The sequence below is a fragment of the Eurypyga helias genome, unplaced genomic scaffold (assembly GCF_000690775.1).
Source record: "Eurypyga helias isolate BGI_N326 unplaced genomic scaffold, ASM69077v1 scaffold5621, whole genome shotgun sequence".
Taxonomy (NCBI): domain Eukaryota; kingdom Metazoa; phylum Chordata; class Aves; order Eurypygiformes; family Eurypygidae; genus Eurypyga; species Eurypyga helias.
In genome coordinates, this window is record NW_010228796.1 from 23,766 (window position 1) to 95,854 (window position 72,089).

The window sequence follows — 72,089 nt, forward strand, 5'->3', positions numbered from 1 at the left end:
TCATGTCACCTAGTTCAAATAGCGTAATTTAGCTAATTAAATCCCTTCCACCTAGGATTAACCACTGCCAGAAACACTCACTCATGCACCTGGGGTCTTGCCAGAGACAGAGAAATCCCAAATACTCACAGCTGAGTTGGTCACCATAGTGAAACCATCTGACAGCAGAATTCAGGGATAAGATATAAGCAATTCTTCCCTCAATAATTTATGACAGTTTTGGGGGTTTTGGCAGGATCGCTCATGGGTAGAGACAAGGTTTGCTCTGCCCGACGCAAGCTCTTTTATCTAACCGTGCCTTGGTTTCCTGTCCTGCCTTCTGGCACTATTGCATATTTCCATTGCAGCTCTCTAGGGCGTGAACCGGTTTTTATACATGTTTCAAGAAAGCTTTCCTCCGGGAATCCTGGATCATGGTTGGGCCCTTTTGGTGTGCTGTGTCTCACTAACCATATATAAAATCCGAACCAAAACTTGTGAGGCATCACGTGTGGCACTGCAGCAGAATGGGGACTAAGAAAGACCTCCATAAATTACCATTAATTGTTTACCCAAATTAATAATAATACAGTTGAGCCAATTAAAAATGTAGGATACGAGATTACTTTGAACGGATATAAGCCTCAAAGGACTATACATCAATTAAAGTGCTGCAGAAGGCTTTTCAGTGGATGCCCTGCAGGTATGTGTTATATCTGAGTGAATGAATGTCATGTTGCGTTTGTGAAAATCATTTCATTATCAAAGCCATGATTTACACAATGGGTAACATACGCTGGCGTGTACAAGCCAACCACTGATCTTACTAACACTTACATTGGCTGCAGGTTTTACGTTGGAAATTTTTAACTTTTGACACTGCCATCATGAGCAGTAGCTACACTTTAATACTGTTTTCTGCAGTTTTGCTATCACAGAGGGATTATTTAGGGAAGATATTAGGAAAAGCAATTGAGCCATCAGTGCTGATGCTCTGCGTGAGACAGTAGCTTTTTATGATATACCAATTTGTATCTGACCTTTGTTGAGTGAATGAACGTATTTTGGAGGTTGTTTCTGTGTCTCTGCATAGCTGTATAAAATAGAGGGGAGGAAGGTCTGGCTGGAGCAGGTGAGGAAGGCTCGTGTTCAGGGGGGAACTGACTGTGAGGAGGGACGCTGCTTTAACCACTGCTTGGTGGTAGTGGGGTTGTGTTGTGCACGTGGACTTGGAGCCCGGGAGAATTTCTGGTTGTTTTTCTTCACATTCAGAGTGAATTGTTTCTTGAAAAAACAGAGCATCTGGTTGGTAATATTTGTGATGCACACTGTGCTAAAGATCTTAAAAAGAAACTATCCCCAGACTCTTGATGTGATGAATATTGTTATTTGTGGCACTTGGCATATGGTGGCTGTACTGGCAAATAATTTAGCGTTAAACAAGCTTTCATTTGGCCCACCCGCCTTGTGGGCTGTTGTAAATTAAATATATGTTTAAAGATTGTGTTTGTGTTTAAGTTATAGACTTAACCAGCAATAATTCATTATATATAGTGCAATGTGCATTCCTCAAATGTTCGGTGCATTGAGCTGATTTTAATTTGTGATCATTAAATGTAAACAAGGTGTGTACCTACTGCAATCAGCCTAAGGAGTCAATATTTAAAGCCGTTACCAAAATGGTGATATCTGAGATTGTAGTCTGTTAGTACAAGAGGAATCTCTGTGTTGTGGTCTGTAATGACCTGTGTAGGGGGGAGGCGGTGGGTAACACAGAGCCATTTAATATCACGTACAAAGAGATAATGACATACAGTTGGTGGAAACTGAGAAGGGAACAATTAAAAAATAGGAAAAAGAAAAAAGACCATTTTCATGGGAAGAAGGAATGAAAATGTGCTCATTATTTTTAACACTGTAGGTTGGAATGGGTGACTGAAGAAGGTGATGCAGCAGGTTGGCGTGGCAGAAGAGCAGGGGTGGGCTGAGGGCTGTAGGGCTAGAAGCAGCCCAAGTGGGGCTGAGCTTTGGGGTGCAAACTTAGGTGCAGTTTGCACAGACTCAGGGAAATACTTCTCAGGTTATGGCAGAGAAATTCCTGGGGTGAGGAGCAGCGGAGGCCGTCCCTGCAGAGCCAGGAGCATGACCATGCCATGTTTTGTCTCCATCAGCCTTTGCTGGAGCCGGGAGGTGTGGAGAGGGCAGATCTAGAGTCTGGAAGCGATGGGAAGAGCTGTGCCTGTGACAACAGGAAAGGCAGACTGGGACCAGCCCTCCATGGGGGCAACTGGAGCTTGGCAGAGATGGGAGGTCTTGGCCAAGTTGGAGCTGGGAGCAGGCTGGAGCTCAGCAGGCACGAGGCAGAGGGGCTAGAAAGTACTTTGTGCTGAATAATCCCTCTCTGAGACCGTACAGCTCACCTAAAGCAAACATGTCAAAGGTGCTCATGAGCATTTCTGAAGCAGATTTAATGGGGAAAGGTGTTACAGAAAAATCCAGGGAGAAATGAATCATTTCTGCCTTCAGAGCTACATTTGAATAGTTGAAAATAAGGTTGAGGATGTAAGATAAGAAAAACAAAATATTGAATAGCTGCTTTCCAAATAAGCCCTGTCTATTCTGCGCAAAAATAGCGTAGGCTGACGGAATGGAGAAGAGCGAGGTGCGACCCAAGTGATGCAGGCTGTCTCCGCTCCCCTTTCCTGCATTTGCTTCCCTTTGCAACCTGAACGTTCTTCTAATGCCAGGGCGTTTTATGTGACATAAGACTTATAAGCCTGAATGATAAAGAACAGCGTCTATAAATCATGTTTCTCTGCAGATTTGAAAGTTTCAAGACGCTAATGTCGGTTGGTACACAAAGTATGACTGGCCACATTTGATTTTGCCAGCATATCTTGCTTTTCAATATGCCTTTTAATGTGATAGTCTGGATGATTTGTTTTTCCTGTTACTTTCAAGGATGCAGCATTTATCATTCTTGTATTACTGAAATTTAAGTTTCTCGCAGCAGTAGCTGCAAATCTCAGCTTCAAAGTATTTTTTGTGTAATTAAATTTCAGTTTTATATGGGGATTTTATCTGTGAACCTCTGGAGGTTTTTAATGAGAAATCCACAGACACGACATGCTTGTGGGTATTTTTGTGGCCCCTATTACTGTGGCTGCTGAGAAATCTCTTCAAATGTGTTATTCCCAGGGAAGTCTTTCCCATGGGGGAAAGCGAGGCAGAGCAGGGGTCACTGTCTTTCTGGGCGAGGACTTTAGTCTGCTTCTCCTGTGTCACCACCGCTCATCCCCGTCTCTGGAGCGCTCTGGGGAGGTTTCCGCTCCACTGAAGAAGTCGCCATGGCACCCACGTGAAGCCCATGCTTACCCTTTCCCTCTGGTTCCTTCCAAACCTTCTGTTGACGGTCCTGCGATTCCCCATGGAAACTAAACCCAGGGAAATGCCGAGCTACGCAGTCTTTGAGCTGCTGATTCCAAATTTTGTTAAGAAGGCCCGGCTGCCTGCCAGGCCTGGCGCAGGGGAGCCGGTGAATTACCCAGCCCTCTCTCTGCGGTTGTTAAAAGGCTTTTAACTGCGGGGGATTCGGCTTGGAAAGCTTTAACCAGCATAAAACTTGCCCACAACAATAGATGTGCTGATAGCATGAACCAGGGGATTTTATTTAGGTACTGTGCTCTGCTCTCTGGTTTCCCTTCACCCTCCTCTCCAGAAGGAAATATTTAATTCCCTGTTTCTTTGCAAATTGCTGCTGTCCCTTTGCACATTTCTGACTTTCTCCTAAGCTTGAGTTAGGTTGTTTTGAAGACGGGAAGGACACAGACGAGGGTGCTGATGCAGAATTTTTTATCAACTAATGTATTTTTAAAATACAAGATGTTATCTGGGTAAATGTTGCTATGGAGCAACCTTGCTGTAACCTTGCACAGACCCCCCAGCCGTATTTGCACCGTGCTGACAGCTCCAGAGCTGTGTATCACTGCAGCAGGCATTAAACTGGTCCAAAACCTCACCCTCCCAGGCAGGACCGGCAGCACTGATGTCGGGATGAGGAGAAATGCATCCTCAGGATGCACGTTCGGCTGAACCCCGCGGTAGCTGGAGTCTTTATGTCCGTAATCCTGCTTCGCAGCCCAGGAGCGCATGGGATAAATATCTGGGTATGCCCTGTAGCCCCTCCCTTTTTATGGTGTTGGTTTTTCCCTGCTTATGTGACTATAACATACAAATGATACATGTTCTGGACCGCAGGCCTGGGACCCAGCAAGCTGTTTGTAAGGAAAATCACCAAAAGCCTTGGGGAGGGACTGAGTTCTGACTTTAATGAGACAAAACCCAAATGGGCAATGGCTGGAGTGGAAGTTGAGGGAGGGGGATGATATAGCTCGAGTTCTGGCTTGGGACAGCGTGAGCATGGTAAAGCAGAGTCCTTGCATTTATTAGGTATCCTGTGCGTAGTTCAGAAAAGATGCAAAATGCATATAATCACCATGGCTAAGTTTGCAGTCATACATAGAAGGAGCAATGAAAGCTCCATTGAAGATATTACTGATGCTTATTTACAGCTCGAAAGGTGTGCTGTCGCTGGTTTGGTTGGTTGTGAACGCAGTAAATGTGGGAGTATGAAAGAAATAAATACACCTGATTTTAAATGCTTGAGGTTTTTTTGCAACCCTTAGTGTGAGGTTTAGAAACATTGTGGGGCTTTTACCCAGGCTCCTTGTTTCTTGGTTCATGCATTTTTCAGTGTATTGCATTCATTGCATAATGCTGGCCAAGAACTCGGAGTAAAATGCAGGGAGAGTGGGAGATTGGAGCAGTTCAGAGCAGCCGTTTTTGATGTCTCAGTGGTTTTAAACTAGATGTGAATGCTTCTTGAACCCCAAATACCCTCTGGCCTGACTTGTCTCTATTTTCCAAGTAATTTACATACACATTACAGTGGTTCCCACAGGTCATGCTGGACTGAATGGTCTGACAGTATTTCCATGATAAACCCTAGGGGTTTATAGAGCAGCCATAAAAATTCACTCCAGGGAGAAACTTGGCATGCCATGTCCTCCACCAGAAGCTATCTTTTTCTGCCTTAAATCAGGTATAAATCAGTTCAGCTGCTGTAACTTACAGAAGTTTCAAAGAAATGTTTAGTGGTTTCATATGGTTTTTTGGTCCTCTGAAACTCTGAAATACCGTATTTTAAATAAAGATGGTGTCTGTTCTTAAAAGTGTCATTGCTTCGAAAGAACCTGCTCATGCCAGAGAGTTCTCCATTTCAAAGCTAAGGAATTTCTGAAGGACTGGGAGCAACTTTTAAACTCCTAGAAATGCTGAAAGAGACAACTGTTGCTTTTGCGGCAGTGAAACAACTAATTATTTCTTTCCATTCCAATAGGATAGAGAGTGCAACACACAGAGAGCAGCTGTAATGCCTCACATCTGTCCCAAAAAACCCATAATATTCTTTTTTTCTGTGGGTTCAGTGAGAGATTTTAATACTGCTCTCACAGAGTTATTCAGAGAGTGCATACTGTAGTATAGTATGGTTTTCTAAAAAAGAGACAAATCTTTTGAGTCGTGTTTGACTGGCATAACTACGAGATGTAATTAGGAGAGCCTATTAGACCCTTAGCAATTTTACTTTTCAGATTAATAAATTGACTGGGAAAACGCATGGCTGTTACAATTTAGGCAGGACACTGTTGACACAACATGGGAATATTTTATCAAAAATTAATCATATCAACATTGCTCTCAATCTGTGGGAAATAGGAATTTAAAATAAAAACAAATGCATTTATGTAAACTATTCTCTAAAATAGACTACTTATGCCTATTTAACATAATGAATCCATCACTTATCACCCTCAGGAGATTAGATAATGAAGCACTGAACAACTTATATTTATTCATGTACTTTCAAGAATGAATGAATTATCCCTTTCTACACAAACTAAATGCTCTCCCTCTGATCAGTAACAGGAGGGCAGAGATGGGATTTTATGATGGAAAGTGTGTTGCTTGTTTTTTTTTAAAAAAAAAAGAAAATAAATTGATCTTTAAAATACAGCACATAAAGAAGCTGTGTTTGGTTAAAAGTCAATATAAACTAGTTTTAGCAAATTTATTAGTTATAGGAATGTGCTTGATACAAATTCATATGGGAACGCCTGGCTCCTTTTTTCGAACATGTATGGGTTTTTTGAAGGGAGTTGTTTATAATCTAGACAAAAATCTAAGCAGCTGTTTGAACAGCATTTGCCTCTCCAGATGTAGACGTTTCCCATGCAGGTGGCTCTGCTGGAGTTACTCACCTGAAGTTTCCCTGTGGTCAGTGGGAGAAATTGGCCTTCCTTGGGAGTAAATCACCCCATCCCGCCACATCGCCGAGCCAGGCGTGGTGACCCAGGACCCCGCGTAGGGATTGAGAACAGCTCAGGGGTGGTACCAGCCTCCAGAACTCTGAGGTTCGGGAGATCTGAATCTATCCTTGCAGAGCGGGGCAAGAAACCTCACTTTTGAATCCAGCTGTGAGAAACATTGCTCATCCTGCCCTGGGAGCATTTTTTCACCCTTCCAGAGAGAGGATTCAGGAGCAAGGGCAGCTTGGTCTCCATGTGAAGTCCTAATCCCTCTTAGAAGCTGGACCAGGCTGACATGAGTTTATTCCTTTTCTTCTTTCAAGTTAAGCTTTGTTTGATTCTGTATATTCTCATTATCTAAATAACCAACTACTCTGAGCAACCTAATCTGGTGAAAGACATCCCTGCCCATAGAAGGGGGTTGGACTAGATGATCTTTGAAGGTCCCTTCCAACCCAAACCTGACATGATACATCAATGATGGTGTATTTTGGACACACAAAATGTCTCAGTTGCTGGAGAAAAGCGAAAGGTAATATTTAATTGTACTAATAGCTGTTTTCCTCTTACATTCAATCTCAAAGTCATGGTCACACAGCCTGTTGTTGTCAGGGATGAGAGACAGGGTCTTGTCCTGTATCACCGTGCCAGAGCTGACTGTCGCGGGTGATTTGCACACATTTATTCTGAAACCTACGACAAGACAGGTTTTGGCTTTCTGTACAAGGTTGGGACCTACCTCAGGGAGTCATAGCCTGTGGCCTTCAAGAGTAATGACAGGAAAGGGCTTGAGATACTAAATTCTTTCATTCTACTAGAAATATGATTATTCCTTTTTATGACTTAGAAAACAGCATTACTAATTTAGTAGAGAATTTACCATAAAATACTTACTGAAGTAGCACACCCAAGGTCCTGAGGATTTATAAATTACATTCAGAACTTAAATTATTGCAGTTACTAAATGAAGCTGAGATGTGAACATTCCTACTTAGCTTTAGAAATCATTTTATTATTCACATTAATTAAACTTGCAAGCCTTAGAGGAACGATGCATTGTGGTACCTCTTTTTGAGGGAAACCCAAGATGTCCCACAGAGGCCAGCTGGGCAGGGGAAGGGGGTGTCACACCAAAGGTGGCCAGAGGCAGAACCGCTTCTTGATGGTGATTTTCACAGGTTATAGAGCCAGAAGCCTCGTCCCAAACACTTGCTCTGAACTGATGCAGGAGCTGTAGGAATTCCCTAGGTTAATTAATTGGGAACAACTTCAATCATGTCCATTAACACCTCTCATGTTGTTAATTAATAACATAAACATTTTAGTAACGTGTCTGGCTTTCCTGTAATTCTAAATTGGTGTTTAGAAAATGGAGTTTTGTTTGGGGGCTGGGTGATGGATAATCCTTTCACCGAACTCTGGACAGGTGAGAAGGCAGCAGATACTTCTAGGTAAGACTGGCTTGCTGAACCATAATAACCAGCAAAATGTGGTAGCGTGGCAACATTTCTTCTGGAGATAGGCCTAAAATCAGCCAGTGTGACAGGTCTGCAAAGGCATGCAAACCCAGGGTGATTTGTGTACTAATTTTTTGATTAATGAATCTATTTGCTCTACAGAGTAGGGTAGGAACTGAATCACAGGGTATTTTGCAAATACCCTAATGCTAACACAAGTAATTTATAAGCATATTATACAGTGCTTTACAGATTCTGACCCACTGTGAACTGCTCGTTATTTCTTTTAATCTCTCTCTGCAGTGACTAATTAGATGACCACATCTCTTCCCAGGGTCTCCCAAACAGTATCACCAGAGTCACTCTTTGGCTGCCCAAATCTCATGTTCAATTGTGTGGTTATAAATACATCTCACAGGGAAGATGGTCATTTAAAATCCATTAGCTGCCGCCGGCTCAGATTTAAGAGGGTCTTAAATTGCTCTCCCTTTCTATGCAAAGCCAAAAACATCTCATCCAAATTAGGGGGAAAAAGAATAATTATAAAAGGTGGGGTTTTTTTCCCTCAATCTATAAATTGTTTTCCTTTTTTTATATTGTTTTCCTTTTTTTGATTCAGCTAGCTGCTCACCTGAGAACGTATTCAAACAGCGAGGACTCTATTTATCTATTGAAACAAACGTTGAAGTGACCATTGACCTTCGTGCTGCAATATTGGGCCACAAGGCAATAAACAGATTTTACTAATGCAATGCAGTGCATAAACAAACCTGCCGGAGTTGGGGAATTGGGTGGAGGCTAAAGTTTGCATCCCATTAAATCGAGCCTGACTTGAACTGGAGAAATGTGACGGGTTTCGGGCTGTGTTACCCATGCTTCAGTTCACACACAAAAGCGCTTTTTGCGCTTTTTGGTTAATTTGGCGGGCAGGAATCTGTGCCGAAGACTTCTGTTGAAAGTCATCGTCCCATTGCTTCAAGCAAGGCTACGTTTTGGTTCGCTGTCTCCTCACTGAGAGCAACTTATGGGATTAAGAAAGTATTGCCTTGTCCCCTAAGCAGAGTCTAAGCCATAAAGGGGGTTGCTCCAATTCTGTTTCAGCAAGGCAAGCTATCCGGGAACAAGGGTAACAATGATTAAAGGTGGCAACAATGTACTACGAAGTATATTTTCTTTAGATTTAAGGGAAAGGATCTAATTAATGATATTAAGCTCTTTTTAAAGTGTGAAATCTGTTGCTGTACGAAGTGTAGCATGAGCAGAGGCAGGCAGGCACCCGACATTTACTATGTAAATTATCTCCACGCGGCACTAAATCAATGAGTTTTTCTCCATAGATGCTCATTCCAGGTTGCTCCCTATAATGACCTCAATTATACATGTCTTCATTGTGAAATTATGATTGCCTTTGGCGGGCTGCAAGTGACAGCAGAGAAAAAGATTTGCACGATAAAACAGCACAACAAGTAATACCTGCTGGCATTAGTATGCGTAGCTTGCAAAGGTGCAGTGCAGCGCCGGCTCGACACCTTAAGAAGGAAAATTGGAGGAGAGGAGGGGCTGAGGAAAATGTTCGACAATATCTTGACATTTTTAACAAGAAAAGGAATTAGTAAGACTTTGCATTCTCAAATGTGTCGCTGTGGGACCTGGTATTGCAAGAAATTTAACATCAGAACATCAGACTGGCTACACCTGGGTCACCAAAGGTCCACAGAGCTTCACAGCCTCTCGGACTGCATATAAGAGCGGATGGAAAAGGTGTGAGGGGCAGGACAGAGCAGTCCTTCCCCTCCATAACCGCGAGGCATCGCTCACCCTCCTGAATGGGGGAGAAAGGTGTGAAGATGGCTCTGACCTAATTCCTGGAGCGGCACAGTTTTCAGAATCTGAGCTGCTGTCATCACCAAAGAGGGTTTGCAGAGTCCTGGCCACTGTTTTACTGACCTTGATTCTGTATTTGGTGCAAAACCTGATGAAAGGTGTTCTCCTTTCAGGAGAAAGTTATACTCCAGGATATCTGATACGCAGGCACCGTTACCACCTTCTTAAACGTGGTTATTACGAAGGCTTCACCCCTGTCTTGAACTATTAAAAGTTGAATCAAAAATTATAGCATCCCATTCTCTGATGATAACATCTCTCTCTGATGGCAGGATCCCTTTTTTTTATTTCCAGCAAAACTGAGGAGTTGCTTAACTAAAATCCCAGAGAAGAGTACCAGGTTTGACATGATGTGATAAATATGATCAGCTGGGACTGATACCGGTTGAATCTATTGAATGTAGAAAGCTGATTTGCATGCATCATCCTGCAGAATTTCCAAATGAACGTAAAATTGCTTGATTTTAGGTTCAAATTCCGTTCCAGCCTGTGTTCTTCAAGTAAGCGCACTTTGAATATTGCCCATTTGTTCCGTTTTATACACATAGTAAAAACCCTTTTATCTCCTATAGATTTTTAAAAATAAACTACATGGTGTTCAATACTTAATCTAAAGGTTCTACACAAAATCTTTATGGTGACTTGGATAATTTGTACCCATAACCCAACTAGCACCAAGTGTGTCTGAGCTCTGTAACTTAAGTACAAGATTCTGAGGGTTTTTAAAGATTTTTAAAGAACCTAGCCCTCACATCCTCTTAGGGAATATCTGTTTCCTCCCCAGCACAGCCAGTGATGTAAGTAAATCTTTTCTACTGATAACAAGAAAGCAATGACTGAAGCCACACAAAATAATCCCGTATTAGCAGAAAGGCTTTTAGATGTTAATGAGATGTCCTCAAACATACTGTAAAGAATGTGCCCTCAAATGTACTCCGTAGAAATACTCAGAAAAGGAGTGTGTTTGTGTTGTTAAAGTGCTCTGTGCTAATTACATGTCTTAACGTAAAAAGTCATCTCTTGGCCTGCTATGGCTCATCCGAGAACAGCAGCAATGGAAGGTATCTTCTTAATTAAAAGTTAATGTATTTTTCATTAGTTGCTTCTAAAATGTAAAACCAAAGGCTCTTGCACTGTCATTTGGAAGATGGGCAGGGAGCCTTACATTCTGCTGCAACAAAACACTCCAGAACTGTTGCTGAAGAGGGACCTGATGGGAGCCCAGCATGAGCCAGGGAACTCAAGGCAGTGTGAGAAACAGCAGAGAGATTAAGGAAAACAGCAGTAAGATGAACAAAAAACAATTCTCTCATAAATGAATGACCCTCTCTTTAATTTCTCTTCAAGAAAAATGTCCTCATTAGCCCTACTCCGTGCTACAAATTATTGTAATTATCAGTTCTTTATCCTGTCAAGTGTGCTCCAAATACTTTATTCATAAAAAGAAGTTCTCTTTTATGCAGAAAGTAAGTACATTATTAGCCCCCATGTGCTGCTCACGTGTTGGAGGTACCCGTGTACCCGCTCCCATGGGTCCATGGTCCTGCATGGCCGTGTCTCTGGCCACTCCAGCGGGTACGGAGGGCGGTGTGATTTAATGAGATCTATTCCTGGCTTTGCTGCAAACCTGCTCAGTGACCTGAGGTGGGTGATGTTCTCCTTCCTAATCCTCCTCCATTTGGATTTTGGGGTTTCAGGTGTAGAAACTCCTTATGGTCTGACTGTGTCAGGCCCTCTTCTCACTTAATGCCTGTGGGAGCCACCACAACCTGAACGATAGCAGGAAGTTAGTCAAGCATTCCTATTTTTGATCAACCACATATCAAAAGTATAGCTACCGCTTCTTTTCAACAGCTCGTGCTCTTTCTAAAATTGCACAAGGAATTTCAAGCAGGGGGACAGCTAACTGCTGGCAGACGTGGCATGCAACGCTGTATTGATCTCTGCAGCCTCAGATCTACAGGGGTGAATACAGCTGGTGGCACGTCCAGTTAACTTCTTGCTTAGGTGGAAGAAGCAGGAAGAGAAAGGATGCAGAGCTGTTGGGGGCTGTTGCACAAGCAGGTTTTGCACTAAGTGTTCACAATCAGTTGCTGGACCAATGCGCTGAAGTGAGTCAGTTCTTCCAGGCTGCCCAAGGCTACTGGTACAGACCGACTGTTCAAGAGGTGTCAAAGTTCTCCATTAGAAGATATGAAGAGATGGACAAAAATGCTTGCAAAAGCAGATGCTGATTTTTAAAATTTTTATTCCATGCCTTTCCATAGCATAAGCCCCATAAAAGAGTGCAAGGTTTTCCCACCAAAGCTGTTAACTTTGAAAGCAAAATCACATCTTAAGCTGTGTACTGATACGATAAAAATGAGTGTTTGGATTCACCGAAAGTCAGCAGTTCTTTAGAGGGCTGGAAGAAAGGGCACAAGGCATTGGGATCTTACCGACGCGGGTACACTCCAAGTGATACGCGGATCCTGTGTGGGTCGTAATGGCAGGGATGGGAAGTGAGAATCAGGATGAAGAATAATTTTGCCTGTTGATGGGGGGAGTAACCTGACCTCCTGTGTCATTTTGTAGTGTCAGCACCACTTCTAGTGCAAGGTGTCCCTGCCCATGGCAGGCGGTTTGGAACTAGATGATCTTTAAGGTCCCTTCCAACCCAAACCGTTCTGTGATTCTATGATTCTATGAAGTGGATTTTCCCAAAGCACATGGCCTTGGGTGAGGCAGCATCAGTCTCTGATCTCCGTTTTATCGCAGTTAATGCCAGTGGCTGTGAGGAAGAGGGGCCTTGGAGCCAGGCAAGGGTGATTTGTTCCCCTGTCCAAGTTTCTGAGCTGGCTGAAGCAATGGAACACCAGAACTGTGAACATTCCCTGTTCTTCTCAATGGGCCATTACTGAGAGAGACTGCTTTTCAGCACTGATATGCAGTATAGTTTCAAGGCTTTCTTATTGCAGAGTGTGTGAATGAGAGTAAGCAAAAAACATCATGTGAATGATAAAACTGAATGTAGGAGCTTTAACAGCGTGGGCTGATTGCCCTGTTGCCAGCTCACTGCTGCTGAAATGCTTAATAATGGCAATCTGCACCCACAGTAATTCTGGTGTTAAAGGTCTTGTCTATCTGTGTGGCCACACGTGGCAAAATCCTCAGACGCATCTGGTGAGCGCTGGCCAGAAGGAAACGAGGAGACGTTGGTGTGCTTTCAGGGAGATGTTGGTGTGGTTTTCAGTACGGCTTGCTGCCTCAGGTGTTTCTTTTATGTCGTACACATGTCAAAATAACTGAATTTTTTAATTTAAATAAAACACGAAAGAGCTTCTCACCCCTTGGATATAAGAACATCTGTATCTCAGGCAGCAGATGCAGCTGCATTTGGTAAAGGTGAGAAGCATTTTTCATGCTTGGTGACTTCCCAATATTTGGACAATTTAAGACCGGGTTTATTTCTGTGTCAGTGACAACTTTCTTACCTTAATTCTGCATTTCCAAGGCAAGAACCTGAATTGTTCTTGTGCCTTTTCAAAGGACCTTGGCAGGAGATTGGGTTTTTTTCCAAGGAAAGAACCTGACTCATTCTTGTGCCTTTTCAGAGGACCTTGGCAGGAGTCCTCTAGAGAAACAAACCCAGATGGTCCTGAGCAGGATAAGCGTTGTTTGTCCTCCTGTTGCTGACTGCTTTGTACACCTCACACTCTCACAGCCAGACTTGTCACAGGACCCATCTTAGTGCCCTAATGCCACAACTGTGGCTAAATGCCTCAGGAAAATAATGTAGGATTTTGGCAGATTCAATTGCAATGTCTCTTACATGACTTTATTGTTTGGGGTGGGGGGGGGTTTACAACATAGATGTCCATCTCCTTGCCAAAATCCTTCAAAGTTATTCTTGGAATGGGGAAGAAGGAAAGCAGAGGAGGGAGGAGGGGAACAGCTTCCCTTGGTGGTATTTGACATTATTCCTGTTTGCTTGCCCCTTGCAGAGGTGGTTCGGCTGAGCCTGCCAGAGGACCAGAAGATCAGCGTTACCACCATCACAGTTGGCCTGAGCACCGTCCTGACGTGCAGCATCCGCGGGGCGCTGCGACCCCCCATCATCTGGAAGCGCAACGGCGTCATCCTCAACTTCCTCGACTTGGAGGATATCAATGTAAGTCCTGACTTACTCTCGTCATTTTCTTTTTAGGGCACTGAATATGACTTCATTTAACAGATAATAGTCTTAAGGCAACAAGTTTTATCTCATTATTACTATGGAAAACTGGAAGCTGGTGTGATATTTTGGGTTTATATGAATATGTAACAGGAATAAAAGCAAACCAACATATATGCAGCTGAAAGCAGGGGTACTTGGAGTATGTCATTATGAAATTAAGACTCAGTGCTGTAATAACGCAGCACTTACATAGCACTGGTACTTCATCCCTTGTTGTTCATTCAGTGTGGTGCAAGCTGTTGTCCACGGGGAGCAGCCCTGGAAACCCAGGGCTGTAGCAGCTCTACAGACCATTAACTCCTCAGGGATCTCATTCCCAGTGTAAAGAAACAGGTTCTTTGAGAGCATGAAACAATTCATTTATGGTTGGCAATGAAACCTCTCCTCTATCTAAATCAAATAATACGTTTTTATCTCCATTCTTTCTGTTTCACTTGCCTTTCAGCCAATTCCTGTCTCTCATTTCTCAGCTACTGTTTCTGATGAGCAGTTTAAAATATGGAATTATTCAGCAGGGTGTGGCAGTACCCTTGCAGGAAAGAAGATGAATCTCTTAATTCGCAATGCTGGTCTGATGTGTGAGTCATAGTTTGTAGTAAGACAATACCTGAATAATGGTATAAACTTACTCATTTATTTAATAACATTTAATTAGAGAGAGGGTGGAAAGTAGTGTACAAAAAATATGGTCTGGATTTCATTTCTCTTTGCATTCAAGTACACAGTAAATCAGGTGTTATTTTAATTACACTACAGCGAGATTTGATTTATATTTTTGTTCAGCCCATGTTAATTTGATAACCACTCAGCTCAGACTTGTTACAGTCAATACTTCAGCTCCCTAAGTAGTTGTGTATCCAGGATTGCTGAAATGTGAAAAATCTTTTTTTTTACTCTTCTGCATTAATACATGAAAATTAGAACATACGAGACAGAAATATGCACTGGAACTTGGTACATTATTTGTTGACTCTACCTCAATCGCAAAATTGCGTTCACTGTGTATGGGTGATTACTGTGTGCACAAACCCACTAACTATGATCATGTAAACACTCTTGTCTTTTCTTCAGAGCAAGTATTACCCATTTAAAATGCATTTCTTGTCACTATTTGGAGCATGACATTGAAATGCAACACGAAACCAGCAAACATCCCACTGCAGGATTGGCATAGGAACTGTAGTGAGGACGCGCAGCATTGCTCAGCCAGCCCAAAGCCCGTGTACCTGACCAGATTTCTTATAGACAACTGTCAGCACAAGGGTTAGAATAATGACCCTGGGGTCACTGACACTAAAAATACATGGAAACCTGCCAAGCTGTGATGCGCAAAGTTCTCTATGGTAGTCAGAGGGTGGCTCAGTGAGCCGTGCAGGCAGTAGACCTGGCAGCTCACTGCCTGTACTGCCTTGTACAAACAGTCTTCCAAACAGATCCATTCCTTGGCACAGATTAAGCTTTGTAAATCATAGAATGGTTTGGGTTGGAAGGGACCTTAAAGATCATCTAGTTCGAACCCCCTGCCATGGGCAGGGACACCTTCCATTAGACCAGGTTGCTCCAAGCCTGTCCCTCCCTGCCCTTGCAAAAAGTCTCCCCCAGCTTTCTTGTAGCCCCCCCAGGCACTGGAAGGGGCTCTGAGGTCTCCCTGAATCTTGCTCTTCTACAGGCTGAACCCCCCCAACTCCCCCAGCCTGTCCCCATGGCAGAGGGGCTCCAGCCCTCGGAGCATCTCCGTGGCCTCTTCTGGACTCGCTCCAACCAGTCGATATAAAGATTACACACGCTGCCACATGCCTAGTTTAATCTGTAGTGAGCAAATTCTACAGCTTTGTGTGAAAGAGCCTTTTCTTTTGGCAGTTACATTCACCAGATAGATCTGAGGCTGTTTTTAGGGTCAGTTTTGTTGGGCTCAGGATTGAGCTGGGATGAGAAATGAGGTTCAGCTGTTCTGAAATCCTAGCTCCACACACGCTGGAGGCTCAAGATCAGTCTCTGATTTTTTTTGCCAAAAATAATAAAAATTCTAGATATTTGCCTTACCCTTATGGAATTGTGATTATGATCACTTTAATCTTAAGCGATTAGAAGTTCATGTGTGACCTGGACACAGAATGGTAGTCCAGGAATTGGAGTATGTGGCTCTGAGCCTTCATTTGCAACGCCTACTGTTTTGAATAGAATTTTGCGGAGTACATTTTCAGGCTGAAATGCCAGTTCCTCCCTAATTTAGTGCTGGCCCAATTGTATTTCTGGCTTATGAGTAATTCCCTTTCTCGTTGGTTATTAAAGAGTTATGTCCTTGCACATAAACCAACTGGCTCCTGACTGATTCCAACACACACACACACAGACAGTACTGTGCAATACAGCAGGAAAAAGAACATCACTTTTTGATCTGTTTGAACTAGTTTGTCACTGAGAAACTATATCAGGAGCACTCTGAGTTTCTTACAAGGAGGAAAAACGAGATTTATACCTCAGTTTTAACGTTTCATGTGCCAGCTTCTGACCTCTATCTCCTTGTCATATAACACCTGCTGCTAGTGCACAGCACCTTGGGTTTTAACTAATAAACACCTCCACACCCTTTTCATCTTTAATTAAGCTGTAAAGTTTTCTGTGTTCTCTAGATATCATTGCCATCTATATTCTGGTCTTGAGGTGACATAATTTGGGGATTACCATCTTTTATTTTCCCTCTTCTGCTATGGGCCATCTGGAGGGCTCTCGAGCTCAGATGTGTCCACTCTCTACTGAGGATGGGAACCTGCATGCCTGAAGCATTTCTTCATAGCAGGGATGAGGGGATGGTCCTTCAGCTGGTAAATCCAGTCTTTTTATTTAGGTTAATCACAAACGTAAAAAGTCCTGTATTCATGGAACACAAGCAACGTTTATCTGCAGCCTCGACGCACACGTTTGGGGTTGGTACTTGGGCACAGCAATACGCGCTTTGAGGTTTGCAGTGTGAAAATACGTGGAGCCATGCCCGCTCGATGGCACGGGTCAGGGTGGTGACAGCAGACAGTGCAAAGATTCAGCCTCGTGTGGGTACAGAAACTCACATTAAACAATAATCTATTTAAAGGCATTGACAGCAGGAAAGTAAAGGCAGTGTGCTTCTTAATATACTTGAAGTCAGTTAATTAAATTACTTCAGTTTTCTTTTAGTACGCCTCAAGCAGAAACTTGATTGCATTTCTGCTTTTCACAATAAGGTTAGCAATTTGGCTAATTGGAAGTGCAACAGGAGATTAATTGTACCTTTTTAACTTCAAGAAAATCATCCCTGCTCCTGGCACAGTGGTAATCACATAAAAACCTACAGGATGTTCACACACTTGGAAAAATCCTTGTATTATATTTCAATTAAACTCTTTCTCTTCTAAATGCTAATTCAAGAAATCAGATGAAAGTAGAAGCCCAGCTCTGGAAAAAAATAACCCTTCCAACAAGGTGTGAGAGCAGCACAGGAGAGGCACTGCTGAGAACTCCTTCATGGCTTTATCCCCTCCAGATCCATGACAAATGTGATGTGAGATGGTTGAGTGTGTTCCAGATGAATGCTAGAAGTGACAAAGATGGTCAACAAAAACCTAGATAATCCTAAATTTATGCAGAACTGAAAGGTTGAAGATTACTATAAAGCCTGGTTGCTTAAGTGCATTGCTTTAATCATTTTTATGTGATATCTTGATTGGCAACAAAATATTAATAATTTTTCATTGCTCTCTTAATCAGAAGCTTTCATGAGCAACATATTAATAATTTGTCTTGTCCTGTCTGTGAAGAACTCTGTTAATGAGTTGTCACATAGCTATTGCAAAAGAGCCATCTTAATGATACATGTAATTAAATAATGTTTCTTGCAAACATTTAGGATTGCTTTTAGCATAAAAGTATTATTTATCCATAAATTACCCATCCATATTATTTAACCATTAGAAATCTCTTTGCAGCACTGCTTTTAAAAAGTCACATCAACTTTTCTCATGCAGAAAATCACTGTAATGTAGCTAAAACTGGTAAGATTGTGATCGCTATATATTGATTTCTGACTACAAATAGTGAAGTGGTTAAAATGTGTCATCTTTCAAAATAACAAACTTTTGTCTCCTAGACAAGCAGTATGTTTTCCCAAATATGTGATCATAGAAAGCATTCCTCAGTTTGAAAATACAATAAACTCCTCATGGAGTCAAATGTATTTATATGGTATTTATAGGGTATTGTTCCACGTGGTTTGACATTATCTCTAGGGAAATATACAGGCATTTATAACCAAAATTTATAAACAAAGCTTTATTCTCCGGAAGCAGGGTGAAAGCATACGCAAACAACAGAGAATATTGCCCTAAGAAAACAAATGTTACAGAATACAGGTAGATAAGAATTTCGTGGATTACCAAGTGTAATGTGGGTAGCTATAACACAAATTCCTGCGTATCATTCATTATTCATTTCGGATTAATCCGTACGCTTTAGCTCAAATCTGCATTAGGTCATTAGTTCAAAAATACACTTTTCATTACAGATCACCTGAAGTAGAGGTTCCTTCATTTCTGCTGGTGCAGAAGGGGATTAAAGACAGAGGAGTGAGAGTGCTTTGCAGCTCCTTTATGACTTGTCTTCCTTCTTGGATGAAAAATCAATAATTGCCCTTAAAAAGCATGCTCACATGAGAGAACAAAATGCAGCATGTCATTTGTTTACTGTTGTCACTCATGTGTATCAATCAGCTCATCCTGCACAGAGTACATGGAAGAATGTCCGGTAGGAATTTCACGTGCCAGATTCTCAGAGGAATCTTGAATGTTCCTGTCCAAAAGAGCCCCTACCCCCTTCATGCATACTCAGTTCTGTATTGCAGTGTCAGGATGTCACAGCAGCTGAAAGGCAGGTGGGTTGAAGCTGTGATGAAGCAAGGCCGGGGTAGGGGGAGCAGCTGCTCATCACAAGGACCAAGTCCCCGGTTTGGGAAGCGGCTGAGCAGCAGCTGATGGGAGCACAGCAGTGTGTCCTGCTAAGGCTTGCCCAGGTCCCATGCCATTGCCTCCTGTCCAGGGAAATAAACTCAGCTGGAGAGACCTCTGCTCTCCCCTCCAGCCATTCTTGCCTTTGTTCTGGCCATGTGAAGAAGTCTGCAGGGGTTCCTGCCATCACCCAGCACCCCAGAGGTACCTGAGGTACCCAAGTCCCTGCTTGGAGGAACAGGAGTGATTCTCTTCTCCAAACAAGTTTTCCTCCTCCCCATACAAATCTGTGTGCCTGTCTCTGCCTGAATCCAAGCCTGCCTCCACCCCTGCCCACCAAACCTCTGCCGGGTCCACGGCACAAAGAGTGCATGGAGATGGAAGAGGTGAATCTGGGGGGCACTGACCACCTAAATCACTGATTGCTCATATTCCACATCTGCCTGTGCGTCCAGGAGGATTCACCTACCTCCATGTGTATCTCATGGCTCTCAAAAGCTCTGTGCCTATCTGCCTTGATAAATCTTTCATGCATGTTCATTTAAAAGTCCATTTTTTCACGTGTAATATTTGAATCCCAAAGCAAATGGTCAACCTTTAAAGTGCAAGCCACTTGGATTAGATTTCTCATTAAAACAGGCTGTATGAAGGCGATATATTCCTGTTGATGTTTTTACCGTAGTTTCACTGTTAAATAATAAAAAGATCAGGTGTGGATAACCCCACTTAATACCCTGCTAATAGAAATCGGGCCGTTAAAATGATGAAGCCCCGTGTCATCCTGGATGCTGCAGTAAGTCAGTGATGGGAGTAAATTACAGGAAGTTGAATGTTTAAGGCCAGGTTTTTCTCCTTCAAATCAAAGTTTAAGAAATCACTCAGTGCTTATACTATCAGTGGTCTTTGCAGGCTCTAAAATAGAGGTTAAGTTGAAAATTAATACTTAGAATATATTTAGAGTGGATATATGTGTATAATTTCTCACTTTGCTATAATGATCACAGAAGTTGTATCCACTTGTGCCTTCGGCGGGATAGCTCATCTTTGGGTCCGTGACCAAAGTTCGTAGGTGATTATTGCAAATGCAGAAATACCTTCATGGGGACAGTAGAGTTGTTCACCCGATCCTGAATACCCAGGGGAGCTCAAGGCTTCACCTTCCTAACCATCCCGGTTTTGTGGAGGAAGACGTTACTCGTAGCAGGCTGGGGTGGTTTTGTTTTGCTTGCAGTTTTGAGAGACGTATGGGGCACGTCCCTTGTGACACTTTGGAGAAAGCTGCGGTGTTAGATGCAGCACTCCTCCAGATGAACTGCCTGCACTCCGTCTGGGGGTTACAGCAGAAAAGCAGAGTTATGAACACAGTGTGAAGCTTCAAAAAAATGAGCAAGAGGAAAGGGTGAGCCCATCCGCAGTGGGTTATTAAGGTAACTAGACTGCCACGCTTAAAAAATGCATTCCAAAAACATTGAGAGGGAGATGAATTAGGAGTCTGAAATCAGTTGTACTCTCCCGTACCTGCTCTGACTGCTGGAACTGGTAATGAATTACAGACCGAAATCCATGAATCCCGGTTATCCACCTCTGTACTGTAGGGAGAAAGATGGAGTTTAGGATTATAATCTCCTCCCAGGATTGGTACTTACCTTGTCAGTCGTGGTCTTTGCATTTTTCTGAAATGTCCAGTAAGTCCAATTAATAGCAACTTTTCACTGAATCCCTGGTATGCTAATTCCTCCTTTCCAACAGCTCCCGCAGGAAGACCTACCATGGATTTTCCTTGTTGCGTTGTCTCTGAGTTTCTCAGGATATAAATGTCATCCACTTCTATCTATATTATAATCACACAACTATCTAAAACCTTGATTTCCATATATTCAAGCCTAAAACTTTTTTGGCTCACCAGCGAAATCTTATGTTGTGCTAAATTCTTTGAGTAGAAAAACAAGAAAAGATAAATTAATACCCCATCAGGCTGTGTTTGCAATAGTTTTCTGGCATTTGCTTAAGGCTGAATTTTTCTCCATGTAAATTACTGAAGTGATAGCATGTGTAAAACCAAGAACAAATAATATTAATGAAGCATAAGTTCTCAGCTTGTCTCTGGAAATGAATTATTAAAAGCACCAAAGAAAGTGATTTAAGAGCCCATGACTAATTTAGTTTTTATTATTTTTATATTAATCACTCATGAATCTATTGTAAAAAAGATCAGAGACATTTGATTAGTGTGGAGAAATCATTTTCAAAGTGATAGCCATTGTTGTAGATTTTGCATAATAATAATCTCATTAAGCGCTTGGGTACATTTTGTTTTAAAAAGCTGTAAACATTATCAGAGAGAGATTTCCAGGACTCTGAGGATCAGACAAGCTTTTTTAATGTGAACTAGTTAATGCATTTTCGTTGCTGTGCTGGTTACTATGAAATCGTGACGGTGTTGCTCTTTGTCTAGTGGAAAACCAGTGACACCAGCTAGTCCCCAGTGCTGTGACTGGTTTTGTCAGTAGGCACTGCAAACGCACAGGGAAGGCTCCCAGCTTCCCCAGGTTTGGCAGAGAGGGATGAAAGGGAAGGGTTTAAAAGTGTAGCAAATTATTATTATTATTTAGGAAGAAATCCCAGCAACCAGTGGGATTCTCCTAGGACAAGAAACCGCTCGGCAAGCTGCGTTCCCTCGGTCATTATTTCAGCCATGGACACTTTTAAGTCAGCATGGAGATGGGGTATCGACTGCCTTTGGGGCTCACCCCCAAAGTGTATTAGGAGTATTCAGTCCCTAACTGGGGTGGTTTGTAACCACTGTGTAGGTTTAACATCGCAGGGGCTGGGCAGTGGCCTCCACCTGGGACGTGTATACCCCATACTGTGTCTTGCGTGGTGCCGTGTGAGAGGTGGGGAGATCGCCTGGGTTTGTGCCACTGGGACTTGTTTTTCTGTTCTTTCTTCCTCTTTATACCTGTAAGGCAAATCTTTTTCCTCAAATAACCGGAAGTTATCCTAAAAAAATAATAAGCCTGAATCTACTCTATGCTAATTCCTCTTCAAACTTCCTGGAAAACAAGCAATCCTCTTTGCCAAAAACTTGAAGGGTTTTAAACCTGTTTCTGTTCTGGAACAACCCCAACACATGTTACAAAGCTTCCTGAGAAATCATCTGAAATGGGCAGAAAAGGCAGGCAGCCAGTACCCTGCGCCCTCAGGTATCACCCTGGCCGCCGGCTCGGCGTTCCCAGGTTAATGTGGCTCCCTTTCCACCGGCTGTGTTCCCGGGCGTCAGAGCAAGAGATTTGTGGTGTTACAATCACATATTGGATTTCACTTGAGACAGAATGTGAACGAGATTTACAAGCAATATGCAATGTTTTACACATTTCTAAGCTCGGTGTCTCTGAGCTGCGGCAGATTGTATGACCAGGGAATGCATTAGAAGGGAGGAATGGGATAAATAAATATGAAAAATCTTCTGTTTGGAGAGACGTATGCCTTGGGTAATCAGTAGTGATGGAAAGGAAATACAATACAAACCATAGTGCATATCCGTTTTCTAGGATCTGCTTTGTTGTTTTTTTCACATTCACTGTGTGCAGTACCAACTTTTTTTTAATAATTGGTATTTTTTAGATTACTGAGCTCTTATCAATTTAAAATTCAGGGTGGTGCATTTTTTTAATCTTGGAAAGTAAAACGTATTCTAAGGTCACAGTCCTTTATTCGAAGGGTAACTGCAAGACGCAGAAGAAGCTGATGAAGGACAGAGATCTTTTTATTCCAAAAAGAGGGAGAAAACGTGAGACAAACTGCTGGAGAAGTCAATTTATCATCTGCCACTAGTCGACCTTATCAATTATGAGAAATTAGAAGCATAGCTTGCTGATTATTTTTTTTCTTTTACTTGAACTTGTAACATTATTTTATAATGAAATTCATAAAAGAGTGATAATGAAAACCCTATCCTTATCTGGCTGCTTTGATGCAAGGCTCATCAGTTGGTGGGGTTAGAATGGTTTCTTCCTCTATTTTCATCACTTCTGTTTCTTCCTTTTCACAAGGAAATTCACTTTCGGTGGTAAATGAGAAAAGGCATGTCTCAGAAGTTCCTTTCTTGCCTTTCTCCTGGTTGCCTACCCTTTTCCATGGGATGATACATAAAAATGTCGTTTCAGTTCACCATTGGGCATTGCTGGGAGTAGTAGCGCTGTCCCAGCTCCCTGGGGACATGCAGCACTCCTGGACAGCCCTGAGATACTTGGCTTTAAAGGTGGGATAGTTTTAGGGAGAGAAGAATTAGGTTACATCATCATTCTAGATGTTTATGGTTCCCTCTGAGTGCTTTCAGGCTCATGGTGACTTGGAAACCTGGGTTTGCAAGCAAAAGCCATCTGAAAAAAGTCAAAGCACATAGAAACATTTCCTCCACCTTTTTCCAGCGTGAATTCTTCCCATCCCCTCTGACCACCCCACCCACTCCCCTGCCAGTTCTTCCCAGCAAGCTTACATGTGCACGCTTGGATAAAGGGATGGAGCACAGAGCAAATGTTTTGTGCTAACCCGTTTTTCAGAACTTTTGTTCAAAGACCCCCTCACTTGCCTGACAGACGTTTCTGAGGGGAAAGAAGTCCCTGTTGACCTGCAGTTCCTTCTCAGCTTGACAAAACTGCATGCATCACTACGGCGTTGTATGCTGTTGAGGACCACTCCCCAGACAACAGCAAGAGTGCTGAGCGCTGGGTCACGGTCAACTTACACCCTGGTTAATACAGTGGCAAGAAATGCAGTGGAGCAGCTCCTAAGAGCTCCCAAAGGCAGTGCAGTGGGCAGGGAGCCCGACACGCAGCCAGGTACCAGGGCTGCCCACTGCCTGCCTGGGACGGCTTCCCACTGCGCTACAGGACTCCTGGCTGAGATGAGTGTAAGATGTAGAGTTAAGGAATCAAAGACTCATCATTTCCTAATGATCTAGGACTTGGGTTTTTACAGCACTTCCAAATATACCTTTATAAAATATACACAGAAAGTGCTGGTGCATAAGAATTCATGCATATATATAAAATGTAACTGTGAAATCCTAATGTACTAATTATATCCACAGGGAAACATAAGGAGAAACTGCAAGCTGCAATAAATAAACACATGGAAAGAGTCATTAATTTGTTAAAGGATTCTGTATTCTTTTTGTAGCAATCAAAGGTTCAGTATTGAACCTAAATTTCACAGTCATTTTTTCCTTCCCACATCTAATACTGGTCATTCTTAATAATCTTGTACTATAATGTGAATTTACTCTCTGTGTGCAAGTTCTAACACAGGGCAGATGATTTCTTTCTACGCCTGACATAAATGATACGGTGTTAACCTAAATCTTCTTTGATAACCTTCTTTAAGTGCTAGAAACCAAAAAATAGTTTTTAAAAGTCATAAACCATGCTTTTACCAATCTAAGCTTCTCTTAACAAGAAAAACGCATTTGGAGAGGAAGAGAATAATACCATAATCTTGCATCAGTTTGTTTTTGCAGGGGTCTTTACTTATATTAATACTTTTGTGTGCATAGGAAAAACAGATCGTCCATAAAAAGACAATTACAGAGCACAAACCAAGCGTTCATGGTATTTTTCTGAGATGTCTTAAAGGAAGCAACATACTTAAAACAGAGAAGATTTTATTGCTCTGTTTTTCCATAACCCCTTATAAATCATTCCATAAAAGTAGCCATCCTGGCTTTATTGATCTAAACTCGATTTGAGTTGCTTTGGGATTAACTTTAAAAACTGTTATTAAGTCCCCTCCACCGCGAGCCTTTTCTCTATCTCATGCAAATATCATTTTAACAGGGTTGATATCCTTTCCATTTGCCGTTGCTCATGCGTCTTTGCTTTCTGGCAGGAAAGATCTAGCTGACCAGAAAACAGGCAAATGCTTGAAATGGGAATTTCAGAGTAGGTAATGTATTGGGTAGCTTAACCAGCTTATCCCATAGTGTAGCTGCCAGATCTGCCTGACACCTAAGGTGGCAGCAATATCCGAGATGCTTTTGATGACAGATAATGTATTTCAGGAACATCTCTGGTTTTACTATCGTTCTGTACCGTTGTTCCTACATCAGGGCGGCTCGTGCCTTAGGGCGGCAGACAGCAGAACCAGGGCTGTCTGTCCTCTCTCAGGTCAAGGTCTGTGCTTTGGGAAGAGTTGTTGTCCTGCCTGTAAGCTCATTCTGTATTTCTGAGCAATCTGCCTTGTAACGCCTAAAAACTAGGCAGGTTCCACATCTTCCCTCCCCCCCTTGGCCAGCGCTGGGTGCCACTGAGAGGAGAGGCATGAAAGCATTTCTGTGGTGCCAGACAGACGTTACTGGAGAAGATTCAAGAGCCAGCGGAGGTGGTGCCAGATCAATCCCATACTGCAAGAGATGGACTGCTTTGTACTTTGCGTTGCGGGTGCCAGCTGGCGTTGCGAGTCTGCATCAGGACCACAGCTTCCTTCAAAAAGTGTTCAAAGTGGCTGGAAAGTAAGCTTCAAACTCAACCAGATGCACCCTGAAGAGGCACGAAATGTGAGATATAAGGACGCCCAAATGGTTTTGGTTTAGCAAGCAGCCCATCTGATGAACAAACAACTCTTGATCATAATTTCTGGGCACCTGGCAGGGGGTTTGGCAGTAACAGCATGGATGGGGATGAGTCCTTGTAGCATGGGACTTTCCGTGAGCTCAGCAGGGAAGGGAGCGGATGGATTCCCTTTCTTTCAGAAAGAAATTGAGACCCAACCAGCACAGCAGCTTGTCATTCCTTCCGTATGCTCTCCACCCTGGTAGGTTTGATCTGGAAGTGGTGCTGGAAGAGCCCAGCTGCGAGTTCTCGCCCCCTCACCGCACTGCCGTGCTGCACTTCCGTTTGCTCCTGGGGACTGTGCTGGGCAAGGGTGGCCCCTGGCTCAGATTTGCGTAGGGGCTGTCCCCGTCCACCCCTTGGCTGCAGGCTGGCCTTCCGCCTACACAACGGAGATTGGAAAAAGCCCTTGGGTTTTCAACACTCACCCTATCGTGCTGTGTTTGTGCCGCCCTGATTCCAAGTTGAGTTTTAGCATACTTTTTCAGTGCAATTCTGCAGAGTTTGGTTCAGCATGCTTTGCGCACAGAGCTAATTAAAGAAAAATTGTTTAAGCTGATGAACTGGTTTTTAGATGTATTGTTCTGGGTTTTCATAGAAGCACAAACGTTCTGGAGCTGCAGTTTGAACATTCATGGGGTAACAAGAGAAGTTGCTCGTATACCCATCAGTCCTGTGGTTCTGTTAACTATAATTTGACATCAGTTCCTAACAAGGCACTTGTACAATATATTCAAGTGCCAAAACCTCTCTACTAACTCATGTTCTCCCCATGTGTAATCAAAAATTGAAGTGATGCAAGAGCGAATCTAAGAAGATGAAGGGGATAAAGAAAGATACTTGTCAAGCGGTTACAGATCAAAACAAGTTTCTTTGAGAATACTTTTTGTCATCGTCTTTGTCTCCTTCCGAGGATATGGCCTGAGATAAGTGACAAACAATTCAGTTCTTCCTCATCAAGTCTCAAGGTTACAGTGCATTCTCTAAGAACGGGCCTCAATAAAGGAAGCCTTCACCCACCCCAAAGTTAGCATTTTATGCATCTGAGGTTAACGGGTAGATATTAAATTCCCCCATAAATTAAACAGCTGGAGATTGCCATCTTTTTTATGTGCGAAGAGCACCTTGTTAGCAACCAGAACAAAAGTTCATGTTCTCACATGAGTTACTTTGCCTTACTCTTAAATTGCCGCTCATTTTCTCCCTGCATGTTGATTTACGAACTTTAAAACTTACTGTTCAAATTTCAAGCTGTGTTCCCCAGCTGCGCTGCTCTTAAAACCACTGAACAGGTAGTCTCCTTTCATGTGGTGTTTAAGATATTTTTACTAAATAATAAGGCACTTTTTTTGTCTTTTGTTACATGCAGGATTTTGGAGAAGACGATTCCCTCTACATCACCAAGGTAACAACTATTCACATGGGCAATTACACCTGTCATGCCTACGGCTATGAAGAGCTGTATCAGACCCACATCCTTCAGGTGAATGGTTAGTAAATGGCATATATGACAATCCATGAAAACGTTCCTGTGAGCAAAGTTACGTGTTAATCTCATTTGCACAGAGACGTCAAAAGCCACGCACTGAATTGTCTTTGTACGAGAGCGATGCAGCTCAGGGCTTGCTCACTCATGTTATCACACAGGCAGTCACAAAGAAAGGTACCAAGGGGGGGACGTGTATAATTACCTGGGCTTCAGCAGGTACCCGAACTGTAAAACAAGCTGCCAATAGCATTGCCATAGAGTTAAGAGCAGGGTTTCAAATCATCTCTTAGACTAATGACTACTTTTGTCAACCAAAGTGTTGCTTCAATAATTGCTTCTTCCAGAAAATCATTTCTGTTGCAGGAAATAGCCCAGGATATTTGAATAAATACAGCACAGTGTTTCCAAAACCAGCTATCAGACTCACAGCGATATATCAGATTATTACCCGGTTGTAGTCAGCTTGGTTCACCGAGGGCTATTTACATTGGCTAGAGATAGGGCCCACTGGGTTGCAAAATGAGGGCAAAGCATTTTACAGGTGAGAGAATCACACGGGCTGCATTCCAGCATTCTCGTTCACCTCCATCCCCTGGACCGCATTTGTGCTTGGTGGAACTTAGCCAGGCATTTGCTATCTTTTTTCTGACCTCCAGCCCAGTGAGTCGGATTTAGTTTAAAATTACATTAGCTTAAACTGGTGTTTCATTGAGGGAGCAGCCCATGGAGTATCCACCTCCCCAGCAGCAAAATCCGTGTCCTATTTTAAACCCATTTACATGTGTTGATATGGCCAGCAGTAGCTCCAGAGCAGGAGACAGGGTAGCCCGTTGCTCATTACGGGTAGATTCTGACATACTCTGCTATGGAAGAGTTTCATTTGACAGGGAGATTCAGTAGCTTTATTACAGGGGATATATTATAAGGAAATTAATACTTAGCTCTTTCTCTAGATTTGTGCGGATCTCTACCAAGGAGAGCTGTCAACTGATAACTACACACAGGTTAATAGAGAGAGGCTGACACGAAAAGAAAGCGTAAGAAGGGATATTTATGCACTTCAAGAATCACCGTGGTGGATGTGGTGTTTAGGTTTGACTACAGCTCAGGTCTTCTGGATGTGTGTAAGTGCTCCCCACCCACAGCGAGTACCTAGAGGAGAGCACAAAGCATCTAGTTGATTTGAATGAAAACTGACTTAATATTTCCACATAATAATTTGTCATCTTTTGAGAGAGTAAACTGTAAAGTCTCAGCAATGTGGATAACTAGATTGTGCATGCTGCAGCTGGGAAAATAGGTTTCCTTCCTCAAAGTGCTATTTGTTTGATGAATGGCAGTTGAAAGAAACGTGAGCTAACAACTTAATCCCGTGTATATTATGTGATATATTATGAAGCCTGAATGGAATTTAGTTGGCAGACAACAATGTAGACTTTATTATCACTGAGAATATAAGGCCCAAAGGCTTTGAAACTAAAACCAGAATGAGAGGAAAGCTAGATGGAGTGTGGGGAGGGGTTGATTTGTTTTGTACTCATGCCTGCCACTTAGATTTAACTTGTTGAAAGATCCCATTTTCTTTTAAATGGAAGTTTCACGCCGCAGCTGCATGTGGTTTTTCTTATTAATACAAGAACAGTTATACAAAAAACCCACCATCCCTGTTGGCTCTTGAATGTTGCTATATAGTCACTAAATACTGAAAAAAAAAAAAAAAAAAATTGCCACGCATTCTGGTGTCATCCTAGGCTTGCTAGAACACACTGCAGGGTCTAGAAATCTGTCTTACAGCATCTGATATTCCCATATGAGCCATTAGGCTTTGCAAAGCTGGGTTTTTGCAGGTTTTGTCGTGAATCTGTCTATCAGATGCTGTACATCTGATATTCCCATATGAGCCATTAGGCTTTGCAAAGCTGGGTTTTTGCAGGTTTTGTCGTGGCTGGCTGGCTGCCCACATCCCTCAATTCTCTCCTTTTCTGCCTGTGTCATGGCTTCCTCCAGCTACTGATGTTGTGGCAACAGCACCGAGGACATGACGACGTTGCTGACCTTCCGCTGCATGGTGAGGTTCCCAGGGCAGAGCCCTGCCCAGGAAATCCTTCTCGGTTTTTTAGAAACTTAAAGGAGCAATCGAGGAATTTCTCTTGACAGGAGTAGAGGGAAGAAACTGAGATGAGCTGAACTGAGTGAAGATGCTGAGAATCTAAGTGTAGTTGATGGGCTCTGTTCAGCACTGGGGATTGTCTCTGCCTGTCTGTATCAAACTAAATACTCCATCTTCAACACGAGAGGGTTTTTGTTGCTTTTCTGCATTAGACTAAAACTGTAAGAGAATGTGACAGAACCAAGTCAACCAAAACCCGTGTGTCCCTCACCTGTCTGCTTCAGGGAGGGACTGATACACTTTTAACATCAAAAAACCAGGGTCGTTATTCTGTGAAAACCATCAGATTTTTCTTTTTCTATTTAACAGAGAAAACTCCAAGTTCCTCTGCTTGGAAAGACTAGAGAAAGAAGAACCAACTGCAAGTGAAAAGGGGTTTATCCCCATCCCTTCCCAAGTTTACTGTGTACAGGCAGGTCTCAACTTCTAGGCTGTGTTTCAGTTAATTCAGTGTTTTTCAAAACTGCACTCCTCTGGTGGCCCCTGATCCTTTTTGTACCACCTGGGTCCTTGCTTACTGTTCCCACTGAGGCCCATCAGTCTATCTTACAAAATATTTTCCTTTTATTGTCTTTTTTTCCTTAAAGGAATCTGGTCCTAGTTATATGTACCCTCTTCACATGCCTTTATCTAAGGTATTCTCTTTATCTTACTTTCTCTTTTGTCTCTTTTTAGAACATAACACTGGCTTATAACAGCTCATTGATTAGATATTATAGGAAATTAGGAAATACAAGCTTAAATAGAAAGCTTAGAGGCCAATCTTGACAAAAATTAAAAGTTACTCTGTAGCTGAATGTGTTACAGACTAATCAACTTTATCAAAAGTATACCCATTTCTATGGGTAAGCCTTGGTTTCATCCCAGTATATTGCCACTGTTGTTCCTTTTCTTGCCCAAGAAAAGGAAATTCACTTCATCGCAGGCAAATCCTGCTGTAAAATGGGCACGTGCTGCCCACGACAGGCAAGCCGTGTCCTTGCTGAGGCTTGCTGTTGTACCTGTGCCACACAGCCCAGCCGTGTCCCTGCCAGCACTGTGCTTGGGCCATTTAACCAGGCTACAGAGCAATGCTAAAACACCACCACACTGCCTGACTCAGCATCAGGCAACGCACAGTCTGGACATGCCTGAAGATCCTCCCCAGAGCAGCCTTTCCAAAGGGGAAAAGGCTCCTTTTGCTCAACTGCTGAATGGCATGAATGTATCAGCTGGTTCAGGATATCACAAATGACATGGGCAGGTCCCGGTACTCATTTTGAGAAGCGGAGATGAGAATCCTGTTCGGCAGAAAATGTGCAGACCACCAGATGAATGCCCCAAGCCGCTGGCTCGCATCTGGGCAAGAAGCCTAAAGCACACACGTGCAACGCAGCCTACGTGCCACATTCGATGTGGTGTGTTTGGGTTGAGCCCCTCAGTCTCAGGATTCACAGCAGTGGTAAACTTTCAGTCAGCGTATTTATACACCTGGCCCTTAATGTCTTTGGAAGAAAAGAACACGCTGAAAGGCAGCACAAATTTGAAGAATGAAAAATTCATCTTGCGTGCTGGTATCTTTAATCAGGAGAAGCCGAGAACAGTAGGAAAATGATGTTCTCTCCTACGTATGGATATTGCTTGGGAAATGTGTACAGCATACACTAGCTGCAAGGAGGAAAAGCAATTTATCACTTTCAAGAGGAAAAAGAGTTGCTGAGGATAAAGAATCTCATAAACTTGTAATCAACTATGAAAATTGATAGTTTGCAAATCAAGAGACTGCTGAGTGTAGGGCATCATTTTCCTTGGTCCTTGCACTCTGGAAAACATCAGCATAAATCAGAATATTGTATTCCTTGAAAACAGTTTTAAAAAGCCATTTGATCCGCAGCCCAATTATAAGGGTCCAATAGGACAAATTTTCCAGGAACAGAGAGATGTTTTACACACGGATATTTTGTTAATGTGGCTTTTCAAGAGAAAACATATAATACTGCCAACTTCTTTCAAACCATAAATGGAAGGATTAAAACATCTCAAGTAAATGATTACTCTATTAATTATTATTAAGCTTTGGCATATATAGGTCCTATAGTAGCAATGTATGTCTTTGGGGTTTGATGCTTCCAGCTGTGCTCATCGTGTGCTTTATCACCTGAGCTGTTTTATTGTAATGAATTGGTCTGCTCACAGGGAAGGTGCTGCTCAGTATGCAGTAGTAGGCAATCTACCCAATCTCTTACTTGTTTGAATACCTCTTTTTTCTACTTTGCTTAAGATAATAGCATTTTTATATTGCCTTTGGCTGCAGGCACAGTAATGGTTAGCTATGATATATATTCACCAGGGGAAATAGCAAAGGATAATCCATATATTCCAAAGTCTGGAGCTGAAATCTTTGCAAGTTTAAAGTAAAATGTGCTTACTTGGAATGTATTAATTTGTAGCAAGAACAATAAAAATGCATTCTGCAGGTTGCCGTTATCACAAGGCGGTTGTGTGCAATAATTTACCTGTGCAGTGAAATCATGAAGACAGGGGAGAAGAAATGAAAAGTTTAAAAATGGAAGGAGTAGGAAAATGATAAGAGAGCAGTCATGGAGGTGCAACATATTTTTGTAGGCAAAAACAAGCAGTTTCCTTATTAATCACCCCTGAAAAGACACCTTGCTGTAATTTCAGGGTAAGCTAATTTTCATGCAGAACATTGATTCAGTGTCTAGGACCCCTGAGCTGCGTTTTGCAATATAGGTCTATGGTGTTTCCAGCTCTGCAGTCACAATGTGGGTTGCTCACATGCAGACCGATGTGGTGTAAGGCAAAAAAACAGAGATGCAAGTAAACTCTGCTGTGTGAAGGAGTGCCCTGTTTCTAGGGAGCATGCTCCAGGTGGCAGGCGTTGGGAGTGCTGATATGAGCACCCATAAGAAGAGGAAAGCCTAAAGCAAAGCACTGAAAGAAAACCAGATCAACCCACTCTGGTTTTGAGAGCATTAAATAGGTGATGTCTGGGACAGGCTCTATCTCTGTTAAAAGCTGGTGAGTAAGAAAACACCACTACGCTTGGAGTAAATTTGCTCTGGTGCCTTTGGCCATTTGGGATATGTCCAAGAAGGGCTTGAGCCCGGCTGGGGGATCTCTGTCTTGCCTGGAGCTGGGCAGCCGCTGGCAGGTGGGCATATCCTGGCAGGAAGGTCCTTCCTGACTGGAAGAGGCAGGTTTGTGCCTTCTGGAGAATTAAGAAAATATGTGGGGGCATTAAATACTAACAGCCTGTTGACTTCACTAGGATTTGGGCATCTAACCTGCTTGGGTATTTTAATTTTTTTCCTCTGAATTTGTAGGAGACAAACCACCTCTCATCCATGAGTCTGAATAAATCATGGAAGCTTTCAATGGAGCTCAATTCCTAAATAATTTCATTCTAAAGATGTTACTAGTAGCCAGCAAATCATAGGTGAGACAAGCATTGAGTGCAGGACCTTCATAAAATTCTGTCAAAGTGCATCAAAATTACTATCTTTATCCTATCACAGCTAGAGAGACTGACTCGGGGAAATTTAAGTTCATTTTCTGAGGCACAGACGGAATCAGAAGCTCCTGACGCTCAGTTTTATGCCCATGAATTGCTTGGGCACTGTCCCTTAAATAAACGCAGGGATGGCTCTGGCAGCTGCCAGCCATTTCCAGCAGCAGATTGCTTCCTTTGCTCTCCTTCCGCTTGATCTGGCGCCTCCTGAAGTCAGGAGGAGCTCTAACCCTGACAGTGATGGGAGGAGGAGATGAAAAGCTAGGAAATGCTTTTATTTAGAACTTGCAAACTCAATTCAATAAACCAAACCTTGTGTCTTTGATTAAAAAGCTTTTGCATGGTATTTTGCCCACTGCCCTGCATCTTACAACACATTTTCTTTTCTTCACTAACAAAGGACATAGAAGGCAAGGAAATAAGTCTACGGGTCCAGTGCAGAGGTGGAGTTTAAAGCCATCCCTTTGCTGGCAGTCCCCATTTTTCTGTGTCTCCAGGTGCCCCTAGGCATTTCCTCTCTGGTTACACTTGAACAACCTCTCGCTTTTAAAGCTATAAAAACCAAGTAGACTGGAGGGCTTTCTGTCGTGGCTGATTTCCTTCCAAGCTGATGACTCAGCTCTGGTTAATACTTGGCAGCTGGTAGGTACGGCCGAGTAAAATACATCTCTCTTGGTAAGGCCCATGAAAAATAGAAATAGAAAGATGGAAAGTGTATGCTAGTGAATGTAATTATTGAAACTATCCCCATATGGGTATGTAGACAGAGCAAGCTGCAGACACATATTTCGTTTTATTCTAAAGCAACTGTTAAGTTAATTTAATTTTGCCAATCCTGGAGCCTAATGATGGTCTATATGAAAACACTGCAGTGAGTTAACGGTGCCTTAAGCCAGTGACAGCCTAGTGCAGCGGGGGATTTTCCTTGAGGAAGAAGATGGGCCCCCACGTATCACATCCACATTTGATTTTGACTGTGGCTTTACAAAAACATATACCTTTGAACAGTTATATCATGAGCTCCAAAATCTCCTGATCAGTAGAAAAGTTGACCTCTTGATTATGAAATAGAGCAGCCCATGACCACCCTTCAAACACCGTCAGCCATGGTACGGCACATCCCCACATTTCCTTTTATGATGTCCCTTGAGGTGAAAGGAAGGAGGGTCCTGTTGGTTTTTTAACTGATATTGCCATATTGCAAATTCTCCTCAAAGTATGTGAGTAAATTGTTAAGAAATAGTTAATGGGTGATATTAAGCCTTGTTGATTTGTGCAATGAAGGCAACATGATTGAAAATCAATGAACTTGTCTGAAATTGTAATATAGTTAGTAGTTCTGCCAATTGAGTGTATTAAATAGTTCAGAGGGGCCTTCCTGAGACAAGGTAAGTCATGTTTTGCAAGCATCTCAGAAAAAAAGAGAAGTAATTTATAAACACTTCATTTGTTCAGAATAAAAGGTAGTGAATATACAGGCAATTTCCTGAAAAATGTGCTGCTTCTAATAGCAAGAACTCCAATTCTTTCCTTACTAGATTTGGTGAAGGTTTGGGCTTTATACTTTAATTTTTAAATATCTGAGTACCTGCCTTAGGTTTTAATCCAACTTAAGTTTCATTAGTCACTTAATGGGATAACGGGTTTAAATTGAAAGCGCGGAGGTTTAGATTAGATATCAGGAAGGAATTCTTCTGGGAGAGGGTGGTGAGGCACTGGGACAGGTTGCCCAGAGAAGCTGTGGATGCCCCATCCCTGGAAGTGTCCAAGGCCAGGCTGAATGAGGCTTGGAGCAACCTGGTCTTGTGGAAGGTGTCCCTGCCCATGGCAGGGGGGTTGGAACTGGATGGCCTTTAAGGTCCCTTCCAACCCAAACCCTTCTGGGATTCTATGATTAATGAAAGAAAGCAAGAGCAAGCAAGAACGATCTAAATGCATAATGAGATACCCAGGTTGCTCCCTGGCGTTGGTTTATTAGTTTATTCTCTGCTATTTTTATTTTCTATTTTCTGCCCCCAAAGTTGAGCTGTAGAAAAGTCAATACTGTAGCTTGCACCGAAATCCAAGACATAGCTTGTCTCCCCGGTGCTGGGGTCAGACCTCTTTGCAGCCCGTCTGAAAGCAGCGGCTCTCGAGCGACCGACGAGGGTTGGCACCTGGCCGGTGAGTTTAAAGTGGCCAATTCCTTGTTCCCCACAGTGCCACCAGTGATTCGCGTCTACCCTGAAACGCAGGCGCAGGAGCCTGGTGTGTCGGCAAGCCTCAAATGTCACGCCGAAGGCATCCCTAATCCCCGAATTACCTGGCTAAAGAACGGCATTGATATCATGCCAAAACTGTCCAAACAACTGACGCTCCTAGGTAAGAACGGAATTTTGATTAATTAAAGTATTGTAGACAGGGATTAAGGAGGATTATTTTGCACTTTAAACTAGAAGTTCTTGTACTTTTGCTAAGACACAGTTGTTGGAAATCGTGTTACAAAACCCCTGTTCTTTCTTTTTATCTTCTCCTGTGAATTTCTCAGGAAATGCAGTATTGATTGATATAAGTGGTAGCGGTGTTCTGTTAAAAGACGGTGTGCTTGGTTCTCCTCTGCCTTTGTACAGCTGCGCAGATCAGAGGAGAATTGCATTAAATTATTTGTTGAGGCATAAGCACTACATCGGATGCAAATCAGCTGAGAATCAGGCTGCGGTTCACCTCTTCCGACACGGCTCTGCAGAGGGAATCAGGCTCTTGTGGGTCCTTGTTCAAACAAGGGTGCAACAGACACAGTGAAAAGCACAGTTTTCTGTGTAAAAGTATCTAACAGCTCCCCACAGTGCCCCCCACCCCAAGTCTGGCTGAGGTGTATGGCAGCCCTCAGCTAGTGCTGGCAACACAGATATCCCCGCATGCTTGGGGGTGATATCTCAAAATATTCCAAAGGTTGTAGGCGACAGACTGTATTGGGTTGGTGGGGTTTGGTGGGGCTGCAGGGATGGCTCCTGTGAGAAGCTGCTGGAAGCTTCCCTGGCTCCAGGTCAGACCCACCTCTGGGCACAGCTGAGCCACTTAGTGCCTCTGTGATTAACAAATTTAAGCAGGGAAAACAAGAAAAACCTGGAGCAGAGAGAGGAGTGGGATGTGAGAGGAACAGCCAGGCAGGACCCCCAGGTCAGTGCAGAAGGAGGTGCTTGGAGCAGAGGGTCCCTTGCAGCTCGTTGTGAGAGGGTAGGCTTTGCCCTCCAAGCTGGAGCAGATGGCTGCTCCCAAAAGAGCCTGTGACCCCATGGGCAGCCTGCGCTGGAGCAGGGGCAGGGAGTGAGGATCCTCCCCAGAGAAGAACGGAGCAGCAGAGACAGTGTGTGATGGGCTGACCACAACCCCCATTCCCCATCCTCCTGTGCCCCTCTGGGCGGAGGAGGGAGGGAAATGGGGAGCAAAGCTGAGCCTGGGGCGGGGGAAGGGGTTTTTAAGATCTGGTCTTGTCTCTCATTGTCGTACTCTGATTTGATTGGCAGTAAATTAAATGGATTTTTTTCCTCAAGCTGAGTCTGTTTTGCCCATGACCATTAATAGTGGGTGATCCCTCCCTGTCCTTGTCTCCACCCAGGAGCCTTTCTGTGTAGTTTCTCCACTCTATCCCACTGGGGAGGAGTGAGTGAGTGGCTGTGTGGTGCTGAGTTGCTGTGTGGGCCTAAACCATGGCATGGTCCTACTCCAGACAGTAAAATGATAGGAGTAACTGTAGAAAGACCCCTCCCAAACCCAAGTTCTTGCTGATCTGGTTGAAAAACAGGTTGCAAAATTGAAGTGAATTTTTCTCCACTAAAGCCAAAGCTTTTTTTGTTTTGTTTTAACAAGAAGAAATAAATGAAATGTAATTTATTGTTTGCACTTGGGATTGCTCTTTGTTTCTGGCACAGAGTGTTTATGTGCTAATGGCAAGAAGCAAAACATCAGCTCTCGTGAGAATCCCCTGAATTTATGTCCAAGAAAACATTGTGTGGTTAAGCCACCCTGCTGAGCCATCACAGGGTGGCTGCAGCACTTAAGTGCAGTATCAGCAATTAGGAGCAGTGAGGAACACTGTTTATGGGTGTCTTTCTTACAGCAAATGGAAGTGAACTTCATATCAGCAGCGTTCGATATGAAGACACCGGTGCCTACACCTGCATTGCTAAGAATGAGGTGGGAGTGGATGAGGACATATCTTCACTTTTCATAGAAGATTCGGCGAGAAAGACCCGTAAGCTTAATTTTCCGTGTGTTTATTTCTTCAGGTTGTATTTAAATGTAGTAGTATACGTGCAATTTAACAGTTTAGTCCATTGCATGCAGTGTCGGACTCTTAATCGTAAGGTAATGACTATTTTGTCCATGCTTTGATTTGAGGGTTGGATACTGTTTTGGGAAGGAACTGCATGAGGAAGGTAAAATCTTTTTGTCCAAAACAATGATGCCTTTCATGTGCCAGAAGTGTATTGGATGTGGTATGGATGTAACATCTTTTCTAAAGTAACAACTTGGCACTAGTTTTAGATATAAAAGAAACCAAAACCTAATGGTTTGTTGAATTATATGCAGTTTAAGAAAATAAATTTCACTGATTTCTGTACAAGACTTCTTTTAAAGCCAGTTAAGATTCAAAGTTCTCAAATATTTTGATGCTTGAAAAATGTTCTGATGGAATTATTTGGTTTGCCTGTGTTTACATCGCTAACCAGGTTTTCCTTGGTGTGAAATTATCTTCCACTTTAAAGACAAATATTCTCCCAGCCACTCTTAGCTGCATGTCTCCCGTAGGAATGTGGCAGTGTTCTCTTGACCACGCTGTCCCCAAAACGCGATTAATGAAGTAGGCGATAAGTTGCCCCAGTGGAAAAGCTCCCAGAGGCCTGATCTCTTCCTAATTCTGCTGTCTTAACTATTTGGAAGATTGCTTGGGTTCATGGTGATAATAAAAGAAATAGGTGCAAATGGAAGTTTTGCTACTTTTCTGACTGTTAAAATAGAGCAAGAACTGAAAATGAGGATATCCATAAATATGTGCTCTCATGGCGATTCTTTGGAAAATATATTCTATTCCTCATTAAATAGATTTATGTACGTTTGATACTATCATTTTCCCTTGAATACTTGAGCAAGGGAAATTACACTATGTTGAGAAATAATTGGATGTACCTTAAACAGAAGTTCAAGTACAAATGTACTTTCAAAAAGTATTTGAATCCTAAAAGAGAATACAGTTGCATGAAATTCCAAGAAGAAATGCAGTGTGAAGCTCCAGTAGCTGTCAGTCTCGGGCTTCTGAAGGATGTCATGTTTGCTTATTGAACCTGTACAGACAGTCATAGCCTGTTCTGTACCTCCAATTACATTTGAAGATAACATCTCTTTACTAAGACTTTGATCTTTGCACAGGCTAAAGTTGGCTTCGTTTCAGTGAGGGCTTTTCCCGTGTCAGAATTGTCTCTAGTAGGAACAAATGTATTTAGAAATATCTGTCTTCCCTGATATCTTATTTGAATGAATATTACAGGGCTTTCACCAATTGAGCAGTTCATGTAAACATGAGTATTAATTCAGTTACTTGCTACAATGAAAATTTTGACATTGCTTTGTTTTTGTTTTGTTTTTTTTTTTTCTTTTCCCAATTATGTTCTGGCTTCCCCAATTTTCTGATGCTGCAGTTGCAAACATACTGTGGCGAGAGGAAGGTACTGCAGTAAAGTTCTTTTGTCGTAGTGATAATGTGCTTGTCTGCTTTAATAATTCCATGATGGGCCATTCTCCACTGACTTGCCACTAACTCTATCAACTTTCACAGATACCAGATTAAGTACAGACCAGACATTTAAAAGCTAAACTATTCAAATGAGAGATGTCAGTCTTGTAATATAAATTGTACCTGTAACTTCTTACATTTTCCTACTATGAAATAATAGATGGCCATAAAATATATAGGAATGTGGATTTTATATAAGCTGCTACCAATGTGAGTAGCCTGAGATTCTCAAGCTGCATTAAAAATTGCATGAGTGTCAGAAGTGATCCCAAATTACCATAATTGAACAAGTAAGACATAAATTCAATACACTGCATTTTTAAACAAGCAATTCAAGCTCTTCCTTCTCACTAGCACGTATTGGTGTTTACTAGGGGAGCAACAAAAATTGTATTCTTGACTGTTAGGCAAAAAAAACCCCAAACTCAAACCAGGTCTTGCTTCCCTCTATCCTTTAAATCGATGCAGGGTAAAGGTTGCCCCATTTCTCCTTGTTTTAATTGGCAGTTAAGGTCTGTAGTTTGATCAGATTTATAGTGTGCCCTGCACAAGGTCAACATCCCTGTATCTTGGAAGCCAAATTAGAAAAAACCCCATACTAAACAGCTAATTGACTCAAAGATATTAGGGAGGCACTTGAAATAAAAATTTATTTGATTTTACATGCACTTGTGCTGTCATAATTTCCAAAATGCACAGTAAGACGCATCGTGCAAAGACCCAAGGAGCTCTCGAGCAGCTCGCCCACCTGCCTCTGTAGGTACAGTGCCTGGGTGGGGAGCCCCCGAGCTTGGGCACCTGGGGGTTGTGGGCAGGGTATCTGCTCACTGCAGGAGGGTTCTTGGATCCAAGTCCAGGCGTAAGCCAGTTCTTACGTCTGCCACTTGCATATGAGGACGCTGGGATCTTGGTGTCCTTCCTAGTTTGTGGGGAAGGCCGCTGTGCAGATCCAAACTGCTCTCGACCCTGTCCCCCTGCTCACTGCAGACACCCCTCCCTCCCACTGCTCCTCCAGGAAGGGCTGCACGCTCACTCTGCCTTTGGAGGGTGCAAAGACCCTTTCTTAACCAGTGCCTCCAGGTACCCAGAATGACAGCTGGGCTTCATGCCCTTGGCTTGGAGCTCTCTGGTGTGCTCGGGCTTGGCCCAAAGGATTGCAAGGGCAGAAGGAAAGTGCCAGCTCATAGTGACCTGTGCTACCTCGGCTGGATATGCAAACACCCAATGCATACCTGCTGCTGGCTGCAGACGTGCAAATGCAGCAGCCACAGCTGACTGGAGGTCATGAGATGCGATGCAGACACCTAAGACTGCTCTCCAGCACTTATTCCCAAATAGGCCACCCGCCAGTGCCTGGAGCATGGCATTGAAGGGTGTCTCCGCTGCTGATGTTCCTGTAAATGGCATTACGGGCGCTAAGAATTGTTATTTCCCTTCTGCTTGGAAACAAAATCTCTAGTGCATCTAATCAGTCCAGCATCATTGACACGATGCTCTGTGGCTGTTTATATGCTGCATCCCTTATGCTCCTTTTTAAAGAAAGTGGCTGGATAACCCTGCCAGTTGTAGGCATACGGTAATATTTAAAGAACAACTAAAAAGTTGGTTGCAGAAAGTCTTCTTATAATTCTGCTAAACGATATGGACTTACTGCTTATCGACCTTGCAGATTTTAAATAAAAGTATGAGCAAGGTATAGGGAAAACATGGGCAGTAAAAGCAGATTTACTATTGCTGTTCTTAAAGAATTCAGTATCTTAAGAGCAGCTTTATGCCCCTGCCTGTGTTGTTCTGCAGTATTTGATCGACACGCTCATTCTAGACAAAGAATCAATCGAACGTACTTTAACGTGTGAAATCTTGGCACAGAGAAAGCTGGAAGAGAGGAATGGTATTTTTGTTTTTACGGTTTAATGTATCCTTTCAAGTCCATTAAAAAGAAAACCTATGTGTAAGTAGCATGATTAACAAATGGATTGGTAGACTTGAGCTCCTTTAACGTGATCACATCCTCGTGCCCACGAGGTCTGTAGTAACTAAAGCTATTGGGAAAATGCCTGGACAGAATGTCATGTACAACAAGCTTTTCCTGCAAGTCAAAGTTTTAATGCAAGTAGTTAGACTTCTAAAATTACTATCAGTCTGTTCTCAGAACCCTTCACAGACCATGCACAGGTAAAACCTCAAGAAGCAAGTGCACAGAGCACGACCAGCCAGTTTAACATGGAACTGGAAGCATGTGCAATATTTACTCAGTGTACAAACTACTTTTTAATTTTGTAGAAAGCTACAAGTAGCCCAGATGTAATGTAGAGATTTGTTTTCATGCCAGCGTTCACCTGCAGTGGGTGTTGCTTTCTTTATACCTGGGTAAAGGGATCATATCGTGCCAGAGGCATTAATTGTCAGTTACATGAATGTATGCACTTAAAAAGCTGAAAACATGTTTGTTACCAAATTTAAGTTCTAAAATACCTCCAAGCATTTAGATTAAGTTGAGGAAAACTATTAAGTAGCAGATCAGAGGAGAGTGTCCCACAGTGTCAAGTTTGCCCTTTAACCTCCAAGGAGGGAAATACACATGTACGTTCAGATGGAGGCTGTATTCCTGAAATCAAGAAAATTCTTGCCATCAGGTGTCCTCCTGTTAGAGCCTGCTTCATCTGGAACTGTTCAAATAAGCGCTGTTGTGTTTTGGAAACCCTCCCTATACCTATGGGGGGTTTTGCTGTATTAGTTTTTTTGTTAATACAGATGAGGTAGGTTACCTTTTATCAAACCTTTTAACTAGTTGTGTCATCCAACCTGAAATCTCCTCCATTAAAAAGGGGGCAAAATTAAAACCCTCATCATTAGTTCCCTCAGTTCCCAACCTGGTACCTGCCTCGCTAGTATAAATAACACAATTGGGTAAAATTCTCCACGGCCCACCTCTGTACTTGAATAATTCCCCAGAGCAAGGAGTTGCAGCAGAATAGTCAAGAGTGGAGTCTGTTTTACGGATGCCCATGAGATTGTTTAGAGATGTACCCCAATCAAGACTTGGCAAATACTTCATAAGTCACTACAGAACATCTAGCTTGTCTAGTCAAAAACCTGCTTTGTCTAAAAATCAGCGTGAAGAGTACTCTCTGAAAAATTATTTTAACTTAAATTGGTAAACCTATTTAAAAAGAGAGTGACTGATTGCTCTTAGTAATTTTTATCATATTCTAACCAGTCAGCTTAAAAACTTGCACTCCTCGCACTGTAAAATAAGTGGTGTGTCTTGCCAAGTCACTAACTCTAAACCTACCGGGGTAAAATCATTATCAAAGTATTTTTATGACTAATTAAAGCCTTAGTTGTGAAATACACCCTCATTGTGACAGGATCATCAGACAAAATCACGCTATTATTGTGCATGAAAATAATAATAAGCATCTTCACAATGGTCATAATTTGTTGCCTGCCTGTTTCCACTTCGTAGGATTAAAATCCTTTACTCATGAGAATATGTGCACTCATTCCAGCCAGGGTCAGATTCTGCCCTCTGATGTATTCACTCAAATCCCACCGAAGCGGGTGGGAGTTGTGTGTGTGCTGCGAGCGCAGATTTTGGTCCAAAGTGCCCGAATGAAATGGTTTAACGATATACTCGGGGGAAAAAAATTAGCCCTTAGTCAATAAAGATAACTCAGTTCTCGATGGAAGTTCGGTAGCTTTTTTCCTATGTGCATGATCCCGCACTGTGGCATCACATTTAAGGGTCACGGCTCCTGCAACCTGCCTGATGCCCTAACTGGGGTATTTCTGTGGTATGGTCTAGAGAGGTGCAACTTGAACATTGTCAGTACAGCAGACACCACATGCTAAGATACATACTCTAAAGCCACTTATTTGGCACAAAAAGAAGGGGTTTTAGCACCAGAAAACCCCTTCTACCTCACTGAATACTATGTATTTTACCAAATTTTCCAAAAATGCATTCATCCAAATTGTACGTGTTTTTACAGTGAAGTTTTCCTATGACAATTTAGACCTCAATCCTGCAAACAGTTAGGAGACGTGAGGAACTCCGTAGGTGTGATCAGTGTTTAGGTCTGCCACCCCAGGACCAGCCGAGGGAATTGTCACACTGAACATTGTTCAGATCTGGGTAAAATGTAATGTATTAGAAATTATAAATTATCACATCACCATCCTGTGGGCAGCGAAGTACGCTACCAACATTACTGGGGGCAACAGTGGTCGTTGCAAACACGTACTGGTGGTGGTATGGAAACGATGAAACGATGCTTGGATCTTTCTAACCAGGGTGTTTGAAAAGATCCTGAACATTTCCTAAAGATGCTCGTCACTCAATTGCATGTAGCTGAAAAACAACTAAATTATCAGTGTTTCAAGGCATTTCTGCACAACAGAAATGATAAAATATGGTCTAACAGCAAAGCAATGACAGCCAGTTTTCCAAATCTCCTGGAATGCCCCAGTTGGATAAATGAGTGCTATTGCGATGCTGAACTATTCCACATTTGTGAATTACAGTTTGCAAGATTTCAAAAATGTATTTGTGTTGGTGGCTATAGTTAGTTCATCCAGATAGTTTAAGAAAATAGAGAAATATATGTGTTTTCATGGAACAGGTGCTAAGTACTTCCATTTTGCATCACGGTTACAAGAAAGCACGTTGTCTATAACAGGAGAACCTTCAGATTAATTTTAACTAAAGTTCTCTGTTCTCAAATTATTAGCAGGCTATTTTTAATGAAATCATAGAAAAACTCAAAATCATAATCTGAGAGAGTTAACGATGCAACACAGGGGCTTTTGTAATCAAATCCCACTTTGGTACATATGCACAGGACCCGAACAGAGCTCTTGCGCACAACCGCCGCCACCAAGGCAATGCATTTTTGAATGTGTCTGTACCTCCTCACTCCTTGAAGCCCTCGTTGTGACATGGAATTTGATTTTGTGAATGCACCGACTGCATCCAACGACCAACCTTTATGTAAGGCAGAGTTTGTTTGTTGGGGGAGGAGGGAGAGTTCTTAAAAACAAGTCCTAACAGCTATGGATACATACAAAACAAAAACCCTGCTCCTTTTGCTCTATCCCCATTCAAGGCCTGAGTGTTGGGAATATGTTCTATATCTTTTCTGATGACGGGATCACAGTCCTTCAGCCAAATGAGTGTGAAATCCGGAGACACATCAGGCCCGAAGAGAGGATTTTCACAAGTTATGTAAGTCCTAAACCCAGCAGCTACAGCCAGCAGCTGGGAAACTTTCTCTTAATCTCCTCAAAGGTTGTTATTACTAAAGGACACATTTGACAGTGATGTTGGAGCTGGTGGGCTTCATGGGGCATCCCTGAGGTGTATCTCCTCTTGAAAATTAAGAGAACCACGTGAGTTATAAGATGCACAGGGAGGATTACTGACACGCTGCAGAGAATTTGACTAGTTATCCTGTCAAAATGTAGGCAAAGGCTTTCACTTGTCCTGATTGAACTGTTTATGTATCCGTGCCCAAAAGTTGTAAGTGGGCTATAGGGGAGGTACAAAAGTCAGTAACAGGGGGATGCACACATAGCTCGCTGGTGCTAACCGCCCCTTTTACTGATGGCACCACGGGCAAAAATGGAGCGGTCTGCTCTCTGCTCTTCAGAAGGTTTCCCAGGTTAACCACAGCAGGGAGGCGAGTAAGGACACGCGGAAGCTGGCTGTGCCGTGCACAACCTCTGCATCTTACACCGCTGAACGGGAGACCTGCTCCGTCCTTGCTTGCTGCCCAGTATCTTCTGCCAGCACTGCGTTTACCTAACCCTCGCTTTAGGAAATCATGAGGAAAACCTGTTCAAGTGTCAGTGAATGTGAAGCGCTGGCTCGTGGGCAGTGGAGCTCAACACGGCAAGTGGGAGAACACGGACCCGGAGGCCCTGTGAGGCCAGTGTTTTCAGCAACCTGTTACGTACTCCTGCGCGGTAACGTACGCATGTGCTCATGAAGCTATCAATTCTCATAAAACACAGGTGCTGAAATACATCCAGAAATGCTTTCTTTAGTCACTCCTTTACTTAGTTCTTTGTGAAAAGGGGAAGCTGAGAATGTGGCTTCCTTCTGAAGAAAAGGACCCAGCCTTGCTTTCAATTTTGGGAGGAATAAAAGGGGAGAGTCACTGTCGTGAGCCTTGCAGGATGGGTCAGGCTCTGCTGCCGTGTGTCAAGATCTTTTGTGAGTCTGTACTCAGTATTTTGAAAACCTCAATAGATCTGTGGTTGATACTGCGGTGTTTTTTCCCTGGATTTTAATGTATCTTAGTAGAAATCCAGCCTGACGTTCACTCCAAGACTTGTCCTTAGCATGGGCTTAGTATTATTAAGCCCCACTTGAGCTGGTGCTAGTCAAAGACAGAAATCTTGTGTTTCTTTTCCAAAGAGCTGTAAATATTGAAGAGGTGGTTCTGGAGAAACAGCTTGAAAAGAACAAAGGAGAGTGGGCACTTAAGGAAATAATGTCAGCACAGTAGTGGGCATAAAAGGGATTTTTAACATCATTACTTGGCTGCCTTTCGGAGAGAGCTCCGCGGGTTTCCTACAGGTATCATAGGACCTTTTGCCTTGGTATAGGGTGGATTGACTTTTTTTCCTCCCTTTTAGTATCTTGAGTGTTCGCCACGTAGACAGTGGCACCAGCATGCAACTTCGAGAGTGTTTCTATGACAAAGGTTTCTTTGTTTGCTGTTAGAGAGCACAAAAGCAGATAGAGCTGCAGACAAGCGCTGTGGAAGAAAGGCTGGCGACCTTTCCCTGCTCCTGTGGGTTTGGCTGGATGCTGTGTCGTGAGAGCCCAGGCCCCACCGCGCAGCCGAGGATGAGGAGGGCAGTTTGGAGGCTTGTGTGAACAGCTGCTGGAAGCCCAAAGCTGGGCTTTTGTAGCATCTTTTAGCTTGCAGCAACGTAGATCCTCAGCCTGGGTGGAGGGCTGGAAAGGGAAATGCAGCCAAGCTGGCGAGTCTTGTGTCTTCAACCCTTACACATGGTGTCCACCACGGTACCTACCCAACAGAGCTGTGCTTAACAGCGAAATCCCTTTATCTGTAATCATCCCTGCTACAGACCTGATGTTGGCATTGGTTTTTCTTGTACCTTCTCTTTGCCTGAAGCTCTGCGGCTCTGATCACTTTACCCTTAGGGAGGTTGTGCCATTATTTAAAGTGACCCAGCTGTTGTACTGACAAGGTTTAAACCCAACAGTTGTGCTCACTGAAATTTGTATGTGTTCGTTTAGTTTTACCCTCGTCTCCACCCCACAGCCTGGTCCCACACTAATGCTCTTTCATATAAAGCAAACAGAAGGGAGAATCATGAAGAGTAGCCAACCTGCAGAGCCTTGTTGATGAGATCATGTGACTCTTGGGGTACCAGTGGACTCCCACTAATTTGCACAGGACTTAGTGAGTGGAGGATCAGAGACAAAATACAGCATCAGGCAGTTGTGAACAAGATTTGGTCTTGAAAATGGAGACTTTAATTGAATCACAGCTTTGTATTTTTTATAATATAGATCACTGTGTTTTTTAAAATACAGGGTGATATTTCTGTTGCTAATAAATGCTGACAGTGCTGCAATTCTTGATGAACCACGGTGTGCTTCAAAAGATAGATCCACGGACTGTGTGGTTATTTAAATTCAATGTGAGTTTGCAGGAGGTGCAGCTGTCACAGGGTAGAGCCAGGCTGCAGTGTGGTACCCGATAAAATAATTATTTCATGTTTTCCAGGAAAGAAAGGGGAAAAGTATCATCCTAATGGAATCCTCAGGGACTTTTCTTCGATGGTTTTCAAGGCTAAGCTTCTTGTTGCTCCAGGCCCTGCACTTGTAGAAATTAAACCTTTTCTCCTCTTCTTTTTTTCCCCCCCCTCAGGAAGAGATCTGTCCTAGAGTGGAAGGTGAAGGGGCCCAGTCCTGCCTCTGGGCTTCAGCGGTCAACATCAGAGACAAGTACATTTATGTGACACAGCCTAAGCAGAACAGAGTAATGATAATTGATATCCAGACTCAGAAAGCCATACAGGTACTTACGAGGGGAACTTTATTCACTGATGGCAAAACACTTAGTATGGGACAAAAAAGGAAGATCTGTGCCCAGTGGATCTGCTGACATCACTAAAAAGTTGGGCTTGTTTTGCTTTCCCCCATGGGGCCACAGTGTTGTCCGCTGTTGTGTAACCTCACTGGCAGAAAAAATCTCTGTTATGGGTTGGGTATCGTAGTCCCAGGGTCGGGTCTGCAGCCAGGCCTGCAGCTAGTGTGGCAAAATAATGCTAGGACAAATTTCTGGCTTAGGCTTCCTGAGCTGCTGCCTGACCTCGCTTATAAGCAGGTTGGGAAGTATGAAGTGGTGTGGGTATAATTCAAGCAGAAAATTAGCTCCTGATCGACTGGCCGCAAGTAACAGCATAAGAAGGAGTGATGTCTACCTGGGAAACAGCACCAGGCAGCCAGATTTTTCTGCTGCGGGTGCTGCTGCTGATTCCCCAGTTGAGTTGAAGGCAAAGCTGCACAAATGAGTGTACACCCTCATGGGAGTGTCTGCAGTGAACTGATGTTCATCATGTGCATTTGGGTCACTGTGTAAATACCTTTCTCTGTTTTTTTTTTTAAGTCCTTGGATGTTGACCCATTACCAACCAAATTATATTATGACAAGTCCCACGACCAAGTCTGGGTGCTTAGCTGGGGTGACATGCAGAAGTCCTCGCCGACACTGCAGGTGAGTCCTTGCGTGCCTGAGCTTTTGCCCTTCCTTGGCTTGGCGTCATCAGTAGCAAGCTGGTGGCTGGTTGGTTGCAGGTAATTAACAGCATTTAATGGTCTGGGTATAAAGCTGCTCTTTCATTTGCATATCTAGTGTGTTTTATTTATCCCTCCTCCGTCCATCCTCACATATTTTTCCTGCTGTTTAATTTGTTTTTGAGCAATGACTGTGCCGTAGGCTGGCAGCAGGACTGCTTTGTTGCCAAAGTCTGTTTTGTTTTAAGGCTGATGACAGAGCCAAGTGCCATAAAGTCATACAGCAAGGGCTGGCAGCTGACTGCGAGCAGTACGAGCCTGCAATGCTCCAAGTCATTTGTGCAGCCTGCGTGAGTGCAGCTTCTTTTTAACTCGATTGAGGTCTAAAAACAGTGGGTACCAAGAAGGCACAAAGAACATACTTTCTGCACAGAAATCTGTTACTCTTTAGGCTATTGGTAGTGAATCATCGGAGGTGTAAGTCGGGCTGAGCAGCACATTCAAGGATAAGCCTAAGGTAGGGACTAAGTGTGTGTTCACTGCAGAGCTGCAGCGCACCCTTCTCCGACTTACGGTGACCAGGGAATTTTTCTGTCTGCAGAGCTTGGGGACATTGCATGTGAAAAGAAACATTAAAAGGTGAATGCACTGTACAGTGCCTCAAGATTCATACTTCTTTCAGGATTACTAGGCTGTCACCCTTGGTGTGCATTGAGCAAACCCACCCTGTTCTCCAGTTTGGTAAAGTAATTTACCTCTTCTTATCTTCCACGTGGGAGAAGTCCAGGTTTTCTGCCAGTGCACTAAATTGATGCTTATTTTCTTTATACTCAGTTTGTCACTTGTCTCTCGCAAGCCTTCAGCCTCCTTTTGGGTGATGATGGAGCACGATGTGGTAGAATTACAGTAAAATACAAAAAGGAGCTCTCTAAGGCATGAAAAAAAAAAAACCAACAAAACCATAAACAGCAAAAGTAAAACCTCAGGGACAAATTCTCTTAGGGGGGGTCAGTGACTCGGCTGGAGGGGTGCCAGCAAGGTCCCTGGAGCTCCTCCACGCTCAGCACCATCAGACCCAGAGTGATACTGAGGCACAGTAATGCACATAGCTTTGGACAGCTAAATTAACGTGTGTTTCTGGATTGCCCTGGAGGATTCTCTCTGCTGTTGACTGTACAGAAACACTAAGCGTAGGCAGCTAATTGGGCATTTTGCTGCTTCTGTATGTCATGACAGAGCTGACACCAGACCTGATTTGATCCATCCAGACATACCCTTCTCTAGTAGTTGTTTTCTGGCACTCGCTGCCCAACATTTCTGGAAACATAGGTGTCCTGTGAATACTCCTTATACCAGAAATGTTTGCCTCTAAGTCTGCATTCCCGAATGGGCAGAGAAGAAGGGTGGCTGAGCTTTCCGACCTAAAAACCTACGAATCTGGAGTCTGTGTTATAGGGTTGCCCAAGGCTGCCCCATGAAAGTGGGATGAGCCACTCCCACCAGCCACGTGCTCGGTCCAAAACAACGGCTGCAGCCTGCAGCCTTTCAATAATAAAGGATGGACCAGTGACTCAACATGGACATTGTCAGGAAACTGGGGGCAAATAAATGCAGGTTTCTGAGGCAGTGCCACCTGCTCGTCTCACCCGGGGATGCGCAGCTCCCTGTACAGGGTATAAGGAGACAAAATGGGCTCTCTTTACCCTTTCTGACTTAATTTCTTCCATCCAGCTGTGAGAGGTTTCTGTAATTAAAGGAGAGATGGCACAAGCATGTGATTATTAAGAAGAACACACCATCTGCACAGCTGGAAACTTGTTATAAGGCTCCAGCTCTCAGATAGTCCTTTCTGTTATCTTTATGAAGTGCAGTTACACATGTAGAGAATTAGATTAGCATCAGCAAATCTTTTCTTTTTTTCCCAACTTTCTTTCCCAAAAGGTGGGCAGTGACTAATTTGGCAAACTTCATTCTTCAGACCTGCCGTGGTTAGTTGCAGGCATGCCATAAAATACCCTTTTTTAACAAAGATGCTACTGCAGAGGTTGATCTAAATTTCCACTCGTTCTTTGGAAGTCCGGGATTTATCAAACAGCCCGTGTAGCTGACTGATGGGATGCTGGTTTTTAGCCATTACTGGCTTGTGGGAAGCAAACGCCTGGCCTTGTGAAAGCACTGTGCAAGAGTGGGCATCTTTCCTGAGTAATCTAATTGGAAGAAATCTAAATGACACGACCAGAACGGCTGTCTGAACTAAACCTCGTAGGGTTTTAGCATTTCCTTAATGAATTATGAAGCTATAAATTCCAAGCAGCTACTGTTGCACATTAGAGCAGCGGAAGTTCCTAATGAATGGACTAAAGTCATCTTGAAGCAAGCAAACCATTTGAGTACTTAACATTTCAATTATTGAAAACTTCTACCTCTCCTTTCCCGGAGAGGTGGAGGGGCTGAGTTCCCATGGCCGTGGAGGTGTGTGCTGTGCTGGAGGACAGTACAGGGTGGGCAGCCCAAGGGCCTTTATCTGCTCTTCTGTAATTTTTATGTGGTGTGGTCCATGGATGAACAGTTCTCCTTCAAAGTGATAATTAACTGCTCTGAGATAGTGTTTGATCCTTCAAGCTGGTAAATTATCGCTGGGCATGTAAGTGAGATTAGTAAATACAACCGTGAAATAAATGTTTATTTTAGACAGTGAGGAATAAATTATTGTGGTCTTAGTGTTGTCATACTACCTCAGCTCCTGCATGACTGCTCTTTCTCAAGATATAAACATTTTATGAAAGTAGAGTTGTGTACTTACCTTACACGTGTCAAGCCTCAAATACTGTTTATCAGCACACCTTTTTCAAGACAGCTACACCAAACAACATTTTGAAGTCATTAATCAATTTGAATCTACTACATCCCTGGGAAAAGGCCCTCGATACTGTGTATGATTGTGTAATCTCTATTTACATTTCTGCCTTACTCACTGCTTTTCCTCTACTCAACCTTGTGTGTATTTATTGTAGGTGATTCCAGAGGCAAGCACAGGGGAGGATCAGCATGTTATCCGCACGCCGTTTGAAGGAGTGGTTGATTTCTTTATACCACCTACGAATCTTATTATTAATCACGTCAGGTAAGAAATTATCTTAATGAATAGCAACGGTGACCATACTGCTCTCTTGTAGTGAGCACAGAATCATAGAGTTTTTAGGTTGGAAAAGACCTTTAAGATCATCAAGTCCCACCGTCAACCCTTCTAATAATCTTACAGCAGTTGATAAATGTTAATGAATGAATCTGTGATCAAGCTAACTACTCTTATCCCTGTTTTTACATGTGAAATGGAAAAATGATATGTCAAATTACCTATAGTTATTCAGCAGATCAATAGAACAGCAAGAAACAAACCTGGACTTCCCTTAGACCACAACGGGCATTCACACCTCAGCTTGGTCAGCCCTGCCTCCTTGCAGCAAAATATGACCCACAGCCCTAGCTTGCTTGTGCCGGGAATGTGGTGGCCAGAAAGCTGCCTTCCATCCTCAAAACTGCTTTATGGATTTGGGTAGAAACCTGTGTCAAAGACACATTGCCTGAAGTGGTAAAAGGTTATTCTGCCTGAAGCATAAAGCATGGTTCTTCCACGTGTTTCCAACTATTTACTTGTTCAAATATTGGATCTCTAAGTGAGTGTACAGTTGGAGCAGAAAAATGGCATGCCCTGCATATTAAAAAAAACCCACCTCTATGAACCATCAGTTTTGAATGTTAATGTGATGTGGTGGTTAATGAGACTATGTAACTAACATATTAATAACTTGTGGTAATACTGGCTGCTTCCCAGCAGGCACAGGAAGCCTCCCATTAACATTATCAAAATTGATGATAACTGCACAGCAATTTATACTGTTCTTGCCATGTTGTAACATAACAACTTTTTAACCACCTTCTGTCCCCAGTATAGTTTTAACTTAGTTAAACACTCAAAAATCATCATGTGACTCCTTACATTAATCTTGGGTTCCTTGCAGTGAACCCTGGGGGCACGGGGGTCACACTTAAACAATTACGTGTTGAAGCTGTTCCAAAATAAGTAACTTTGCTTCCTGAAACACAAAATAATGAGACATACTTCATGGCTGTCATTCTTAATTTTTCCCGACCTCGTTTTTCCCGTTTGCTTTCAAAATATCATTATGACTAATGGTAATGCCAGGACGTAGGTGACTGCTGAATGTTAAAGCCTGAGATGAGAAGGTACGGTCTGGGTTCAGAGACTGGAAGGTGGAACAATTACACTTTTTCTTGTTTGTTTTGTTGTCTGTTTGCTTCAGTGTGATTAGCTGGCCATATACAGATGATCATCTGTAAGAAATATTAAATGTAGATAATTGTCTATAGTTTTCCGTGTGCAGAGCAGGGAATGCTGTGCCTAATTTCCGATTTCATTTGTTCAGGGCCAGATCTCTGTCCATTCTCTCTCACCCTCAGCACAGAAAAATAATTGCGCACAGTCTAATGAGACTTACTGAGATCATGTTCTAAATTCCTCACTCAGAAACAATAAATGGCAATACAAGCATTTCCCAGGAAGGTGAATATTTAAGCAATCTCTTCCCTGAGCCAAAAAATATTTGTATGCAAATGTTCCTGCGTATGTATTTCAGCTGCCTGTTATTTCAGATGGGTATCTAGGAATTTATCCATTTTTATTAGTTCCCAGGGTAGATTGTTGTCTATTAAAAACTCTCTAAGTGCAAGGATTTTTTTGAGATTTCAGATCACAGATTTCATGAAAGCCCTGCGCCTCTTCTGCGGCTGTGTGCACATAAAACACATTCTGACCCACTTCTTTAATTTAAAGTTTATGATAAGCACCATTTTTTAACTTCTTCAGGCATTTGGCCAAGTATTAAGGAAGTCTTGGGGAAAAAAAATGCTGTAAGAGAAAGCATTTTTTAAAGTGTACTTAAAATGCATTCATCCAGGAGAAATACAAGTGTCGTATCCAATTTCCCCACACACAGTGCGCTACACATCTCCACTGCAGATATTTCCTGAAGTCTCTAATGGATGTGAGTATAATGGGAAAATGAAAGGCTTAGCCCAGTGATTTTCATGGGATCATACACTACACTGGCTCGTTCTTTAGGAGGGAAATCATTGCCGAGTGTCTCATTGACAGATGGATTAAGAATAAAAAAATAAACCCAGTGTTTTAAGCAAAATACGTATTATCTGCACACGAGCACGTTGTTCTCCACATTTCGCAAGGCAATTTTACATCTTTTGGGGAAGATACAAAGCTAAGCGCTCACTTAATTTCCTTCCGTCTGCACTGGATGGATGAAAAGAGACTCGATGTAAAATTAGTTTTCTTAAGTCAGTATCAGTGACCTGTGAAGCCAGGGGAACACAAACAGGCTGTTTCTAAGGGCTCTCTCTCAAATTAAGCAGAAACCTTTCTTGGCTATTCTTGACCTTTTCCTGTCTTCAGCAAAGGTCAGATGTGCTGCAGCATATATCTGTTACTGAACATTCCTTCTCTGCTCACTCTTGTCCACTCTCTCTTGAGACAGAAAACAAAGACCCCTTTTCTTCAGTGCACCAGGCTGGTTATGTTCCTCGAGAAATGTTTTACACCTTCCCTGGGCTGGTAGGACGGTGCTGAACAACGTCTGCTCTACACCTCAGCCTTGCCAGCTCCTGCGGTGGTCCCCAGGCACTGCGGGTAGCAAACTCACGTCACAGCTACTCTCTGATCCTGTAATCCAGGAGAGGAGGTTAGACATGGCCTTCACTCCATGGTTGTCCGTGTAGCTCAGAGTTGCTCTCTGGCCCCAGCCTGGCAGGGATATGCTTCATTTTGAACAGTTTTCTGTTTTGAGATTGAAGGAGTCTTGAGCATATACTGAATTACGTCTCTCTAGACCTGAAACATATTAAATGCAGAATTGGTCAACACATGCTGACAGAACACCCAAACCTTGATATCATTCGTATTGTAGATTGGCTTTCCCAATAAAAGGCTCCAGCTCTAGGAGATGTTATTCAAATACCCAAGCACACATTCAAGCTTCGAGGATCAGGTTGCTAATTTTCACTAAAATATATACCTCCTTTTAGCTCGTTTTCAAAGCACTAAAACCAGAGAGATTTCTTACAGAAAACAGCATTATTGCACACGCTTCTGAAAGCAACAGGATAGATTTTCCCAGTTCTGCTGACTTTGGTCTTTTCTTGAGCATATCACCGTGTCTCCAGAGATGACTTCAGTGTCATGTTTTCTATTTCAGGTTTGGCTTCATCTTTAACGAATCGAAATCCGAAGTTCACAAAATTGACCTGGAAACTGTGACCCACATCAAGACTATCAACTTCAAAAACAGCAGCTGCGTACCGCAGACCATGGCTTATACCCACCTGGGCGGGTACTTCTTCGTCCAGTGCAGGAGGAACAGGTCGGTGCCTGCATCGCCGCAGCTCGTTATTGACAGTGTTACTGATGTCGTCATCGGCCCCAACGGCGAGGTGACGGGCACACCTTATATCTCACCGGACGGGCGCTATTTGGTCAGTGCGGATGAAGACAGTGGCAGGATCAAAGTCCAGATTCTAACTGTCCGAGGGGAAATCAGGTTGATTTATGACTTACAAACAAACATACACGTATCTGATCTGACATTTCAACCCTCTTTCACTGAAGGCAATCAGTACTATATATATGCTACTTCACATTTGCAAACAGATGTGCTTTTTGTAGAGCTATCAACGGGGAAAATGAATGTACTGAAGAATTTAAAGGACCCTATCACATCCAAAGACTGGCCCTGGAGCAACTACAACAGAATTATGAAAGACAGTGGATTATTTGGACAGTATCTCATTACACCAGCTAAAGATTCATTGTTTGTTATAAACGGGAGGCAAAATACGTTACGCTGTGAGGTTTCAGGTATAAGGAGGGGTAACACAGTGGTCTGGGTTGGAGAGGTATGAAAGGGCGATAGCAGTAGAGCCATCAGCAGGCAAGTACCGGTTGGACCTTTTCACTGCAACAAATGAGCAGTAGCATTGTATATTTTTACACTGGGGAAAAAAAAAAAAGAAAAAGCAAAAACCCTGTATAGGCTTCATGGTACAACACTGGTCTACTTGCAAGTTTTATAATGTAAGGTATGCTCTGCTAATAGGAAGTGGTTTTGAAGGGATATTTTTTATTTGGGGGTGTGATTTGTGGTTATGAGAAAAACGCTGGGAAGCGAAAAATATCTCCACTGAGATACCGTATAAGCCACGAAACCTAGTGATTGTGTAGAACAAACCAGATTTTGAGTTTCCATACTGAAGAGCTTTTACGTTACGTTCAAGCCATCGGTTTTCCTTCCTGTATGCCTTGCCCGTTAGCTGTGCTGACTACCCCACCCCAACGCAGAGAGTCTACAGAGGCAGTGACTGCAGTTAAAACTCACCTTCGGATGAGGAGGGAAACTGAGCATCAGAGAGCAGTTTTCAAACCACGGAGACCTGGGAGAGTGATTTAATGAAAACTGATCAGTTTTCTCTGCAGGATGGCTTTGGGAGGATTCACGGATGTGATTTCAGGAGGAGGCATAACAGAAATAGTAACTGTCAGCTCGCTTTCTTCTGCGCTTAATTTTGCTCTTGGTATTAGTGAAGGCAGTGTTACAAGTCCCCCCACTCCCCCCCAATTCGTGTTTCTGTGACTATATTTGAGAACTCTGGCATGAAATATCCAGGCCATTAGGGGTGTAAAAGCCAGGAAACAATGGTGGGGAGGGGCAGAGTTTGTAAAAAATTTTGTTGAGAAGGGGACATTAGTCTTTCAGCAGCTTGTGAGTGCAGTCAGCTGGGGCACAATATGCAAAATCTGCTCTTCGGGGGCAGAGAATTAGTTACGGTTATTCCCATAGGACTCAGCAACACTTCTAGAAATTGTTGGTTTCTCTCATTAAATATTTAGTAGCACTGAAGTCACTTGGTAAAATAATGGCTACAATGACAGAAGGTTTTTTTAATAGAAAATTCACTCATTTTCTAGTCATAGCCTTAATTTGCCTATTTCTTTTCAGATATCCTGGGAAACAATTCTTAGTTTTTCCTTTTTCTTCCCATCTTTAGTACTCTCGTTTATAGTCAATTATCTTTTAGTTATGAGCAAAGAGATTGATGTAAAACCAGCTGGATTACCCAAGAATGCAACAGCTGGCACTGAGAAATTTCAGTCGAGTTCCCCATAAAAATATAGATCCATTTGCATATCTGGAAGATACAAAAACTTTTCTAGTTGAGTTTTGTGACTGCATCACCACCCAGTAGTCGGGGCAAGAGCAGCTCTGGCTCACCCAGCTGCCACCGCCAACGGACGCGTCCCAGCGGTTGTATCCCACACGCGGCTTTGCCGGCGTGGTCTTGGGGTGGGTGGAAACTCTTCTCTGAAGGTGAACATCTGTTGCATCGGGGCCACCCGCCAGCCTTTCCAAAGACTCAGCTCGTTTGGTGAATGACCTCGCTGCCCAGAGCTCCTGTGAAAGCAGCTGCTGAACGCGTCCAGTGATACGTAGTGGCACAGTAATTATTTTCCAACACAGATGCTTAAAGTCACCTGTTTCACAATGCACACAGAGGGATTTTAAATGAGAAGGATGCAGACCAAGGCTGGTAATCTTGGCTTTGAATGCTAAACTTTACCGAAAGAGTAGCATTTTAGCGTGGCTGTAGACCTGAAGTAATTTAAACCATTTTGGTTCTATAGAGAATATAGAAAAAAAACTGTTCAGACAGACGAAGAAGGGGAGCTGAATCCTATGAATTCATTAAACACGGAGTCCTTGAAATGCCCTTCAACACCCATAGGCTGAACATACATCTCTTTTCACTTACGAGCCATAGGGGTTAGAAGAGACTATCCCATCATTGCAACACAGACGTAGAAAGCAGATCGGCATAGCCTTCCTTTAGCAATGCATGGTGTCCATGATTTTCTACTCGTCTGGTTAGGAAACATACCCATGTCAAGGAAAGGAGAAGACCAGCTCTGTAAGTACCTTTAAATATGCACAACTCCTTTCTTGAACAAAGCTGTATCCATCCATTGCAGTCATCCTAAATGTGTTTTACCAAGGCCAAACACTGCTCTCGTGTTCTCTTTTATGACTTCTTGAATATTTTATTATGCCTATGGTAAGTTTCCCTGTAGAGACGTTCATTGTGTCATAGATCAAGCAAATATTACTTTTTTAAGAACATTTAAAAAAGACCTGTATATATCTGTTCAGGTAAATATCCTTGAGGCTGGTTTATATATAGGCTGTGAAAGATGTGTAACAGACCTCACTTCTTCCTGTTTGTCGCAAAATATTGGAATAGCGTTCACTTGAAAACTCCCACTTGGACCTTCCAAAGATGTTTCCCTTCTTCCCTCTTCAGCCCAAGTTCTGGTGATGTGTTTTCTAAATTATCCTAATGGTTATATATCATACTTAGAAAATGAAGTACAACTTAGATTGTCCACACTACTTGTGAACAGTTCCAATGACAGTCAAACCTGACATTAAAGTGCTGCACATTTGTTACTCTGATTTTATTTTTCTTATGACACAGAAATTTTATATATACTCAAAAAAATGTTTCAACTCATTTTTGCCTCTCAACTCTGTCAAAAAGAGACCTCATGTCCTTGTCGGCAGTTTTCTTTCCCACTCTCGTCGTGTTGTCCAACAATTCACTACTAATTCCTAGCTAATAAATTAATCACAGTGATTAATTGAAATTAGTTCGAATTAATGTCCATTTAGTTATCTTATAGAACCCATATCATATCACACTACAGCCATAGGGAAAAAATAGCCCCCAGTTGACAATAAGACTCTAGTCCCAAGATGGCCTGGATTTTCCATACATTGCTGAGGTTAACAGCAGTGTCACGGAAAGACTGTTTTGTCTTACTATTTCCTTCAGTAGTTTCACTTTCTGAATGAGTGAGAGTTTTGACTTAACATCTCTAACTATGCAGTTCAGTGACTATTTAGAAATCGTCCACTTTTGGTTTAAATTGGAGCGAAAACTGACGAGTGCCTTAATTTGGAATCTGTGACAATAATTACATGTTCCTCTCATTTAATACTTTGATTTATCAATTTTTACTGCTACAAAACTCCCAAAAGATTTCAGCGGGCAGAGGTGGGCATGCCCGCAAGGTGGGAGGGAGGTGGGAATCTTTCAGGGGTGCTCGGTAACCCCTGCAAAAGGGGCTGGGTGAGGGGGGCTATTGAAGAACACTTCACCCCCCTGGAAGGCGTTTGGCCGTGTTGACCTCCACGGCTTTGCCCGAGAGACACACGAGTCCTGATGACCTGTCGACAAGCACTTATTTACTTGATTTATACCATGATTAGGTCTTAATTACTAGAGGGCCTGGTGGTGTGCTAGGTACTGCGCAAAACAGATAAAAAGGCCAAGATCTCAATTCTGTGAGGAGATAACCACTAATTCCCTGACTGACCTTACAGCAGGGCAACAAAATGAACAGGGAAGTGGGAACTGGGGCTGGGGTGGCGTCAGAGTGCAATACCGTGGTTATCCATCAAAGGTAGGGGCATGCCATGATGCCGGTGTACTTTTTCCCTAAGACCCCCCTTTGTCCCTCTCCGTTCAGGGCTTTATTTTAAGGGGTTGCACACATGGCTGTTGCCCCTCTTCATCGAACCCCTGGGGCCGGGCCACTCAACCCCAGGGATTTCCCTGTCTGCTGCGTATCCTGACTTGCCACCTCGTACTTGGGTGATTTCTCCCTTAGAAAACCTGGGGGTAAATTCTGCTTATTCTAACAAATTGCATCCCGCAAGGCGAGCAGCCAGCACCCGGTTTCCATGCCGGATCCCAACTCCCACCCTGCCTCCCATCTGAAACCCACGTTAGTTGCTTGACTCACTGCTTTGCACGTTTTCTCTTGGGCTAACCAAAAATAACCCCCCACACCCCCTACAATACAGTTATGTTATGGCAAACAAAGCAGTGCTCAGTGTTCTGTTTTCCTCTTCTAGTGCTGCTACTTGCTTCCAAGAGCTCATCCCCCACAGCCCGGCAAGCAGCCCCTCCGCGCTCCCTCGCACGCGCCTCCGCTGCCGGCTCAGTGCTTTCACGACAGGCACCACCCAAGAATCACAGAATCTTTGAGGTTGGAAAAGACATTTAAGGTCATCAAGTCCAACCATTAACCTAACACAGCTAATTTGACCACTAAACCATGTCCCCAAGCGTCTCATCCACATGTCTCCTAAGTCCTAAGTCGCTCCCGGGATGGGGACTCCCCCCCCGCAGCCCAGGCAGCCCGTTCCAATGCCCGACACCCCTTTCCATGAAGAAATTTTCCCTAATATCCAATCTAAACCTCCCCTGGCGCAACTTGGGTCTCTTTCCTCTTGTCCTGTCGCTTGTCACTTGGGAAAAGAGACCAACACACCTCCCGGTAACACCAGCTGCTGTTCCTCAAATGCTTTGAGCTCCTTTCTGGATTTCACTCCTCCTTCCCCCTTCCTGCATCTCCACTCCAGTGCTGTGGCACTCGGCACCTCAGCCACGACGGCATCGCCATGGTGTGCTCCCACCCAGACGCTGCCCGCTTCCCCCCATCCCCTCTGGAGCAAGAGATTACCTTTTTTTCCCTAGTTACTTGCTGGAGGAGGCTGAAATAAAACACAGGAAAGTCTCTCCATCTGGAGACCAGGAAAACCTGTGTGTTTCTTTCACGTACGTGATGGTGCAACGATATTTGGTGTTGAGGACGGGACAAATTCCCAGCCAAGCACAGCGAGCCCAGAAATACAGTGCTCCAACCTGCTAGAGAAGAAAAAGGCACCTGAAACATCCCTTTTTTTAACCTGCCTCCAGCAAGAGGGTTGGTTCTGTTTTAACTCTTTAAAAATAAAGAAGAAAATAGCAACGCTATGAAAGTTTTTTAAAATCACCCTGAAAACAGAGAAAAGAGTCGGGAATCTTACCTTTGCTCCTTTCTGTAAAAATTAGGATGTCCCCAAAATACAAAGGCGCTGCCTCAGGGCTTGTGTCCGAGCAGTGGGGCTGAGCTGCAGCCTGGGCTGGGGGCTGTGTGGTGACGGGGGCTGCGACTGTTCCATTTCCTCTTTCCGGTGTACAGCATGAGCTGGCTGTGAGAGCCCAGCCCAAGGCGTCTGCCGCGGTACCTTAGGTGCTGACATCCCTGCGCTGCCCAGTACGGTGGGCGGGGAGGGGATTTACAGCCCGAACAGCTGGAGCGGGGTGGTCTGAGCACCATCAGTGCCACTTGTTACGTTCTTGGCCCGATCTTCCCTCTGTGCCGGCTGAAGGGATGCCCGTAACTCGGTTCCGCAGCGTGGCCGGCACAGCCGGGGGGAAGATGCGCTGGTGCCTTTGCGCAGGGCTGTCCATGACTCTCGGGGCCTTGACACAGGATGCTCGGGTGGCACTGCCCTCACAGACATGACTGGCTAGTAAAGAAGCTCTTTTGGAATTTTTCTCCTTCTTGTAGTTTTATCTGTTCCTCCTTGTAAGAAAACGAATTCCTGAAAAAGAGGTGAAAGTGGCACAAAACCCAAAGGTGAACAAGGCTCATGTAAGTCTCATCTTGAGTTTGGGAAACATGGGGATTGTGGGGAATGTTTTCCAAATGCTTGTAGTTGGAAGACAAAAAGCAAAACCCCCCACATGTCCTCCCTCCCAAAAAGTGAGGAATTTTAGCCGGTTCCCAATACTAACTATAAAAAAGAAAAGAGAGCCCTGCTGTGGTGTTTCTACCATGCAGCTTGCCGCTGCCCAGAGGCTTGTTTAATTAAGCCCTTCGGCATCTAACCCTTGGCAGTCTGTGGTGCCTTTGACACTTGTCCAGAGCCATCAGACAAAGCGGTAAGCACAGCAGAGAGCAGGAAGCCAGCTGCCTCTAGTGAACAAGACAAGCAGGAAATCAAACAAGAAGCCCATCCCAATGTACACAGGTCAGAGCACTGGCATTTCCAGAAGTGAAACTCTAATTCCTGGGTTAGCATGGATTCTCCCCATGGCTCTGTGTGCTGTGGGATGCCCAACGCAAGAGCCGTGTGCTTTCCAGTTGCTCAAACTTTTAGAGGAAGAGGGGGAATGATGACTGGCACTTCAACCGCCCCGTAAACACGGCAGAGCAGACAGTGGAGGGTTACCTGAAGAGGAGATGTCTCTTGTACTGCAAGGAATATTGCAGAGGGAGAGTTTTGAATGTTTTAAGGCCACAGTAAACTCGATGTTAACTGACTTGCAGAGAGCAGAGGGAAGTTTCCGCAGAGGAAAGCGCATGACTTCTGCAGAGGATTTGCTTGAAGGGCTTGCGCAGCCTGATCTGAATGGGCCGGGCAGGAAGACCACGTTGGCATCTTGGACTCTGACCTCCCTTTCCTTGAAGCAGGTTCAACCAAGCTAGAGAAGAGCAATAAAGCATCGGTCTGTCATTTTGATTTCTTTAAACATCTGTATTATTTCCTACGTCCAACCCTCACTCGTTTCAGCACAGCCGCACCCTGCAGACCGGTACCTCCTGTGCCTGAGTGTTAGGGATGCAGAATTCCCCTAAGCTGAACACCCTCTTGTGCAGACAGCTCGGTATGAGCAGATGAGTGGTATCTATCTGTATCTGGAATGTTGCACTGGGCTCCAGTCTTATTTTTACGTAGAAGCCAAGACAATAACTTTAAAATACAGGTGGAGCATAAATAGAGGCTAAATGGGCTTATTAGTTACCCTCTCCAGCATCACTTTCTTTCAAGCATCTGATCTGAAACGACCTGTATCCCACCTCACAGCTAAGCTTCAGGGTGTTCTCTTCATCCAGATCATCAGCGCATCTAGCCCGGGTGTGAATAAAATTCCCTGCTGTATGGAGCACAGCTGAACTCCAGGAAGATCCCACACGGCAGCACGCGCCAGCGAGCCCTGCTCTCTCGGCAGTTTTCCAATTCCCAAGCTTGCTCAGCACAAAGTCAGCTCCGTGTTAAACGCAGCTTCAGGTTGGAAGCTGGCTGGCTCGGGCATCCAACCACTGGCACGCAGGATGCCATCTTCATCCCACAGCCAAAATCACTCTGTATTTTCCCTGTAAAATTAGCTAAGCCCAGTAGATACATCAGCTGCTTTCTAACTTTTTCTTAAGCAGATTTTAGACTCTCAAGAGAAGGCATTTTTCTCAAGCCTGAAAAGTCTTCATGTGATCCTTTCTTTTTAAATTTTTATATCTTCAGTGGCCTTTATTTTGAAACGGGGGAAGGGGATGCAGCCACGTTTGTAGACAACACCCTGGTGCCACATTGCCCTTTCTCCCCTCACACATGGATCACATTGGGACATTTGTCCCAATGGGTGCTGGTGATTCCTAAAGCCAAGAGGGCAGGAAAAACCCTGGAGCAGAAACCATAGTATTGCCCAGCCTTGTGATCATCACCAAAGAAATACAGACCTGTGTCTTGTGCCACGGCCAGCAACACTGGGAAGTGTGCCAGAGCCCACTGCCACGTTAGCTAAAATGTCATGCATTAAGCCTAAAACCCTCTCAGTCAGACACTTAACGTAGAGCAGAATGCTGTATGGGGAACAGGGAATAAGGAGATTGATGTAAATACAGAGATTAGTGATGGTTTTAGGTTTGGAAAGGAAAGCAGCGGCTGCTGTGTTAAACATGCGGGGTCCATGGCTGGTTCTTCCCCACACCCACCCAGGGGCTTTGTTCAGCCCCACGGTCTGAGCACCAAGCCTGGCACCAGCGTCACCCGGTACGGAGGAGGCCGTTGAAACAGGGACTTCTCCGTTCACAGAATACTTTATATTTGCCCAGTTTCAAACAGACTACTGGCAGCTCTGAGTGCACGTGGGAAAATTAATAGCATCCCTAAAGTGTGCTAACGGCACGAAGCTTTCTCAAGCACAGGACATTGCAGACATCCTGCTCCTTCCTCACGGACAAATACTTGCTCAAACATGTGGCCAAATTAAGAATCCAACTAATTATGATTCTCTCCCAATAAAAGGTGAGGAGGCTGCGGGCTAAGAGCTTTTTTTATTTCTTTCTCCAAACTTCATGGAGGACACCCGAAAGTAATGAAAATCTGTGATTAAATTTGAAAGCTACGGCTAAAGAAAACGAAATTCAAACACTTTTGCCGATACCTAAATCATGAAGAGCAAAGAGCAACATTTTAATACTCATTTGCATTTTAATAGGCAAATACCTTCCTCTTTTGCTACAGCTTTATATGTTGGACGCACCAGCCGGTGATTTGCCTGTGTGGATTCCTTATTCATCCTGGACTTCAATGCGTCCTTAAAGTCCGGGATGAACAGGTCTGGAAGTAGCACCAGGAATCTTGAGGGCATGGCAATGAGCCGAGGTGAGGGTGAAGGCGCGGGGAAGTTTCCCCTGCCCACCGCTCCGGGTTGATGTGTGAGGGGAGCTCAGGGACAAGCTGCAGCCTTGTAGGGCAGCCAAAGAGTAGGTGTAGCACGGCTTGAGCAAAATCATGCAGGCAAAGCCTTAAGATAAATGTACAAAGTGGCCTGCCACTAATTGATCAGGGGCTGCTTTCCAAACTGAGGGGTTTTCACCTTTTTTCTTTCTCCCCTTGTCTCTGGACAGTATTTCCAGCTGCTCATTCCCCCCACAGCGACTTCACCGACCTCCAATATCTCCGTGTGCTCCCATCTCTCACCAAAACAGGGATCCCGTTCGCATCCTGCAGACAAAAGCTTATTCATCAGCAGGGGAATCAAGACAACCCCACAAAACCTGCTGAAAAAGCCTTGGGAAACTTAGTAAGTGGGTTTGGGGTCTTTTTCCCTTTTCCCCGTGATAGAAGAGCCTCTGCGTCAATGGGCTAATTCACACGCTGATGTCAGTGGTGCACCGTCCTGTACGTACACAGCTACAACCTGTCAACAGCACATCCCTACCCTTTAGGTCTTGCTAAAAGTCAGGTTCACCTGTCTCAAGAGAGACTAACAGTAATTTTCAGCACTGAACACGTACGCTGGAAAATGTGCAATGGAAAAACAAAAATCAGCTTTGCCTGGAAAAATCCTCTTGTAATGCTCGTACCTGTGAATTTCCCCCTTATTTATAAAATATCTGAAAGTATTTTTAATACATCAACTTTAGTAGGGATTTGTACCAACACAGTTATTAGTGTGCAACATTTGAAATGCATTTGTATTTACTTTGGTGTGTTCTATCGTACCGCTCACACAGTGTATGTGCAGTAAACCCGTATAGAAGAGGAGGGGCAAAAAAGAATCACACAAAGTGCTCTCTATAGATATTGTAAATGCTCTTTTTCTTCAAATTTTACAATAAAACTTGACAGAAACTCATGCTGACAGTGTCTGGTTTACCCTTGCAGCGTTAGGATTATTGGTGACAGGATTCTGTCTCCCTTTTGTGCTGGATATAAGGCTGCAATCAACGCCTTTTTAAAATGTGGGCATGCACATGGAGCTGAAATAAGGGAAAGTGATGAGCAGAGCTCCTCTCTGCCCTAAAATAAGCAGCTGAGTGTAATTTCTACGTGGCCATGTGTGTTGTTCATATGCACAGATTTATAACTGTGCATTTGCAGCTGGCAGCTTGCACAGCCAGACCGGATAAATGATACACTCCTGCAGCCTTGCCAGTGGAAAGGTGCAGGAAAGGCTCAAGGCACGCACAGGGTCTGTCACCCAGGACCTTCAGGAAGGTGCAACACCCAGTGCAGGCAGGACCAATTCACCATTCCCTTTCCTAGTGCACCAGCACTGTGGAACTCACCCTAAGCCCTGTGCAAGCCTACGGCAGTTTATGGGATTGTGCAGGGAATAAGCCAGGGCAGCCTTTGGCCTTCGCTGATTGATTCGAAGACGTCAGTCTTTCTCTGGGTTAGCTGTACAGCTCACCACACGCTTCTCCAGGAGCCTTTGTCCTTGGCATTGCAGGGAGGGAGATGAACAGCCCACACCATACCTGGCACCAGCCCCTCTGCAAACAGATCTGGTGGCAAACCTTCTCCTAAGAGGAGTAAGGTCGGCATGGGTGAGCTTCCAGTTTTCTCATGCAGAGTGTACTATGGCTCTCTGGTTTTATATTTAAGATTAGCCTGCCTTGTCTTATAATTACAATTTTAGCCTGGAAAAAAATTGTCTGTCTTCACATGGAGCTATTGTAACACTGAGACATGGGTGGGTGGTTATCAAAATGTCTAATAGCATCTTTGTAATAGTCCTCAGGCAAAAAAAAAAAAAACCTGCTTTTGACAAGCTTTATTTGCTGAAACAAATTCCATTTAATTAAGACCTGAAGTCTGCACTGAAAGACGTCCCAGCTTGTCAACACTACTAACTGCAGCATCTACTGCTAGAGGTTGTGTTTTGCATCAAGGCTAAATGGTAAAGGACAGGAGCTTTTTGAAGAACTTCCTAAGATTTCCTATGGAGTAAGGCTATGCTGGTCATATGAACACTCATACTTCAGAAGCTCAGCTCAGTGCTGGTGAAAACCCCCAACTTCACAGCTTGTAGGCTAAAGTCCGCTCTCTACCCTGAAAACTCATTTCACCAGCACGGGCTGCTCTGCATGCCCTGCCCCAAGGTCTGCAGAGCCCTGACATCCCGGAGCGGCATCCCTGTCAGTGTGCAGGGGCTGTGGCCGTTCCCCCTCGTGAGAACTTCTCCTGCCAGGACGTTAGCAAACCATACCTCATGCAACCGCATCAGCTGGACCCCAAGAGGGCGGAAACCGTGGGCTCAGTCCCAGGAATGCGAAGGTTGCCATGAATCCCTCGTTGAGTGAGACTCGTTAATGCACGGAGGGGTTATACGCAGAGCCGGCAGCCCAAGGTCCGCAGTATCCCATATGGCAGTAAAACTGTTCAAGGAGAAATTATGCAGATAGTCAACATGTTCAAGGCAAAATGAATTATGCTGAAAACATCAGCACAAGTAGCAGTCGATTTGTGTTACGGTCAACGAACGCGGCTTCGTTTGTTTTCTCCTGCTGGAGGCCCTGGGGCCTCGGGGGCCTGGGATACTCGGGGATGCTCTAATAAACACCCCACAGCTGCTGCTCCTGCATCGGTATGTGACAACGCTGGGACGTTAGCAGGGAAAAATGTTCAGTTGTAATAGCCATCGTGCAAGTGGCCCAGCAATTCGTCGGCTGGCGGGTCATCCGCTAGTTTTCCAGACACACTACAGGACGTTTTAGTGGAGGCAGGCTGATTCGGGCAAGCGTGGGAGGAATAAGGGCAGCAGAGAAGTTGCTATTTTTAATTACTGCAGTTTTGACTGCAGGCTGACTCCCAACTCTTGCTGCTCCCTCACAGTTTCCTGGGATACGCTGGGAGCAGCCAGAGTCCAGCCGCTTTGCAGGACCTGCCTCTCCTGGGCAAGACCAGGGAACTGGTCCATGCAGGTCATACTTTATAACCAGGCTCACACTGATTAGCAACTTCTACTGATGCCTGACAAGCGAGAGCACCAGGAAAAGCTCTCCTGGGCGAGTCCAATGCCACAGTATCCGATAAAACAGACCCAGGATATGGCACAGGTTTTGGGAAGTATAATCAGGTTTGTGTCAACTATCCCTTCAAAACATCACCAAAGCAGGATGGAGGCTGATAGACTCTTTAAAAATTATCAAGTGTTGATACAGAATATGTTAAAATTGTGTTTATTTAAACCCTTCCAGCAATAAAATCAAACCCACTGGCAGTTGTTTCAAGGTGTTTCTTTAAGGCAGCCAAACAAATCCCTGAATTATCATCTGCAGCAAACAAAATGCAGACACGCTATTAAGCTGGGCTGTAAATACCATTGAGAAGCACACCCTGACCAATAAATTAGGGGCTGTGGTGGCAACGGTGTTAATGCAAGCCTGGAAGGAGATGCTCGCTAGAGGCAAATAATGTTTTTGTGGTGTTGCAGGAGCGACGAGAGAGGCAGCTAATGGATGCTGGGGGTGTAGCACACATTGTTCACAAAACCATTCAGACCACTGCCAAGCGCCTCGCGATCAATGGGCAAGCGATCGCTGGGAAGATTTACACTCCCTTTCACGTCTCCTCGGGAAGGCTGGGATGGTCCAGAGCATAACGTGAGGTTGCCGAGAACTCGGTGCCAAAAAAAAGCCCCAGGTCACCCAGCCCGGGTACAGGCTGCTGATTTCCAGACTTTCAATACAGTGAAAAAGGCACCCTCAGGGGTTTGCTGTCCTCTCACCCCATCAAAAGGAAAATATTCGTTAGACAAACCTAATGAATGGCTGAAACAAGCTGTGTCTGGAGTCGTAGATGAAGGGGCTCAGGAGCCTCAGCCACGGCATCATGGGTCCCCGAGCTGCACCGTTTCCCTGGGGGGTGACTTTTCCAGGTGACAGGGACAGGACACCACCTGATTGCTGGGGTTCTGCCGAATGAAAGAAGAAAGCCAAGAACTGTAAGCAATCGAATACAACATTACTACAATCCTTTAACACATCAGGATATACTTCATGGTTTCCAGCAAGCTTCTAAAGCAATAAACCTCTTTTCCCCCTTATTTATTTACTTTTGCTCTTGAGGTTAGATTCAATCAAAGTGTCAGATGGCTCATGGAAGACAACAAAGCTTCGCAGGATTAAACTCGGCACATGATGGAGGTTTCAACCTCTCAGGACTTGCAGCAGAGAAGTTCTCACAGGCAGCAGAGTAAAGCACTGCAGGTGTCGTGTCCCCCCCTTCCACTAACCGTGAGAAATGTCCACAAGAGCCCATTGCTGCTTGGGTTCAGGACTGGATCCCCTGGAGACATAGATGGAAGGGATGGTGTGAGCAATACCACCTCAAGGGTTGACTTTGAGGGGGTGGGAGAGGGACGGAGACCTACCCCTGCTCCAAAATGTGGATGGGAGCTGCCTGGGAGATGATAACCCCTGCTACAGTGCATGAAAAAGTGTAGCAGGAAACAAGCAATACCAATGGAGCTCGCTGCAGGACTGGCATCTGCCTCTCCGACTGCTCCATGGATGTAACGCAGATGTCCTTCCACCTCCTGCCTCTCCAGGCAATATTTCACGGCAGCAAGCAGCTTTCCCTTTTCTGTGTAGTGCCCAGAACAAAAAGGATCAGAGCCCTGATGGGCTACTGGCATAAAAAATAGTTGGAAGGAGCAATGGTCTTCTGAATATGGAGCAATCAAGAGGAATACTGGGTTTGCCAGTGTTTCACATATGATGAAGGTGAAGCCATTTTTAAAATAGAAGAAAAAACCCCCAACATTTCTGCCTGCCACTCTTAAGGTAGCTGTTAGCAGTATTAATAATCTGATCACTGATGGCTTCAGTCAGCATATGGGGATTTATGTGCTTAATTCCCACTGAAGCTATGGTACTGCAGGGTAGGTAAACCCCTACTCGGATGTGCAGCAGTTGAAGGATGGTCGGTGTGCCCCCTGCCCCCAGCCCCCTGGCCAGCCTGGGGGTGAATCAGCTCATGGACTCTGCTTCTGAGCAGAAAGTTCATCAGCTGTAGCACTGGTTTGCAATTAATTGCAAAACCATGAGTTTAAATCAGCATTCTTTTTTAAAGATGCTTTATGGTCACTACATGGGGCGTGCAATTTCATCGTCCTGCGATAACAGATCCCTAAGCTAAGTAGTGTTGGTTCACCGATGTTTAAATCTTCATTAAGCTCATCATTCCCTTAATAAATATTCACAAACTAATAATGTTTTTAATGTGTTGGTGGGTGAGTTGTGAGTTTGAAGTTATTTAATCATTGTCCCATTTCTTTACTACATATTTGGTTGTGCCATCACATGATTTAATTATTTAATGACAGGGCAAGGCAGCAGCCTCTACCTTACACAGGTGGACCACAGAACTCATGTATGTCACCTGCATTAATTCTTCCTATTAGGACTGTGCCAAAAACCATCCCATGATGACAAAAACATCAAGAAATGATTCTTCTTGTACCTTTTACTCCAGAGAAAAGTCTCTGGATTGCAGTTGTATGGCATAGTTTGGGGTTAAACTTAGTAATAAGCTTTGAGGGGCAGTCCAGGATCACTAGTTAAAAATCACCATATATGAATATAAATAAAGCCAGCAAATACTGTGGCAACTGGAAGAGCCACATACACAGATTACACTGCAGCCTCCCATGGTCTAGCAGCTTTGGTCCACACAATCCCAGTATGGACCAGTCAAGCGTTACCCAAAGGTGGCCCCACAGGTACCCTGGAAACCTTGACTTCCAGTTCCGGTTTAGTAGAGCAAGTCTCACTACTCCGACTTGATGTATGAGGGCACGAAGAAGGAGAGGGGAAGAATAGGGAAATTTTAGTAGAGATAAATAGGATTCACGATGCTGTCAGCTCTAGCAACTTTGGCATTTCAATTCATTAGAAGTCCAGACAAATTAGATGTTTGTATTCATTTTAAATAATTTCTCCTCTTTGACCTAGCTTAATTTATCATTTTACGTCTTTCTGCAGTGCTTAGGAGAGCTGTTGTTTAAGTGAACCCAAAGGAATATATGAGTGAAATATTAAGCAGTTATCATTAACAACACGGTACATTAAAACCCAGCACCATAGCTTTCTTACAGCTATTTTTTGCCAAGCCAAATACAAAATACTCTCCTACAGATGTAGGAGATGAGTTTCTTGCAGTGTTAAAGCTGAGACACCTTGTGACAGTGTTTTCACAACCAACATGTGTCTCAGGAAGTCAGTTGTAGTCACTGCAGAGAGAAAGCAACCACAGAGGGGAAATCCTGCACCTCAACACAAAGTAAACCTATTCAAATAATGTTTTTAAAACTTTTCAAACAAAAACTTCCCATGGTTTATTTCTGTCATTTAGTATAAAGTCTGGAATTTCATCTGCTTTTACAGGAAGCTGCATTTTGGTGATGAAAAGAGCTATTTATGGTTTCGTATAGTTAAATATTTTCAGAAAAGAGAGGCTGGTTAATCAACAAGCATATATCCAAACATCAATATCAGAAATTAATTTTGTTTACATCAACCCTGGACATACTCTGGCAGATCCAACAGAGTAATGTTCACGCGCCCACTCCGAGTCACAGGTAACCCAAGAGTAAACCTCCCTCATAACTGCATTATTCAGTTCTCAACCATCAGAAATGGTCTCAAAGAAGGCTACATAAATTTGGCTTATCCAGCAAGCTTAAGCAAAGACCTAAAGAATCCTGCTAGGGGTTTGTTATCTTCTTTATAAATGACATGTATTAGTGTGGTTGTCAGGTGGAGAGAGGGATAACAAAAAGATATAGGATTTTCCCAACATCTTGAGCAAATCAGGGACAGAGTGGAATAACCTAGTTAGGACAATTCAAATATTAACTACATGAAGGTGGTGTTACTCCTTTATGACAGGGCTTCCTGCACAACACAAAAACATTAAAAACTCTAAACTGTAACAAACCCTAACTTTATCACCAAGCAACTTCTTCCACAAATGAGTGGTCTGGGCTGCACTAAGATCCTCTCAGAAGAGCCTTTCCAGGATGGTCCTCTCTCAAATGCCAGCTAAAGCCAGTACTGTGGTCTAATAATGGCAGAGCACACATACGCACGTACCCTGCGTTGGAAAACACTATGGCACCTCTGTCCAACTGCAAAAAAGACAAATCTGTATATATATTTTATAAATATATTAACAGATAATAAATACCTGTATAAAATCGAATGGCTCGCTGAAGACGATGTGGATTTTCTTATGTTTAGCAATCGTGACATGGTGTGCAGCAAAGGATGTTCATTCCCCTATTTCTCCTGGAGCAGCAAAGCCTGTGACGTGGCATTACTGCTGTTTCCGCCCCGCTGTATTAACAGCTCTTTATAGAAGACTTAATTTAAAAGTACACTTTTGGTGCTCACGGCCATGAGTTTTCCAGGTGAGAAGGTTGGCTCTTAATGTCACAACTACCATCTGTTGGCTGTCTGACATGTTCAGGGGGATCTTTCCTTGTGGTCTGATTTGATTTCTGTCTGAAATCCAGGTTTCTTTCTTTGGATGACATCCAGAAAACACCTGTGATTTTTCATTTTGAAATACTATTTGCAGCTTGCTACATGCTGACTTGGGAGTGAAGAGATCTGTGGGGAAATGAGTGACACCAGCACGAGCAATTTATTATAATGACTCAGAAAATTACAGGATAAAATGCGCATATCAGCATTACAATAAAAGGAGGGCTCACTTGTTCTCCTGTTCAAGTGCATGGGGCTTTCTGCTCCAAACTAAGACCTCTGTCACTTCGTGCTGAACACGAAGGAGGCAGCAATGAGCCAGACCATGGTTTGCAGAGCGTTCCCTGATGACAAGCACAGCCTCTTTCACCCTAGCTCAAGAGCCTGCGAGGCTGAGGTTGGAGATGCTAGCATAAAAGCCAGGAGCTCAGGGAGCAGGAGGGAGGTGGCACTTGGCAGCAGAACGGTCAGTTAGGTGTGCAGAGGAGAATTAATAAGGATTAGTAAATAAACACTATTTTGGCCATTAGCTAAGCCTAAAGACTGCTGTGGTCTGCTTGGAGCGTTCCCACTTGCTGCGACGTCTCGGCGGGGACCTGGCAGAGGATGAACCTTGTGAGAAGGGGCACGTCAGGGATGTCGCAGCAGAGCTGGGCTCCTGACTGCAGAGCAAGGTGCCAAGAGCAGCAGGACCCCGCTAGGTGACAGGTGAATGGACAGAGGGACAGGTATCCACAGAAAATACCTATAAATAACAGCCATCCATAGTCCAGTGAGTTCTCCGTGGTATTGCAGCCAATCTCTAGACGTGTCTGTGTGTGAGCAGAGATTTCTCTTCATGTACAGTAGCTGCTCAGAGCTCAGAGAGGGACCCCTGGCACACTGGCTTGTAATATAATAATAGATGTGTAATATCTGAACATCAAGACCATTTCTCTATTAAATTAGATAACAAATAATTAGATAATTTTAATTTACTTTATGAATCTTCTAGAGAGTAAACTGCTTACAGGCAGCTAATGCAATAAACTTACTTTATAAGCAGAGAGCAACATCTGTTATAATGAAGAGTCTGCAGCACACATTAGGATTCTGCACACACCCAGCCATAGTTAGAGTAAATGTATCATTAAGTTGGTATCCTTTCCCATTCAAGGCACACTTTTCAAGATTTATGTACTGCAGACAATAAGATAGCAGGAGAATCAACTCGCGCTCGACTCTTCTTGCATCCGCTCCCCATCCCAGGGCCAAATAACGTTAATAAAAAGGGTAAAACGAAGTGTGGAAGTTAGGTCACTTCTACGCACAGCAAAGGAAATAAATACAGTCTCAGCCCCACATACACACAAAAGAGTGACAAAGGCAGAAGACATGCTAAAAGGCTCACAATATCAAGGCCTCAAAAATCAAGCAGCTTCATTGTGCAGCCTTCCTTGCATGCCCACTGCTGTCAGAGGTGTAATTGCAGGGAGTGTCCCAGGCCACAGCCTGCCCAGGGCAGACAAAAACCTGGATTATGACTTCTAAAAAATCTAAAATATCTGAGCTGAGTATGTGCAAAGGGCAATTTTTCCAAAGGTTTGTAAACGCAACAAACTAAGCAAATAGAAGTGACAGAAAAGGGCATTCTTGATCTACTCTTACCATAGATGTGACACAGCTATTCCAGACCTGAAGGGTGCTATAAAAGATCAACAAATACATTTTCACCTCGGCAAAACAACATATTTAAGGGAAGATGTAGATGCGCACACCTACCTTTTTCAAGTTGCAACGATACCACATTTTCAGAAGTGACCACTGAATTCTTAGGTGCCTCGCAGCTTGAATGGTAGAGGAACCCAGTT

General features: G+C 43.6%; 1 protein-coding gene across 1 annotated transcript; it reads left to right on the forward strand.

Annotated features, from left to right (window-relative positions):
• The first annotated feature begins 11,214 nt into the window (after window positions 1-11,214).
• On the forward strand, window positions 11,215-54,295 carry FSTL4 (follistatin-like 4). Its single transcript, XM_010160134.1, has 11 exons — window positions 11,215-11,260; window positions 13,669-13,835; window positions 26,855-26,975; window positions 34,855-35,016; window positions 36,755-36,889; window positions 38,334-38,360; window positions 43,537-43,655; window positions 46,339-46,488; window positions 47,080-47,187; window positions 50,222-50,331; window positions 53,495-54,295. Exons 1-11 carry the CDS (start codon window positions 11,215-11,217, stop codon window positions 54,195-54,197), a joined length of 1,848 nt encoding a protein of 615 aa, XP_010158436.1. The 3' UTR covers window positions 54,198-54,295.
• The last annotated feature ends 17,794 nt before the right edge of the window (window positions 54,296-72,089 follow it).

Excerpts from the sequence above, each read along its gene's own strand:
- FSTL4 (XM_010160134.1), top strand. The coding sequence starts at position 11,215 with ATGGGTCCATGGTCCTGCATGGCCGTGTCTCTGGCCACTCCAGCGG. Across the intron at positions 43,656-46,338 it reads AGAGGATTTTCACAAGTTAT|GAAGAGATCTGTCCTAGAGT; the intron begins GTAAGTCCTAAA and ends CCCCCCCCTCAG. Across the intron at positions 50,332-53,494 it reads CTTATTATTAATCACGTCAG|GTTTGGCTTCATCTTTAACG; the intron begins GTAAGAAATTAT and ends TTTCTATTTCAG.